Genomic DNA, 71,917 nt, shown 5'->3' with positions numbered 1-71,917 from the left:
CCATGCATCCTGCCTTCATTGTGCAATTAAGCCAAAAGATTCGCCATATTTAGCCCCTACATTTTGAGCGTATCTTCCGAGATGCCACTGGGGCGCAGAAGCAGGATTTTAAAGAACTGCTTACATCTGTGTAAGCTTTAAAGATAAAGACACCAAAATTGGCACAGTAATAGATATTAGGGAGAGCTTTAAGCATGCCAAATTTGAATTGAATTGGGTCATCCCTTTATTTTTTAATGATTATTTTACATTTCCCCCCTTAAACTCACTTCCTGGTATGCAACGGATCACTGTCGCCCGGTAGCAAAAACAACAACCACGAAAGCTTAGTGGTATGGGGATAATCCGAGGGAAGCAGATACCTGGGATGAAGTTTTATTATGTCTCTCCCCAAGATGGCTTTTTTGTCAACTGGGCTGTGGCTCCGGGGTCATCCCTTGGTCACTGCTCAGGTCTTGCCTTTACTGTCCTCCTAGACAAACCAAAGCTGAGCTGATGCCACAGTCCAGGAGAGGAGGAGGTGCAGGCCGCGTGGTCTGGGCAAGACTCCAGCTCTTGGAAGAGAGAGAGAGAGAGAGAGAGAGAGAGAGAGAGAGAGAGAGAGAGAGAGAACAGCCCATTGAGAAGCACGGTCCTCACCTGAGTTCAAAGGGCCGTCTGGGGAGATCTGTAGCGCCATTGTCTGCCTGCTGGACCGGCGCAGGCAAGAAGCCAGAGTCTCTGCCGAGATGCCAGAGCTGTCAGCAGAGATGAGAGGGTTGAGGCTGGGCTTGGCAAAAGGAGAGGATGAGGACGGGAGGCTGCCAGGGCCCAGTGGAGGCGGGTGGCTCCGATGTCAGTGAGATAGTGAATCCGCTTCAGGTTTCAGTCAGAACCGGTCAGAACTCTAAAGGAAGTATCCAAAGTGCTTTGCATTGCCATTGCTTCATACCTTGGATAGTTGCAGAATACATATTACAGAGTGGATTCCTACTTTAGGGTGGATTCCTGCATTGAGCAGGGGGTTGGACTCGATGGCCTTGTAGGCCCCTTCCAACTCCGCTATTCTATGATTCTATGATTCTATGATTGGGGTCAAATACCTTGCATTTCCCCCCCCCCCCTTCCAGAAGACAGCATTGAAATGGGCCATCATAATGGTGGACATTCTCTCCCCCCCCCCCCCTTCTCTCAGTGCCTAACATTTCATCGGACTTTAACAGGATCCACAGAGCCACTGCAGCATAGTGGACCAGAATTGAAAGTAGGGCTGTGCTCCGCTCCGATTTGGATCGCGAATCCGGAGCGGAGCGACCCGATCCGGCAATGCCAAAGGCGGATCCGAATCGGATCGGGGGAGCTGCGGATCGAGGCAAAGCAGTTCGCCTCCATCCAGAGCTCCAAACGCAGATAAGTGGGGGGGGAGGGGGATTCACCTGGCGGCGGTGGCGCAATCCATGAGGCGATGGCGGTGGAGCCAGGTAAGGGGGGAGGGGGGCTTACCTGTGTCTGTCACGGTCCGGCGCAGGCTTCAACTGAGGCCCAGGCCTCAAACCAGAAGCAGGCCACGGCCTGCTTCCGCTTTGAAGCCTGGGCCTCAGTTGAAGCCTGCACCGGACCGCAATGGAGGCAGGTAAGTGCGGGGGAGGGGGGCTTACCTGACTCCGCCACCGCCGCCGCAATCTGTGCGGCGACAGCAGCAGAGCCAGGTAAGGGGGCTGGGGGGAGGGGGGCTTATTCGGCCCTCATTTTGTCCCCCCTTCCCCACTTAACTGCCTCTGCTGTCCACCGCGGAGTCAAGTAAGTAGGGAAGGGGGCAAAACCTCAATCCGCCCCTCCGGATCTCGCTCAGCGGAGCGGGGGAGGGTCAGATCGACCCAAAGCAGTTCAGGCCCAATCCGAAAGTTCCAGATCGGGCCACAAAGTTCGGGGGGTCCATGCACAACCCTAATTGAAAGAGATCTGGTTTCCACTCCCTGTTCAGCCACAAAGCTCCGTAGGTCCTCTTAGACCAACCCCTTTCTCTTGGCCTGACCGACCTCGCAGGGGTGGTGTGAGGGTAAATGCGAAGGAGAAGCAGCGGTGTCCTTAACGGTCTCATGGGGACCCTGCTCTATGAACGATAGTGGGTATTACTCCAGGCAAGGCATGATCCTTTGCATATTTTGATAGCAAAAAGGCCTACAACTCCCAGCATGCTCCAGCCAGGCTGATCTGGATGATAACACCCAACAGGGCGCAGCAAGGCACACCAACCCTGTGAGGTAGGTCAGGCTGGGCATGCTGGGAGTCGTGGGCCTTTTTGATGACGAAAAAGGCTCAGGATTGCACTCTGAATGTCCAAGCCAGCCGCGCTGCATCTGAGCTCCGTCCATCACATTCTGTGGAGTGGGGCAGCGGGCGTCTCCCCTGGAGTTCTGTCCTGATGGCCCCACTGAGGAGCAGTCCTTAGAGTCCTTGGAGGAAGAGAAGGTTACAACTGTCACGGATAACAGCAGCCTAGGTTGGGTCTCTGTTGACATGAACGGCCGCCTTCCACCTTTGAACAGGTGCTACAGAAGTCGTTTGGCATCAATAGTTCAGGCTTCCAAAACCGTGAACGCCACCGTCTCCTCAGCCGTCCTTATATCATCCCTATAAAGCAAGGCAGCCTTACTATCATCCACAGATGGTGAGCATCAAGGGGTGGGGGGAGAGGCCGAGAGAACAGAGGCTTGTCTAAGGCCACCCAACGGGTTCGTGGCCCAGACGAGAGACAAATCGGGGACTTCCCACCCCGCTGCCTCTCCACCATGCCAGCTCACAACCTCTCCGCATGGGCGGAGGAGCCAGCCCTCGGGGGCGCCGGGATGCGAGCAGGGTCCCATAAATCCCCCTGCCGCCGTGATGAAGGGGATCGTGAACTTATGCCAGCCCTGCCTGGGTCCGCTCCGCGTACGGCCTGCCTGGCTGATGGATGGGCCGGCTAGCGCTGCTTCCCAGCCTGCAGCTGTCAAGGTGATTTGAGCGGCTCATTAAACCAGCCCCGGACTGAATGGGACGCAGACTGAGCGGCCTTCCTGGCTGCCTGCCCATGGGAAGGGCAGAGATGTGGGCACGCAGGGGCGGGAGGCCTCGAAATCTGGGAGCGTCGGGGGATGGGGAGGCAAGGGACGGGCGTGGGAAGTGGGGGAGCATGGGGGGGGCTCACTGATACCCCGGGAAAGCACTGGCAGAGCTGAGAAAGACTGGTTGGCAGAGGAGAGGGTGGAAAAGAAGTCTCCAGAGATGACTTGGCAGACAGGCGGGAGGGCAGGGGAAGCTGGTAGCTCTACTATCAGAGGGTCAATGAATCCGCTCTGGGTTTCAGTCAGAGACAGTCAGGATGCTAAAGGAGCTCTCCATGGTGCAAAGCAGATTCACCGCCCCACTAACACCAGCCTCCGCTGCAAAGCGGCTTGGACAGCTCCTTTAAGAGTTCTGACTGGTTCTCACTAAAACCCGGAGTGGATCCACTGCCTCATTGGCATCGGAGCCACTAGGCCCCACTGCCAGAAGGGCAAGATTGGTTGTGGGCAGCACAGCCACAAGGAGGCTTGTGTGAGCTCCGAGGTATGTCAGCTCATCGGAACTCTGCAAGCCCCGTAAGACCATAGGTCCTTTCATGGGCATTCAGATCCTCGCATAGCCAGGCTAGGGACGGGTCATGAACATTCTCCTATGAACACTTTCAGACAAATCTGGGGAGGGACACGGCCGTTTTGGCCTCCTGTTTTCCTTCACGAGGAGCAAAACTCACCTTTGGGATCGAGGACAATTCCCCTCAGCAGCCACTGTTGTGACTTCCTTTTGTTTTGTTTTCCCTTCTTCACTGCCATTTCCTCATCAACACCAAAGCGGTTCTCTGGGTAACCTGCCCGCCATTTTGTTTCCCCCATAACGCCCTGGAAGGACAGCTGCCACACACAGAAATGGTGGGACGGGACCACTTTTTTTCTTTCTTTTTATGGTAGTCGCCGTTTCCACCACCCGCCATACACCGGAGCAATGCTATGTTTCAAGAGCTATGGAGGAAACAAAATGGTGGACGGACAGCCCAAAGGAGAACTTGGTTGTTGCTGCCGCTGCTGCTTGTGAAGTGACAAAGAGAAGGGGGAGCCAGGAGGAAGGTGCCATTTCCCAGATCCTGATGCCAAATTTCTCACCCCCTAAAAAAAAAAACTCTCATGGAAACAGGACCGCCAAATTCACTTTCCCCAAACAGGCTTGCAAAAATTGGGTGTGTGTGTGTGTTTACAATTGGATTCAGTTCTAAGACAGGGCAATTTAAAAAATATGGGAAAACTGCAGGCATTTTGTGCATAGAACCAGCATCGTGGCCACAATCGTAGGTGGTCTTGAAACACAGAGATGGGCAAGGCTCCCAGCTTAAAAGAGTTCCAAAACGGCTTTAGCTTCAGAAGGGGGGAGTTGGATTGTTCATCAAAGGCCCTAGCCCAGTTGATGCCCAGTCTGTCACTCCATGATGGACGTGCATCTTATTGCGCCAGCAGGATACGCATTCCTGGGGGCTAGAGAGCCGAGCTCCCTGCAGGGTAGAGCTTGGAACTCAGCGAAAAATGTGCCCAGCCAGAAAAGAATGTGCATGTCGTGGACAATGACAGCTCTGTAATACCACCATCAGAGTCTCATAAAAGCCATTGTTTCCAAGCAAGCCATGGTGGCACAGGGCGGCCTGCCACCAAGACACTACATTTGCCAGAGTGCAAAGTTTGGGATGGGAAACAGAGGAGAGAAAGGGGATAGAGCAGGGGTGAGGAACGTTTTCACCCCGAGGGCCCAATTCAGAAGGGGCTGTGGGTATCTGGGCAACCCCGGAGGGCCGGAGTGGGACTATAAGTGGGCCAGGTTCTCCACCCCTGGAATATAAGCTTCAAACCAACATTTACACTGGCTGCAGAACACTGCGGACAAGATACCCCTTTTCCCTCCCCTGGAGGAGAGGTCATTCATGGCTATTAGCGCCGATGGTTCTAGGGAATGGAACCTCCATGTTCAGCAGCAGTATGCCACTGAAAATACCAGTTGCTAAAGAGCAATACCAGAAGAGAGCTCTTGAGCTCCTTGTGGGCTTCCTGGTATCATCTGGAACCTGCAACAGGATACTGGATCAGATGGACCAGCAAAGACTTCCTTATTATTCTAGACCCCCGCATTTTGTCAAGCTCTTATACCAGAGTTTCATCCTCTGGGACCAACTGTCTCTTTAAGAATTGCCTTGCTGAATGGACCAAGGCCCACCCAACCCAGTATTCAGTCTCCAGCACTGATAGGGACATAGGTCAGTCGGTCACAGTTTTCCATTCTAGGGAATTATAGTACTTTGACTTAATTTTTAATTATTTCCTCTAATTTTTCATCTAAACATATAAATTAGCCTATGAAAACATTAAGTCCCCTTCTCTTTGTTTTGGCTAATACCGTTCCTCTTTGGAGCTGATACATGAGTGGCCACCCTAGTTTAGCTCTGAACATGGCTAACGGCCTTCCACGACTTTGTTTCTAGCTTTTTAAAGAGCATCTAAGCCGTTGGCCGCTGACACATCTTGTGGCAAGGCGACCCCTGAGATATTGTAAGTTTTCCCTAACAGAGCCAATAGCAGCTTTGTGGTGGGGGCATTTTAATTGGGAAAACAGTATGAGGAAAAAGTTTCACGCACACACATCACACACACACATTCCGTTCAGTCCCAGCCTTCATTGAGGACTCCCATAGTTATGCTAGTTGATGAGAGACATGATAATACTCTTCAAATTTTTGAAAGGTTGTCATACAGAGGAGAGCCAGGATCTCTTCTCGATCCTGGCAGAGTGCAGGACACGGAATAACGGGCTCAAGTTAAAGGAAGCCAGATACCTGCTAGACATCAGGAAAAACTTCCTGACTGTTAGAGCAGTACGACAATGGAATCAATTACCTAGGGAGGTTGTGGGCTCTCCCACACTAGAGGCCTTCAAGAGGCAGCTGGACAGCCCTCTGTCAGGGATGCTTTAGGGTGGATTCCTGCATTGAGCAGGGGGTTGGACTCCAACTCTACTATCCTATGATTCTATGATAAAATGTAACGAGATGGGTGAATCCAATGACAGATTCCCTTCTTCTCACATAGCTTGTCCCTGAACTGCCAGCCTGGGATTAATTCAGAACACCATTTGAAGGATGCCGAGAGTTTTAAAACACATATCCTCTACAAGGGGACAGCTGCAGGACAAGGAAAGAGAAAGTATGGGTTAGGCTGCAATCCTATGCCTACACACCTGGGAGTAAGCCAAACTGTACTCAGTGGGACTTGTCATAGAATCATAGAATTGTGGTGTTGGAAGGGACCACAAGGAGCATCTAGTCCAGCCCTCTACAATGTGCAGAGAAAGCAATTAAACCATCCATGAGAGGTGGCTGTCCAGCGTCTTCTTAAAAACCTCCAGAGGTGGAGAACCCACAACCTGTGTTCCACTGTTGTACAAATCTTACCGTCAGGATGTTTTTCCTTATATTTAATCGGAATCTATGTAGCTGTAACTTATATTCATTATTTATTATTATTATTATTATTATTATTATTATTATTATTATTATTATTATTTATTTATTTATATAGCACCATCAATGTACATGGTGCTGTACAGATTACACAGTAAATAGCAAGACCCTGCCGCATAGGCTTACAATCTAATAAAGTTGTAGTAAACAATAAGGAGGGAAAGAGAATGCAAACAGGCACAGGGAAGTGTAAACAGGCACCAGGTAGGGTAAGGCTAACAGTATAGAGTCAGAACAAACTCAACATTTAAAAGTTATAGGGAAAAGAAAGGTTTTTAGCTGAGTTTTAAAAGCTGTGATTGAGTTGGTAGTTCTCAAGTGTTCTGGAAGAGCGTTCCAGGCGTAAGGGGCAGCAGAAGAAAAAGGACGAAGCCGAGTAAGGGAAGTGGAGGTCCTTGGGCAGGCGAGAAGCATGGCATCAGAGGAGCGGAGAGCACGAGCGGGGCAATAGTGTGAGAGGAGAGAGGAGAGATAGACAGGAGCTAGACCGTGAAAAGCTTTGAAGGTCAGCAGGAGAAGTTTGTATTGGATTCTGGAGTGAATTGGAAGCCAATGAAGAGATTTCAGAAGTGGAGTGACATGGTCAGAGCGGCGGGCCAAGAAGATGATCTTAGTGGCAGAGTGGTGGACAGAGACCAGCGGACTGATGTGAGACGAGGGAAGGCCAGAGAGAAGAAGGTTGCAGTAGTCCAACCGAGAGATAACCAGTGCGTGAACGAGAGTCTTGGCAGAAGAGACAGGTTCTAATTTCTGTGGCCCTGGAAAATAGTTCTTGACCGTCCTCCCTGTGGTACCCTTTTATGTACCTGAACACTGCTACCATGACTCCCCTCAGTGTTCTTGCTCCAGACTGAACATCCCAAGTTCCTTCAGCCTGTCCTCATAGGGCCTGTCCTCAATGCCCCGTATCTTCTTTGTTGCCCCCCTCCGAACCTGTTCTAACCTGTTGATGTCCTTCTGGAAATGGGGTGCCCCAAATCGTACACAGTATTCCAGGTGTGGTCTCACTAGTGTTGAGTAGAGAGGAATAAGGATTTCATGCACCTTGGGTGCAACGCTTCTTATTTCTGAGTAGACATGTATAGGATTGTACTGGAAGAGACAGACACATTGACCACTTTCAATAAATATTTGAGAGGGTGCCAGTCAGATAGAAGGGTAGAAATAATAGTTTTCTCCGTGCGTTGCAGATAAGGCGAGAAGCAATTGATTTAGAGGAAGGTGCATTAGTGTTACACAGTGGGAATCAAACCATACATTGCATGGTAGTAAGTGACACTTCCACCATCCTGTAGCAAGTAGCTGGGGGGAGAAGTGACATGAAATCATTGAAATTGCATTTCCTTTCCTTCCCCAATGCCTCCTTGGCCGCTACTTGTGGGAGGGCGGGAATGCTCTAATGAGAAGATACCACGCTGCAGATCTCAACCTGCTGAAATATCTGTTATTTAGGGAATAAAGGTTTCAGTGGCACCTATGCATCACCCCAGTGGAGGTTGGTGGCTCTAGTGTCAGTGGGGCAGTGAATCCACTCCCGGTTTCAGTCAGAACCTGTCAGGACTCTAAAGGAGCTCTCCAAGGTTCTCAGACCGCTCCTTTAAAATTCTGAATGGTTCTGACAGAAACCTGGAGTGGATTCACTGCCCCACTGACACCAGAGCCACCAACCTCTACTGTCCCTCCTTGTAACGTGTCGCTTGAACCAACACGTAACAGTGGGAGCAGCTGAGCACTGGGAACAAGCTTCCTCCTTCGCCTGGGGAATGTCCATGCTTGAGGGGTTGGGGAACCGGATGCCAAGGAGGTCAGTGCTCCTTTAAGAGCCACGTGGGAGAGGCCACTTTGGCGGCACCCGCTTTTCTCTCCCCTCTGGCACCACGGCCTGGCAAGAGACTCCGGTCAAAATTCTTTCTCCTATGAAACTGTCCTGCTTTCTGCGTTGACTGCAGCAAATGGCTGACAGCTGCCTTGATCAATAGATGTGGGGCCTTTGCAGCACTGCTCAGCAGAAGGTAGATCTCCAGATGTTTTGGACTCCCAGAAGCCCTGCCAGCAAGGCCAATGGTCAGCAATGACAACATAAACGAGGCATTGGCACAAACTCCCTGAGCTTCTGGGGCACCGTTTAGAAAGGAAGAGGGGGCGTGAAGAGCCAGCAGTGCGAGAGGCAATAGCGCTCAGCCCTGTCTGTGCCTTGTCTCCCACAGTCACCCACCAGAACAATGGTTTGGGCTGGCCTTTCCCCAACCTGGTGCCCTCCAGATGTGGTGGACTGCAACTCCCATCATTCCCTAGCAGAGAAAGTGCTATGTATATTGGAAGCACTTATGAATAGGGTGGCCATATGGAAAGGAGGACAGGGCTCCTGTTTCTTTAACAGTTGGATAGAAAAGGGAATTTCAGCAGGCGCCATTTGTATACATGAAATTCCCTCTTCATCACAACAGTTCAAACTGCAGGAGCCCTGCCCTCTTTTGCATCTGGTCACTCCAGTATAGCTCCTGCAGCTTGAACTGTTGTGATGAAGAGGGGATTTCACCAAGTGCTGTGTGCCTACAAAGGACACCTGCTGAAATTCCCTTTTCTATACAGCTGTTAAAGATACAGGAGCCCTGACCTCTTTTCCATATGGTCACCCTAGCTAAAGCTGCAGGAGCCCTGCCCTCTTTTGTATCTGGTCACTCTAGGGCAGGGCCCCTACAGCTTGAACTGTTGCGATGAAGAGGGGATTTCACCAGGTGCTGCATGCATACATATGCAACACTTTAGATACAGGAGCCCTGTCCTGGTTTCCATATGGTCACCATACCTATGAACATCCTTTCCAAAATCTGAGGCTGGCTAAGGTGAAAGGGTGGGATTTCTCTGTGTCAGCTAAGGGCTAAGGAATTGCATTTTTAGGATTTGCTGACATACTTCTCTTCCCTTCAGAGCCAATCTACTTATTACATTAAGCATATTTTCCCCAAAATGTGCTCAAGGTGGCAGTTCTAATTTTGAAGGAAAAGCTGCCAGTTGTCCGTTTCTTTCCAAAAATCCCTTCTACCACCACCACCACCACTTCCACCACGCTCACAACTGCTATTTCCTCCTGAATATGCTGTTTATGGAAAACAGCATCTTTGGAAGTCAATAGTACAACTTGAACCTGGCAAAAATCCAGTGTGGCACTTCCAAATGAGGCATTTGCTCATGCCCTCGCCCCGCCTTATTCACAGCATTTACCGGACGGTCCGGACGACCAGGCCTTCCACTCGTAATCCTCCCGTGTTTTCCTACCACCTCTTCAGTTGGTTTGTTTTCTTAGCGTGAAAAATCCACGAAGGAGAAAAAGACAGAATAGGAGGTACAATGTCTTTTGATTGATGATCAGGGGACCAGAAACTCTGTCCTACGTGGAAAGATTGAAGGAATTGGGCATGTTTAGCCTTGAGAAGAGAAGACTTAAGGGAGACATGATAGCACTCTTCAAGAACCTGAAGAGTCCTCACACAGAAGAAGGTCACAAGTTCTGTTCTGTTATCCAAGACTGTAGGACAGCCTTCCTCAACCTGGGGCACTCCAGATGTGTTGGACTGCATCTCCCAGAATGCCCCAGCCAGCTGGCTGGGGCATTCTGGGAGTTGTAGTCCAACACATCTGGAGCACCCCAGGTTGAGGAAGGCTGCTATAGGACACAAAATAATGAACTTAATTTTTGAAGGGCAGATCTTGGTTGGACATCGGGGGGTGGGGAATCCTAATTGTCAGAAGAGTCAGACAATGGAATCAACGGTGTTGCGAGGAGTTGGGTTCTCCGTCACTGGAGATATTCAAGCAGATGCTAGTCAGCCATCTGTCAAGGATGCTTTAAATTGGGTTCCTGAACTGAGCAGGGGGTTGGACTCGATGGCCTTACAGGCCCCTTCCAGTTTTGTCAGTGGAGGCTGGTATCTCCAGTTTCGGAAGGGTGGTGATTCCATTCTGGGTTCAGCACCTTAGATAGCACCTTTAGAGCTCTGGCTGATTCTAAGTAGAACCCGGAATGGAATTACTGCGCCTTCGAAACTGGGCCCACCTGCCTCCACTGGATTCTATGATTCTATGGTTGGTTGTGCTAGGGGCCTTCTGTCTGTAACCATGCAGGGTTAGAGCCACCGTTTCACCCCTTTGGGTTGTGTGGATAGACGAGGATGCTGGCCGGAGATTTTGAGACGAACAGAGGTATCCAATACCTGACCATTCAAGAATAGCCCACCCTCCCCCACCATGACATCGGAATACTTGATACAGGTAGGTAAGTATGGGAAATGTCATCAGGGGAAAAGACGCTTCATCAAATTGGCAGAACAGCAGACTGAAAATCAGTTGCCATAAAACCCACCTTGTCTAACGTTGCTTTCTCAGCGACAGAAAATCGTTGTCTGTTTTGTCTAAATTTAGCTGAATCTTTGCCTAAAAGTCATCTCCCGGCTGCTGATTCTCAGGCAGGCAGGAAAGGCGACAAAGAAAAGGCTCTGCTTTGGTACGACATTGTGACAAGGTTGGCATTTTCAAAAGCCATCAGAGAAATCAGGAGGAAGGAAACGTTGGCTGGTGAGGAGGGGAGGAGTGGGGGAAATTAGCTGCAGTGCTGGCCCTTCACTTCTTGAGCAATCCCAAATCATGTCCATTTTTTTTTTAAAAAAAATGAGTGGCTGCAATCTCTGCTCTTCAGGATGGGGTCCTACTTCTGGGTAGACACAGACTCTGTGGAGGCTGGTGGCTCCAATGTCTGTGGAGAGGGGAATCTGCTCCAGGTTTCCATCAGAACCAGACAGAACTCTAAAGGAATTCTCCAAGGTGCTTCCAGAGAAGATTCACCTCTCCACAGACACTGGGGGACCTTGGAGAGCTCCTTTAGAGCTCTGAATGAAACCCAGAATGAATTCACAGCCCTTCTGATGTCGGAGCCAGCAGCCTCCACTGGATTTACTCCCCCGCCCCCATTATAGTCCAGCAATGTCATTTTCTTCCCTGTCACCCAATCCCCACCCCATTTCTCTGTGTGTATGTGTGTGTGTAAACGTTGTTGTTTTTGCTGCTGCTCTTAAGGTTAATGATGAAGTCTCCTTGATGAAGGTGGAGGCCCACTCACTCCTTGCCACTTTTTAAACTGGCCTTAATAAAAGGTTTTCCTTCCTGTTTCCACAGGATTTGTCATTGCTTTTGCTACAGCAGACGGACAGAGCTAAAGAAGCAATAGTTGACTTGTGCCATGTGCCAGTGGCGTAATGCCGAATTTGAACCTGGGGGGCGGTGGTCAGGGGGAGTTGAACTGAACTCTAGAGCTGAGAAACGGCTTTCCTCAAATTTGGGAGGAGGGCAGGGAAAATGTTTGCAGGACGGGCAGCTGAAAAACACTGCCTCCGTCCCATTTTTCAATTTCTCATGGGGATCACTGGGGGGTTCCCTTTGGTCTGAGATCCCCAGGGGCTGTCTTCACGGCGCTGGGTTGGCTCTGCCTCCCTCTGAAACCCCGCAGTTTCCCTCTCCCAGGGTGGGGTCAGGTAATCGCAATGCCAAGGCGGGAGTGTAGGGTTTCCTGTGGTCATCCAGGTACCGGCACTGCCCCTTCCTGGTGGAAGGCGACCAATTGCCAGTTGCCTTCTGCCAGGGACCTCCCCTGGATTGGCTCCATAGTGACATTGCTCTGACTGAAAAAGTCAGGGTAAGTCCCCGAACTTTCCAATCCACAGCTTCCCAGAAAAGCCGCTGCGAAGCTGCACCTGCGTCATATAACTGATGCCGTGCAGAACTGCAGCCACCACAGGGCTTTCCCTGTATAGAGACAGCCCTTGGAGAGATGATGATGATGATTTCTTACCCGCCTCTCCGTCTGGATCGAGGCAGGGAACAACAACAAGTATAAAATACATGAAACTGAATTAAAAACATAGTATACATTATTAAAACATCCTAAAAACATCTGCCAAAGATAGGTGGGGATGCTGTTATTCCAACAACATCTGGAAGGCAGCAGGTCAGGGAACACTGCTTTAGCACCTACAATAGGGGGTCGGAGAACCAGCCATTTTCGAGTTCACCCAAACTCCCCCCGAACTGCAGTTTCACGCTCGTCTCGACTGGTTCCTGTTTTAATTTTCTGTGTATTTTTCAGCTCATTCAAACAGGAGAAGTGTGCAATTTGAATGGGTAAAAGGCGCGTTTCCGTGTGCGTTTTTCAGAAGTGTGCACTTTCCCCCTATTGACTGAAGCGTAAAAATGTGCAATTTTCGAACTCGATTGCAATTTCCATATTTCTGAAATGTCCTCTGCTTATGTTCGCGTTTGGGATTGCCAACATGACATTTTGGGATGATCTGCAAACATAAACGAAATTCTTGTCCATCTCAAGATCATCCTCAGTGTAATACTGCCACCTTCTGGATATGTACAGATGTACAAGGTCTGCCTATCTATGGAGAGCGATACTCTGACTCCCATGCATGCTTCAGTGAGCTTTATCCATCCATCCATTAGAGTACTCTTCCCCTACCACTGGTAGGGGGGTGGAAAGTGTCATCTCCAGGGCCTGATTAACCCAGGAGCTTTTAAATGACACGTAACATCTCCTCTCTCAGAGGGGAAGCTGTTATGGATAAGGAGCTTGGAGGAATATGTAAGCTGAGAAACATGTACCATTCCCACGACAGCTGTTTTTACACATTGTAGGAGCTTTTATTTAATTGAATTAAGCAGGGGAAAAATTGCGTTGATCTAATCCAGCTCTACTTCAACCTGGCGCTCTTCCGATGTGTTGGACTAAAACTCCCATCATCCACAGCCATACTGGCTAGGGATTATGGGAGTTGTAGTCCAACTCAACTGCAGGGCACCAGGTTGGGGAAGACTAGCCTAATCTAACCAATAGATCAATCAAATAGGACCCAATCTTATGCATGTTGAGACAGGAAAAAGTCCTACAACTCACAGCATGCACTAGCCAACAGTAGGCCTTTTTTCTGTCTAAGCATGCATAGAATTGGGCTCTTAAAGTGTTAGTTGATTCATTGATGGGCACCGACTCACTGACACCGAACATTAAGAGCACACTTTGTTTCTTTCCGTCTTGATTTCGGTGCTCTCCAGTAACAGAGAGTGAGAAAGGCAATCTAAAAAAGCAGCCTTCCTTCTTTTGCATATTAAATTGTACATTTTCACACGCTTCCTTCAGCATCTCAAAAGAGGGTTGGTATTGAGGTTTAAATGCCATGCATATTTATTTAAATTTAATTCAGTACTTCAGTTACAGAGAGGCAGAGAAATTTCAGCCCCCTTTTCAGAGGGCTACAGAGAAAGCATCATATGGCTAACACACTGGGGAGGAGTCAACAGTTTGGGCTTGTGAACTTTATTATGAGATCTCCTTCCTTTCCACTCATAATTTGAGTGCTGAGTTAATTGATTGATCAGTTGAAGGATAGAAGATTTATCAACTAAAATAACTGATGCAGCAGAAAGTTCTAGTTTTTAATCCATCTAGCTGCAAAAGGGAAAAATATATACCAACCTTCTGAGCTATGTAAGGGGAGAGTACTGCCTGCATTTTATTTTATTATTTTTTGCTGGCTTTCCTCCTATTTCATTAAAAAAAAAACAGTCTGTGGATGGAACTGCACATTCTGGCTAACATATGGCTGACAACAAAAGTAGTTGCCCTGCATATCCTTTCCACCAGCTGGGACATGCTGGAAATTGTAGGACTGTTTTTCCTATCTAAACATGCACAGGATTGCACTGAAAGAGGTGTTATGATAGCCGTCTTTGCATATTTGGAGGCCTGGCATGAGCATATATTAGGGGTGTGCACGGACCCCCCGCTCGCCCCGCGGGCCCATCCGAAAATTTCGGATCGGCCCTCTCCACTCCGCGCCGCTCCGCCCATGCTCCGCTCCTCTTCACCGCGGAGCTCCGGCTCCGAATTGGAGCTCCGCAGTGGAGGGGAGTGGCGCCAGGTAAGGCCGGGAGAGGAGGGCGGGAGGTTTACCGGGCCCTGCCACCATCGCCACCCGTGCGGCGACGGCGGCAGAGCCCGGTAAGGGACCAAGGGAGAGGGGGGCCTTACCTGCCTCCGTCCGCGGTCCGTTGGCGTCTTCAATTGAGCCACGGTTCAACCAGGAAGTCTGGGCTGCAAGCGGCCCAGACTTCCTGGTTGAACCGCGGGCTCAATTGAAGATGCCGACGGACCGCGGACGGAGGCAGGTAAGGGAGAGGAGGGGGGGTTACCGGGCCCTGCCGCTGTCGCCGCATGGGCAACAGCGACAGCAGCAGGGCCCGGTAAACCCCACTTACCTTTCCGGCGGAGCTCCGGATCGAGGCGAAGGATCCACCTTCACCTCGATACTCTTCGCCACGCTCCGCCGGCCCCCCAATCCTCTTCGCCTCCGCCTTAAGGGCAGGCGAAGCCCCCCGCTCTAATTCGCCGGTCCGATTAGAAGCGGAGCACATCCCTAGCATATATGCGCCAAGTGGCTTTCTGTTACTTTGAATGGCAGCGCCAATAGGTACAAATTGCAAGAAAGAGGATTTCAATTAAGCAGAGTTCCTTGGGGGTACAAGTAGTGGAACAGGCTGACTGAGGCCATAGCTAGACAGGGCTATATCCACATGACGCACAGGGGATCCCGGGATCGGGAAGGGATGATCCTTCCCTTGCCCCGGGATCTCGCCCTCCCCTTTGGCCCTGGTTTTTCCATGGTCCCGGGCTGAGCCGCGGAACGTGTGGCCGGGTGCCGCAGGTTCACCCAGCTCCACGTGATTCCTCAGGAGCACTGCGCCCATCAGGGGTGGGGCGGGGTGAGCGGGGAAAGTAATTTAAAATTTTAAAAAACCACTTACCTTTTGCACACGAGCATTCGTGCGCTGCTGGCCCTTCTGAGGTCATCGTGCGTAGTGTGTAAACAGAGGGGGGATCTCACGTTAAACACAACGCGAGATCTGCCCTCCTCTGTCGCGGGATAACAGGTAGGTCTAGCTAAAGCCTCAGAAAGTGGTGGACTCTACTTCGTTAGAGTTGTTAAAGCAGAGGCTAGATGGCCCACCTGCCAGGGATGCCATAACCATGGATTTCATCGATCACCAGGGGGTTGGACTAGATGACCTTTGAGATCTGTTTCAATTCGATGTTTCTCTTACATGAGAGAGGCCATAGCACCGTGGTAGAGCTTATTCTTTGCATGGAAAAGATCCTGCATTCTATCCCTGCCATCTCCCATTAAAGCAGCAGCGGGGAACTGTGGACTGCAACTCCCATTATCCCTGATGAGGCTGAATTTGACCATGCCCGGTGCAAAAAAATGATCTGACAGCTGTCCAACACATCTGGAGGGCACTAGATTGAGGAAGGCTGATATATATATAATACCTTTATTAGAAGCAATTAAAAAGATAGAGATTCTCGCTCTCGCTCGCTCTGGCCTTAGCTAGACCAAAGGTTTATCCCGGGATCATCCCGGGGTCATCCCTGCTTGCTTCTGGGATATCCTGTGTGTCATTTACATGAACAGGGATGACCTCAGGACGATCCCGGGATAAACCTTAGGTCTAGCTAAGGCCTCTCTCTCAACTATGTCCTTTTTATTTCACCAAGCTTTTAGTGGAAGTTCACATTCTTTCTCTCTGTCTTTAGGCTAAAATGTTCATTCTGCTCATGTTTTCTGGCGTGAAACTGATTGTAGTCATTCAAACTGCTTTTAACTGTTCTTTGAAGTGTCGTTCGGGTGTGTCGGACTAGAATTCCCATTGTCCCCAGCCCGCAGGGGGGGATGTAGTCCAACACATCTGAAGGGCACCAGGTTGGGGAAGCCTGGGCTGGACCATACATCATGCAAAAAAAAAAAAAGATTTTATAACCGCAGCAAAGTTTGCTGCAATGAAGATGGACAGGCTGCTCTCCCTGTGAAAATATCAATGCACTGGTCAAACACATCAATGTGCAGTGATTAAACCCATTGGGCCAAAAGCTCCTAGCTATGGAGCAGAGTTATTGGTCAGCTATTGAACGAAGCTGAGACGATGTTCTGTTGATGCATTTGCCACCACGGTATGGGAAAGTTAAAGTTAAACAGGCAACGGTTCTTCCGAAACCCAATATTTGTGTATTATGGCTGCTCTATGACTCCAGGACAGACCGAGGGGTTCGCTGGGAAGGAATTCTGGGATTTCCCTGTTGTCCTCCTTGTTTTATAATGAGTACATTCCACTTCGCGGAGATGTCTCCGTAATGGCAGTGCAGCATTTAAAGGGATAAGACATGGGGGACCTTGTTTGTCTCAGGAAGAGAACGCAGAGAATTAGGCAGGAATTCTCCGCAATGGTTACACGTTCGACGATGGAGATGTTTTGTTATTCCGTCTATGCCGAGAAGTAAAATGAGTCCACAATTAAGTCCCACCGAGCCCTTGGTTTATAATAAACATAGACTTAAAGGGATTATTGTCTCCGCTATATAATTTATGGTTGCCAGTGAAAATAAATTATGGTTACGGTTTCACATACAGATGGGAGAAAGTACGAGGCTCTACATTTCTGAACTGAGGGAGTGGGGGCATACTCAGGTTTACTCAGAAACAAGCTCCACTGAGTTATTTAGGACTTACGCCCAGGTATGTTTCAATAGGATTGCAGCCTAAAATATCAGCCCTTTCCCCTCTGTATAACTATAAAAGAAACCCAAATTATACCAACGATCCGTAACTCTGTATTGGTAGAGTAAAAATCCTCTGTAAGGCATAGAGCAGAAGGAAAATTGAAGAGTAGTTGTAGACATGGGAAGAGATGTCAGGGCCTAGGAAAATATTTGGGGGGAAATCAGAGGGAAGGAATGTTCCCCCCACCCACCCCCATTTTTCTGCCTGAAGGAAAAAAGAAGTCCCTGGAGAAAAAACCCAAGAAAAAAAGTTTTTTTGTTTTTAATCAGTTTTTATGCTGTTGTTGTTGTTTCGGGGGGGGAGGGGTTCTGTTCGTTTTTTCTCAGACCTTCACATCTCTAGACACAGGCCCTTTTTATTTATTTATTTATTGCACGTTTATTGTTATTATTGCATATTAGTCAATCATTTTAAAACTTCTCATCAACCAGTTCTTAGAGCACCCTTAACAAAAGCAGCACATGCATTCATTTCATAAACAAGCTTGTTAAGTAATTCACGTAAATCATATTATTTGTAAGCACATAGGGCATGATCCACACAGCAGGCGCATGGGAGAGAGACAATAATAATAATAATAATAATAATAATAATAATAATAATAATAATAATAATAAATTTATTTATTACCCGCCTCTCCCTCCGGATCAAGGCAGGGAACAACATAAAATATAAAACATTATAAAATACATACAACTGATTAAAACATTTTTTAAAAAACCAATACATTATTAAAATAAAGCCAGACATCTTAAAATTCAACTGGGTAGGCCTGCTGGAAGAGATCAGTCTTCATAGCTTTGCTAAAAGACTGTTAAGTTGACGTGTCTTCTCCAACACAGGCCAGTCCACAGTCTGGGAGCAGCAGAAGAGACGGTCCTCTGGGTAACATAGAATCATAGAATTATAGAATAGCAGAGTTGGAAGGGGCCTACAAGGCCATCGAGTCCAGCCCCCTGCTCAATGCAGGAATCTATCCTAAAGCATCCCTGACAGATGGTAGTCCAGCTGCCTCTTGAAGGCCTCTAGTGTGGGAGAGCCCACAACCTCCCTAGGTAACTGGTTCCATTGTCGTACTGCTCTAACAGTCAGGAAGTTTTTCCTGATGTCCAGCTGGAATCTGGCTTCCTTTAACTTGAGCCCGTTATTCCGTGTCCTGCACTCTGGGAGGATCGAGAAGAGATCCTGGCCCTCCTCTGTGTGACAGCCTTTTAAGTATTTGAAGAGTGCTATCACGTCTCCCCTCAATCTTCTCCTCTCCAGGCTAAACATGCCCAGTTTAGATTAACAGTTGTTAATCTAGTTTTTGCTGGCTGAAGTAAACCCTTCCCAGAGGATCTGAGTGTGCAGGGCAGATTGTATGGGAGAAGGCGATCCCGCAGGTAGCCTGGACCCAAACCTTGTAGGGCTTTTAAGGTAATAACCAACACTTTGTACTTTGCCCAGAAACTAATTGGCAGCCGTTGTAATGATTTTAAAACTGGTGTAATATGGTCACCCCTAGATGCACCGGTGACCAACCTGGCTGCCATATTTTGTACTAGTAGATGAGGTAGATTGCGTGTGGCTCAGTGTATATAACGGGGAGCAGAGGGTCTAGTTTATAAAACAATGGGCAGGCGTTGCCAAGTTGAGGCTCTGAAATGGCTCTTCCATCCTTAGGCGTTGCAAAGAAGGGGCATCTCCCAGCAAAATATGATATGCTTATTGGTCGCGCCTGATGAATTATACCCAGGAATCCGTGCAACAATTCCCAGCACGGAAAGGGCTCCCCATTTAAATCCCACGTAAATTCATTTTGGATGGGCTGTTAAAGAGAGAGAAGGCCATGATTATAGCAAGTTAATTGCAATCCAAGGCTGAAATCCTTGGCTGAGCCGGGAGCCGACATGTCAGCGATGGGTTGGGGCTGGGGGGGGAGGGCGGTGATGTGTTTACATGATCACACGGCAAAAGTGCACGGTCTGGTGAGTGCTGCAAACAAGGCTTGTAAACCTCCCAGTGGTGTTTCCCCTGACGCTATAATAACCCCTCTGTGTGGATCGTCAAGGCCCAAAGCAGCGATTGAAAGGGATGGGAGAGAAGGATCCGAACCGGCTGCTCTCGAGGTGACCTTTGTCCTTTTTGCTGGAAGCTGGGGACTTCTTCACATTATGGCCGGCTGCGAATTTCTTATGTCCATGAAGGAGAGGGAGGGAGGCAGGCAGAGGGAGAGGTGCAGAGGTGTAAACCCAATGTGGCATACCCGTCCCGCTTGGCCATCCCACAACCATTTCTGTCCTACCCCCTGAAAGGTAGGACAAGCAGTATGAGACTGCTAGGATCCTAATGCCTTTATACCAGTCTATGGCGCGACCACACTTCGAACACTGTGTACAGTTCTGGTCACCACACCTAAAAAAGGAGGCGGACAGCATTGTCTAAAGGACGTGCGAGAAACCGTGTGTGGGCAGTAAATTCTCTGTTTGAGGCAAGATGAAAGCCTCACCTGGCAGCATCTTTTATTTATTTATTTATTTATTTATTATATTTTTTATTTATTACATTACATTTTTATTTATTACATTGTTGCTTCTGTTTGTTCAAGTTTGTTTGATTATTTATTTATTTATTTATTTATTCATTACATTTATATTCCACCCCATAGCCGAAGCTCTCTGGGTGGTTTACAAAAAGTTAAGAACAGTGGACATTAAAAACAAATATACAAAAATTAAAATCCATCAAAAGCATAAAAACAACAGTATCCATTTACAACAATATCCAAGTTGTTTTAAGAAAGGAGGAGGAAGACTTTTTAAAAATCTTTACATTTAAGTCATTACATTTTTAATATCGGCTTGCTTGCCATGGTTTTAGCCTGCTCAGTTTAGCTCTGTGAAATCTACGTTCTTTTGGCTCTCTGCATTGTTTATTTATAGGTGTGTTTAATTTATATCCCAATTGTCCATCAAAAATGGCACTAAAAGTGGCTAATAAAAAAATAAAATACAGTAATAATGATAATAAAATACAGGTTAAAAACAAATCTTAATTAAAACATGAGAAACCACAATAAACGACCAGAAGATCCAAATTTTAATTTTTAAAATATTGTTTTAATGAACGAAGAGATTTTTAAATCTTTTCGCTTATAATAAAAACTCTCGTAACATTTATAAACTGGAGGCGTGATTGCTAGCCATTTACAGTGGCTTGGCGTTGTGTCATACGCCCTGCCTCACCGACATATCAGCTTCTTCAAAACATAACCTAAAACACATCCATCAAAACGCAATTAAAAACGCATCCATAAAATAAATAATTCATTATGATTCATTATGCCTGTGATTTTTAACCTGCTCTCTGCTCCGAAATTATCTATTGTGTTTTAGAGTTGTTTCATTTGCTGCCTTAATGATTTCCTGATTTATTGAAATGATGGCTTTTCTCATTTGGATTGTTTCTTGTACGAGAACTGTTGTTATCGGCTGAGTGATGAATAGAATGAATAAGGCAGAGAGGTGAAGGAAAGGATGAGGGGTACAAGAAAGAGGAAAGCAAGCAAAAGACCAAAGAAGATTGAGGCCACAGCTAGACCTAAGGTTTATCCTGGGATCATCCAGGGTTCGCCCCTGCCTGAGCACTGGATCCTCTGTGTGTCACCTAGATGAACAGGTTTGACCCCTGGACGATCCAGGGATAAACCTTAGGTCTAGCTATGGCCTTAATCTTGTCAAACGCATGGTCCCAGCCCAAGGCCACAGACGCCACATTTGCTGAGGTACATGGGAAATCAGAGGCAGGGCAGGTTGGTATGCTTTAGGGTGGATTCCTGCATCGAGCAAGGGGGTTGGACTTGATGGCCTTATAGGCACCTTCCAACTCTACTATTCTATGATTCTAGGAAGGATTGGTGCTGAACCCACATCATTCCTGTTGCTTCTCCTCCGAAAACAGCCTTCAAAGACACTCCCTAGTTTGCTTAGTTTGGGCTTCGAGGACTGGCTGGGAGGGTGTTAAAGTTTCCAGGCAGGGGAAAGGTTTCATTCTTCCCTGCAAATGACACGCATACATACATACACACACACACACACACCTACCTCACATTGGGGTTACAATGGAAGCATGGGTCAGGACCCCTGTGTTTTCCTCCTAAAGTCTAGTTTGTTCCAGAGAGAGTGAGGAGGGGGTATAATAGCTAGAGTGTTGGACTCTCAGTTCAACCTACCTCATTATTATTATTTATTCCATTTATATACTGCCCCATAGCTGAAGCTCTCTGGGCGGTTTACAAAGATTAAGGGTGGTTGTTGTGAGGATAAAATGGAGAGGAGGAGGAGGAGGATCATGTACAACGCCTTGGGTTCCTTAAGGAGGAAAGAAAGTGAGATATAAATGTAATACATAAAATAAATTTAAAAAGAGGTGGTGGGGTATACACTCAGAAAAACCTTTTTAAAGAACACTACATTGCAGGATGGGAAAAGTTTGACAAGGTAAAAGATGACTGCTCTGAGCTTCCTCTTCGAGTCTCCTTTCTTTCTTGGTCTCTGGGCGCTTTAGCAGTTTTCATCGTAGTGGCTTTTGGGCTTCACTTCTTCCTCCTTCGCATCAGTTTTCCCCACTCCCCCTTTGCATGGCAGATCTGGGACGGGCGGGGAGGGGGGGAACTGGATCCCAGTTCAACCATCAATAAAAAGTCTCAGATACTGAGTGAACTCCCTTTGCTCGCTGCTCCGTCCTTAGAATTTAGACCATCCGTAAACCAAAATGGCAAAGCTCTTTGTCACCTTCAGCAGGAACAGGAGGGGGAAAGGGGAGTGGGGTGTGGGGTGTGGGGGAGGAACTGGCTCAGTGCCTACCCAGCTGCAGCCAGAAATACCCCCCCTTCTCCCCCAGTGGCCCAGCTGAGCCGCGACCACGTCCGCCTGGGAAGGGACGTGGACGCTGATCAGTTTAGACGGGCTTCTCCCAGGCCATCAACAGTGATGGGGGATCGTTTTGGTGCAGCTCAGGGCCCCGGGCAGGTCACGACCTTCCACTTCTTGCCAAGAAAGAGATACTTTCAGGGTGAATAAATGGGCACAGAAAGGGCGGGTGGGTTGCGGGCAGGGAGGGGGGGAGCTGGAGGGCGACACAGACTTCTCTTTCCCCTTCCCACTGTGCTCTGCTTCCTTTTCTCCTGGTAGCCACACGCACAAAGCAACCACCTGACCCCTTCAGGTCTATGGGTGAAAGCAGCACCCTCTTTATTTATTTATTTATAACATTTCTTGGCCACGGGCAGAAGCCCTTGCAAGGTGGCTAACAATAACTGAACGTCATGTGGCAAAATACTACCAAACGCACACTTAAAAATGGTAAGACATGTTCTAACTTGACTAGTGTAGATCCCCTCCATGCTTTCCTGAGGCCTAGATGTCTTTATGGCCTGGTTTGCACATAACACTACCCCATGGTTTATTTGACCCATGATTAACCCATGACTCACGTTTTCCCTGACAGATGTTCAAACAAAGCACAGGGTTGGTTGGTTTTTCTCAATCCCTGGGTCGTTCGTGTTCCCTCCTCCTTCGCCTGCTCCCTCCCTATATCCCAAATGTCTTTGCAGCACTGTAGTACTGGTCTGTGGAGAATCCGAGGTGGGTTTTTTTACCAGTTTTGCCCACTGCCTTTGTAGCCTGTCAGAACAACCCTACATGCAGGCCTTGAATCCGCAGATGTACTGCACTATGGCTTTTGTAGTTGTACGGCAACACAAATGATTGATAGCATGATATTGTGAGAACAATTTTCAGTCCCAAATTCCTTTCTCGAGCAGAATTCATTAGCAACCATGTTTACGGCACATGATGAGAGCCTTGCTCAGCCCTGCTTGATTCAATCCGTTCCTTCAATGGTTGTCCCAAAAGGTGGTGAGCCATGATATGTGGACATGAACAGATATTAGGGTGGCCATGTGCCTTACTTGACAGAGGACAGTCCTCTATTTGGAGGTCTATGAGAGGAAAGTCCTCAGTTTGAAGGACTCCTCTGTTTCATGGGCTGTCCAGTCCATGTGTGGTTTAAAGATAAAGGACCACCAGAAGCAAGAGGTGGGACTTGAAGTTGCCCATCAACAGTTAGCACTTGGATAGTGGCAGACTGAGCAGATTCACAGGCCACTTGGTCCCAGCCTTCCTCATTATGGTGAGATGGATTGTATTTCTATTTATAGTAATCATTTCTACATTTGCGTCTTATACATATAAATGAGTACCTGCAAACACTGTGCACATCCTGTGCCATCTTTTGTCCTCCATTTCGATGATGCATTTCCTCTTTTTCTGGCCACCCTCGTTGCGATTCCAGAAGAGGTCAGCCTGTGAGATGGCTTCACCATGTCGAAATGGTGCGAGGAACTGGCCGTCCGTGTGGGTTCCAGGCAACACTCTCCTTCCATGAGGCAGCTCCACGGGAGCTTTTGTGGGGCCAACGTCTCTACGGGGCCCGTGGGTTGCACAAACACAACTGAGATGAGTCACATGGGCCAAGGGGAGATCCATTAGCCAACGGAATCCATTACCAGTGTGGTGTAGTGGCTAGAGTGTCGGACTGAGACTCAGATCATCCGCTTTCTAGTCCCCACTCAACCATAGAAGCTCGCGGGTGTCTTTGGGCCAGTCATAGACTCTCGGCCCAACCCACCTCGCAGGGTGGTTGTTGTGAGGCTAAAAATGGGGAGGAGGAGGATTATATACACCGTCTTGAGTTCCTTGGAGGGGAAAAGGTGGGCTATAACTGCAATAGATAATAAATAAAATAATAATACTTTGGGATCCAACCTTTGCCCCAAAGGAGTTCTGAGCCCTCCCTTGCGAAAGGACCTCAGGTGGAGGGACCCGCAGAACCACTGAAACCTCTTAGTATCCCTGTCCAACTCAGCATGTGCAGAAGGGAGCCAGAGTGGGTAGGAGGGGACCGCTACGAAAGGATGATTTAAATGAACAGAGATGGGAGTTCATGTCCAAGTGGATTAAACACAGGGAGAGTTTAAGCCAATCCGATCCATCCCTACACATGGCAATGAAGCAACCTGATGGCGACCCTTCTGTGAACCCGAAGTCCATTAACCGCAGGGCCAGATCCCCCCCCCACACGCCCCCTACCATGAACTCAAAACTCTTTCCATTCCATCGTCTGCCCAAATCCCCTCACCCTTAATCGCAAAGCTCCCGTTCCTTGGGCCTTTCATGCACAGATGTCTCCTCGCCGACATCCACCACCCTCCCCCACTTCCCATGAACGGAGAGTGATTAGCTCACATTATTCCTTATAGTTCAAAAGGGGAACAACCCTGTGGCCATCCTTGGTGGAGATGAGAGAGGTGGATTCGAGTAGAAGAGGATCTCTACTGGTGTTAGATCATAGAATCATAGAATAGCAGAGTTAGAAGGGGCCTACAAGGCCATCGAGTCCAACCCCCTACTCAATGCAAGAATCCACCCTAAAGCATCCCTGACAGATGGCTGTCCAGCTGCCTCTTGAAGGCCTCTAGTGTGGGAGAGCCCACAACCTCACCAGGCAACTGATTCCATTGTCGTACTGCTCTAACAGTCAGGAAGTTTTTCTTGATATGCTTGCAGTGGGGCTGGAGAGGACATCAGGGGTCAAAATGCTCCCCGCTCTCTTCCAAACCCCCAAAGCCTGTGGGTCGGCCAGTTGCGCAGGCACAACCTATGCAAGTTGCCAGGATATATCTTTGGCCCGCTGGGGAAGGGAGTTCGAGAGGGGGAAGAAGCAAGCCTGGGGCCCAAGAGAGGGGGGTTGGGAACTGGACACAAGGAAGGGTTGACAAGACCATGCGGTGTCCTTCAGGGCCCAACGTCTCGGGGGGGGCATCAGCACTTGATTTGGGACTGTTCCTCAACCTGAATTTACCAGGTAGTTGCTGCAGGGAGTTAGGAAGCTGCCATTTTGGTGCTCTGGTGTGACATTAAGTGGTGGCATTGTATGGGTGTTAAAATGGTGGCCGAGGAGAAGAAGCTTGCTGCAGATCATGACAGTGCTGTTGTCCGCTATGCAGTCCCTGTTGGTAATCTTGCATGGGTGGCTGGTTGACTGGATGGCACTTTGATGGAGACCTGCAGCCAGACTTGTCCTGAGGGATGCTTCCTCCAAGGCAACGCCTCCCTAGCCTTGGAGGCTCCCTTCTCCCTCCCTTAACAATTATTCTAGGTCATCTTTCACTTCTACTTAGGAAACCTTCTCCAGCATCTGCTCTTATACCCAACCAGTTTTATAGTTTTTCATGACCCTTCATGGCTATAGATTATCGGGAAGAATCCTCTCTTCGCAATGAAGGAATCGTGGGAGGAGGCAACTGGCACCAGCTCTAGGTTTTGGGGAGCACTTGGCAAAACCCCTCAATGGGCTCCATCCCTCAGTGAGTTTACCTTTTCATCAATCTTGTTGCCTTTGCCGCCGCCGCCTCCTCCTCCTTCTCCTCTACCACCACCACTATCGCCAACACCTGTATTTGGCAGCTAGGAGCGAAAGGATCCTGATAGACAGAAGCAAGCCACCATCTAAGGCTCCCAAGGATGCCAGGTCCTGCTGTCAACCCTGTCTCAGGCCCGGAACCTGACCCCCTCTCTTGGGCTGTCTCTAACTCCCATCCCCAGCTGGCCAAAGATATATCCTGGCAGCATGATCTCTTTATAATTCATGGCCTGTCTCTGTGTGTGCTTTCTACTGTGACGAAATCAATAGGAGCTGCCCTCGAGGGAGTATGTAAATAATGAGAACCATCCTGCCTTCAGGTTTGCCCTCCAATCCTGATTGCTCTTTGGTCTTCACTCTTGGTTCCTGGGTCCTGGCACCTGACTCGCTCCAGGCTGCTGCCCAAAGCCCAGCTCTGATAGTAACCCAGAGGCCACCTCTTGAGGATTGGGCTGGTGTCACGTGGCCAAAACCCTGGAGAACCACTGCTGGTCAGGGTTGACAGCACCGGGTGAGAAAGACCAATGATCTGACTTAGGATAAGGAAACTTCCTATGTTCCCAAGAAAGTTTGGCAGCTACCGATTCTCCCATTGTGGACCATGCCCACCATGTACTCTCCCAAAGTTGAACCTGCAAGGCATCCTTGGAGGCCACAAATGGCACATCTTCAGGGCCACGTCATCTTGGCAGTTCTCATTCCATTCCACACGGCCTAAGAGGAGCTGGATCAAGCCATAGGCTTATCACGACCAGCATTCTGTTCCCACAACGGCCATCCAGAGTCCTCAGGGGAACCCGTATGCAGGACAGAAGCCTTTTATCCACCAAGCCAAACACAGCCCAACAGCTATGTATGGTGGCCCACAGGGCATCAGTAAGCTTTGCATGCAGAAGGTCGCAGGTTCAATCCTAGGCAGGATCCAGTAGCATGGGAGGTGATGGGAAGGGCCTTTCTCCCACCCACCCACTCCCGACTATACGAGGTGCTCATTTCTATTTACTTCACTCCCTGCAAAACGTGGCTGTCAGAAACCACCATTCCGGCCTTCCGCATCCAAGGGAGCTTCCTTGCGGGCGGGGCAGGGCCGGAAAGGTTTAACTGCAGCTGCCATTCCATTTGGAGGGGGGTGGGGGAAGACGACCCAAGACGAGGCGCAGAGCGACCGGGCTGAACTTTCGACCCTGCGTTTCGAGGTGCCTGAGCAGATGCCCAAGTGCCGTGGCACCCTGTGGCGCTGCCAGCAGGCCTCCGCCGCGTTTCCATAACCCACTTTGTCAGCCCCCTCGCCTCCGCCCACCCATGCCGCCCGCCCTTTGCCTGGCAGGGATTAGAGAACATTCCGGTTCACTTGCAGGCCACTGGGTGAGTCGCCTTGGCAATTCCACACACGCCTACGCACCGCCCCCCCCTCCCCGCCCGCGCCCCCTGCCCAGGGTTATATTTAGTAAGCGCACGAGCTGGATGCCAAGTTGGTGTGTGTCACTGTTTGAGGCGCATAGAGAGGGAAGGTTCCGGATGGGAGACCAAGAGGCCGCTTGGTAGGGGTTTAACCCTTGACCCTCTGCTCTGCACAGCTGGCTGGGATAATGGCCGCCATCCTCAATAGCCTGTTTCTGCTTTCCTAGCTGTCCAGGAGGAGCAGATGTGAGAGGCAAGCTAGAGAGGCCTTCGGACTGCCTGACCCAGGCCTTTACTTTAAGTAGAGTGGTCATATGGAAAGGAAGACAGGGCTCCTGTATCTTTAACAGTTGCATAGAAAAGGGAATTTCAGCAGGGGTTATTTGTATGCATGCAGCACCTGGGGAAATTCTCCCTTCATCACAACAGTTAAAACCGCAGGAGCCCTGCCCTCTTTTGCATCTGGTCACTAGAGCACCTTTAACTGTTGTGTTGAAGAGGGAATTTCACCAGGTGCTGCCTGCATACAAATAACACCTTCTGAAATTCCCTTTTTTATGCAACTGTTAAAGATACAGGAGCCCCGTCTTCCTTTCCATACAGCCACCCTATTTAACATACAAATATGTTATGGCAGTTTTATTTATTCATTTTTCATCCTAGTATTTAGAAGCTGCCTTTTAGGACAAAGTTCTTATGAACCGGCTTGCATAAAAATAAAACATAAAATGCAATAAAGCCAAATCATGAAAATAAAAAAAATCAGACAAAAATCACTCAAAACAGAGGTCAATACAGCAATACTTCTGAGATTGATCTAGGCAGGATGTGAACCACTGCAACGCAGTGCCCTGCAAACACATCCCAGCAAGATGCCCCAGAATTATTATTATTATTATTATTTATTTATTTATTTATATAGCACCATCAATGTACATGGTGCTGTACAGATAACACAGTAAATAGCAGGACCCTGCCGCGTAGGCTTACAATCTAATAAGTTGTAGTAAACAATAAAGAGGGAAGGAGAATGCGAACAGGCACAGGGAAGTGTAAACAGGCACCGGGTAGGGTGAAGCTAAACAGTATAGAGTCAGAACAAACTCAATATTTAAAAGCTATAGGGAAAAGAAAAGTTTTTAGCTGAGTTTTAAAAGCAGTGATTGAGTTTGTAGTTCTCAAGTGTTCTGGAAGAGCGTTCCAGGCGTAAAGGGCAGCAGAAGAAAAAGGACGAAGCCGAGGATATCACGGCTGATGATCCAAAAGAACCAACAGAGTTCAGAGTTCATAACCAGTTTCAGGTAGGGATTTTGTGAAATCTGCTTCATTTGTATTTTGCGGATTCTTGGATGTCTTTTGTTTTGTCAACAGCTCATTGATGGAATCAGAATTTTTAAAACAGAATTTTGTTCTACTCTCACTAGTTCACATTAGTGCCAGTGCGGGTTATAGGGGGGGGGGAAAAACCACAAAAGTGAAAAACTGGTTTGCAACTCCGCAGGATCCATGTAACTCTGCAGAAATCCAAATTCACTTAAATCCATTGCAGATTTTTGTGACCTCCCTAGTTTCAGGTAAAGAGCAGCAACTATTATTCCCATTTTACAGATTAGGAATTGAGACTGAGGCCAGATCTACACCTTGTGTCAAATCATTACAAATGTGAATGAAAAGCAGGATATAACACTATGAAATCGGTATATGGAATGTGGATTGTACCCCAACAGGTATCAGTGCAGTTTGATACTGCTGTAAAGCAGTAGTGTAGATCTAGTTTGAGATTATTTTGGTCCAGGGCCAGACAATACATTTCAGACCTAAACCCAACAGTTCCTGGATGCATTTTGGGAGTGAAAGGAGATGATCAAAAGGCACAATTCATTTATTTATTTATTTATTTATTACATTTCTATACCGCCCAATAGCCGAAGCTCTCTTGGCGGTTCACAAAAATTAAAACCATAATAAAACAACCAACATGTTAAAAGCACAATTACAAAATACAGTATAAAAAGCACAACCAGGATAAAACCACGCAACAAAATTGATATAAGATTAAAATACAGAGTTAAAACAGTAAAATTTAAATTTAAGTTAAAATTAAGTGAGCTGGCGACGAAAGCAGTACAGTGTAGGCGCCAGGCAGACCTCTCTGGGGAGCTCATTCCACAACCGGGGTGCCACAGCGGAGAAAGCAATTCAATAAAGTGCATGCACATGGCTCCATCAGCACACATAGAATCATAGAATAGTAGAGTTGGAAGGGTCCTCTAAGGCCATCTAGTCCAACCCCCTGCTCAATGCAGGAATCCACCCTAAAGCATACCTGACAGATGGTTGTCCAGCTACCTCTTGAAGGCCTCTAGTGTGAGAGAGCCTACAACCTCCCCAGGACATTGGTTCCATTGATGTACTGTTCTAACAGTCAGGAAGTTTTTTCTGATGTCCAGCCGGAATCTGGTTTCCTGTAAATTGAGCCCGTTATTCCGTGTCCTACACTTTGGAATGATCGAGAAGAGATCCTGGCCCTCCTCTGTGTGACAACCTTTCAAGCACTTGAAGAGTGCTATCATGTGTCCCCTCCATCTTCTCTTCTCCATTATTATTATTATTATTATTATTATTATTATTATTTATTTATATAGCACCATCAAGTTTTCATAGTGCTGTACAGAACCATGAAATATGCCCAGTTCTTTCAGTCTCTCTTCATAGGGCTTTGTTTCCAGACCCCTGATCATCCTCGTCGCCCTTTTCTGAACCTCCTCCAGCTTGTCTGCATCCTTCTTATAGTGTGGCGCCCAGAACTGGATGCAATGTACTCAAGATGAGACCAAACCAGTGCTGAATAGAGGGGAACCCGTACCTCACACGATTTGGAAGCTAGCATCAACCCTGAAAATTGCAAGAGAACTCTTGGCAATAGATGACCTTGTAGCATGTCATCTTTCTTCTTCTTCTTCTTCTTCTTCTTCTTCTTCTTCTTCTTCTTCTTCTTCTTCTTCTTCTTCTTCTTCTTCTTCTTCTTCTTCTTCTTCTTCTTCTGCACGTTTATAGTTGTTATGTTTTGAAACATGTTAGCGATGTCTCTTGAAACCTCAGTAAGCCAGAGAATATCTGAGAATATCTGGCAGGGGGCGGTCGGAGGATTTTAATGCCCTGCACAGCTCCTTGCCTGTTTTGCATAACAAGCAGTATAAATTATACAAAGTAAGATACATCATGTAAATTTTCTCAATTTCCATAATTTATGAAGGACACGGAAAGACTTGGGTTATTATCCAGCATCTCGTGTCATGCCCCCCCCTCCCTCTACGCAACTATTAAAGGGACTGGAGCCCTTTGCACCTGGTCCCCAGGGCAACTCCGCACCATCAGGAGGCAACATCCTGAGGCCTGCGAAAATAAGAGCTTCTCAACCTAGCAACCTTATGTGGAGAGAATCCTGCAAACTCCTCCCAGCTGGGCTCCAGAAAGCCCCTAAAGGCGTTCTCCCCCACCCACCCCATTCACTCAAGGCCAAGGCCGTAGCTAGACCCAAGGTTTATCCCAGGATTGTCCTGGGGTCAAACCTGTTCATCTAACTGCCACACAGGGCATCCAGTGCTCAGGCAGGGACGAACCCGGGATGATCCTGGGATAAACCTTAGGTCTAGCTATGGCCCAAGCCAGCCTGGCGTGCAACAATCTTGGGTCAAATCCTGAGAGAGCCACCAGCTTGTATCAGGCCTGCACCCTCCTCTCCTGGTATGTCCACCTGCCCCCTGTAGCTGTCCTGTGTAAAGAACTTTCCCGCCTCGTAAGGTGGCTTGGTGTCCTTCTTTACAGAGGTCAGTCCTCTGTTTGATGGCATCTCCCAAATCTGGTCTAAAGATAACCATCAGAAGGGTTGAAGTTGCCTGTCAGCAGTCACCTTGGCACAGGGCCCTGCCTTGATGGCAGTGCATCGGCACCATGAGGCCTCAGGCTCCCGTATTGGCGCACCTTTCCGGCATCTGCACGGGAAGGAGCGTCAAAGTGGAGCTGCTTGCTGCCGCCAGGCCGACCACAGAGGAGGGGGGAGGAACAGGGCAGCCAGCTCTCCTCCCTCCTCTGTTAGAAATATTACATTAAACATAGTCTGATTCTAGACTTTCTAAGAAGTCTAGAATCACTTCAGAATCCAATATAAACTTCTCCTGTTGACCTACAAAGCTTTTCACTGTCTAGCTCCTTCCTATCTTTCCTCTCTCATCTCACACTATTCCCCCGCTCGTGCTCTTCGCTCCTCTGATGCCATGTTTCTCACCTGACCAAGGGTCTTTACTTCCCTTGCTCGGCTTCGTCCATTTTCTTCTTCTGCCCCTTACACCTGGAACGCTCTTCCAGAACATTTGAGAACTACAAGTTCAATCACAGCTATTAAAGCTCAGCTAAAAACTTTTCTTTTTCCTAAAGCTTTTAAAACTTGATTTTGTTCTGACTTTATACTGCTAGTTTTACCCTACCCTGTGCCTGTTTGGTGCATTCTCTTCCCCTCCTTATTGTTTTATTATGATTTTATTAGAATGTAAGTCTATGAGGCAGGGTCTTGCTATTTACTGTTTTACTCTGTACAGCACCATGTACATTGATGGTGCTATATAAATAAATAAATAAATAATAATAATAATAATAATAATAATAATAATAATAATAATAATAGTATACGGTGGGAGGGGTTTTCTGCTCTGTTCCGTTGCAGTTGGAAAAAGGCAGTGAACGGCTCTTCTCTGTGTGCTGTCTGTATTAAGGAAAGGACAGACTGTGTTTTGAAGTCTCTCGCTATTTGTTGTTACTGCTTTCTTCAAACTCAACATAAAGAAACACTTTAATATATATCCTCTGGTCAAGTATATTCCCTTGCTGCTATCTTTCTATATGTCACATATAACAGAGTTATATATAACTCCTAACAGAGTTATATATATATAGAGAGAGATTTTCTAATATCATCCCTTCCTCTGGCTGCCCCATTCCTCCACCCCACCCCACCCCATTTGTTTGGCTTTTTTTTAATCTGTAGATGTAAACCTTTATGAAGGATTAAAAAAAAAATTAAAGATTAAAAAAAATGGGGGGAATGGAATGGGGCAGCCAGAGGGAGAGGAAGAGAGGGACTTGAGGCACCTGAACCAGCTCTCCCGGCTCAGGCACCACACGTCCTTCTCTTCCTCCCCCTCCGGCAGCCCTGTCCTTCCCCCCTCATGTTTTTTTTTAATCTGTAGATGCGAAGGTTTGCATCTACAGATTAAAAAATAAAAATAAAATAAAAATGGGGTGAAGCAATGGGGCAGCCAGAGCGGGGGGGGGGGGGAAGGAACACGCAGTGCCCAAATTGGCCCTCCTCCAGCCGATAGCAAATAATCAGGGGGCGCCATTGGCTCTGGCATGCCTCCGCTTTAATTATTTTATTTATTTTATTTATTACATTTTTATACCGCCCAATAGCCGAAGCTCTCTGGGCGGTTCTCTGGGCGGTTTTAAAAAAAAGTCGGGGGAAATGCCTATCTTTTTTAAAGTGGGGTTTAGGGGGGTTGCCCCTGGATGGCTTCAGGATGGCGGCTGCGTCATATAGATGACCTGCTGCCGCTCCGGATCCACTCCGGGGCAAACCTCTCAGCAAGACAGTCTGACAGTCTTTCCCACCAAGGCGAGATGGATGATATTTCTATTTAAAGCCTCGTCATTCTTTCCCAATCTGCAACCAGACCTATAATTTAGCACGCGCAACTTTTGTGCAAATCTGAGTCGTCTTTTAGCCTCTTTTGGGGTGATGCTGTTAGCCCCAGGGAGAGATTTCATCTCTCTGATGAATGCCATGTGCCAAGGGTAAAAAAAGATGGCTTCTCTGCCAAAGGGTGGCTACGTGCCAGATTTGCATTCCTTAATGGTGGACCTCATGTCCTAGCAGACAAAGAGGAAAACCTTCAGCCAATGGAGCATCGAAGGTAACCTATGACTCGTTGAGATTGTGCACCTTAACTTGAAAATTGAATGTAAATTAACTTGCTAATCCAGAACTGACCAATAGAAGGGTTAGAACGAGACGAACACCCTCTTGTAGTCAGGGCCTATATATACTGTGAGATTCCTTTGTTCTGGGCGCCTCCATTTTATGGAACCGGAGAGCACCCCCATACTGCAGTATCGGAAGTAAATGGATTACGTGTATTCTCCAGCCTCGTGTGTTTGATTGGCTATTAACGCGCTAGGGAAGCGGGCCTTTAAATCCCTGGTTGAGGGACAACAATGCGGCTTCTCTTTTTCCGCCGTGTGTAAGCAGCCACCCTACCTCCAAGGGGAGGGGGCAGTTAGCTCAGAGCCACGGCCCAGTTCTTCGTGCTGAAGGTGTGCAGATAATCCGTATGTTGGTCAGAGCTTCACGGATTGAATTCGCGTGATTCTCGTTTGATTTAACACAGTGTGCCAGCCGTGGCTGGGGAGGGGGGATACTAAAACATCAGCTGCCCTCTACTTCTGGATTTAGCAGATTGGTACAATATCAGATCCACTTTTCCTTCCTGTCTTCCTTTCATGGAGCCGTAGCGGTCCCTTCCTTGAGCCACCAGTATCATGCCTTTGTATTCCCATCTGTGGTGCCATAGCGCCCCCTGCTGGAGCAGGGTTGCTCTGTCCTGACCTCCTCCTGGCTTAGGTACCGTTAGGAAATCTTGCACAGGTTTTATAGGCGGCAGCAACCTACATCCAGGCAAGCCTCCGTGTATTCACTGACTCTTCAGCAAACAGCCCTGTGCATGAGCTCTGGGCGGAAGAGTCAACAAATGTGCAGACGTTAGGAGAGAGGTCCTGCTTCTGTGATTCCATTCGCCCTCCATCCATGCATTCATCAACCTTCATTTGGTTGCCTAGAATCATAGAATCATAGAATAGCAGAGTTGGAAGGGGCCTACAAGGCCATCGAGTCCAACCCCCTGCTCAATGCAGGAATCCACCCTAAAGCATCCCTGACAGATGCTTGTCCAGCTGCCTCTTGAAGGCCTCTAGTGTGGGAGAGCCCACAACCTCCCTAGGTAACTGATTCCATTGTCATACTGCTCTAACAGTCAGGAAGTTTTTCCTGATGTCCAGCTGGAATCTCGCTTCCTTTAACTTCCTTTAAGGGGCTACCTTCCAAGTTTAGCAACTGCTTGTAATGTAGGGGTTGCTGGGAGAAACCCAGCTGCTGGGGGTGGGAGTCCAGAGAACCACAATGGGCCCATTCAGAAGACACCTTAAACCGTGGCTATAACCACGGGGAATAAGTATTTTTTGCTTTTAGCTTCATCACACCAGGGTTATACTGTGCAATCACTACGAATTGCAGGCAAAGGATTCCGAAGTTTTCCAGCTTATAATCTGCTTTGACTGTGGAGTACTCCCATGCATCCCGCTTTAATTGTGCTATAAAGCCAAAAGAACCGACCTACCGTATTTCTTCGATTGTAAGACGCCATCGGTTGTAAGACGCACACTAATTTCAGTACCACCAACAGAAGGAAAAAACCCTAAGACACACCCGCAATTCTAAGACGCACCCCGTTTTTAGAGATGTTTTTATATGGGAGGAAAAGTGCATCTTAGAATTGAAAAAATACGGTATTTTGCTACATCTTTAGGAGCAAATCTTTTGTTGTTCTCCGAGCGGCCACTGGGGGCGCAGGAGAATGATTTGATATGTTTAAAGTACAAATTAAACAAATGCTTACAATCTGCGTAAGTTTTAAAGCTAAAGACATCAAAATTGTCACAATAGTAGATATTAAGGAGGGCTTTCAGCATACCAAATTTGAATTGGGTTGGGTCATCTGTTGTTTTTTTATTATTATTTTACATTTCTCCCCCTTAAACCCTTTCTAAGTATGCAAAGGATCTTAGGAGTGCTGCTGCCCGGGGTGTGATTTAGCTAACAACAACAACTTTACGCTATGGGGATAATTCGAGGGAAACAGGTACATAGGATGAAGCCCTTTATTCACCATGGTTAAAGCTGTGGTTTAAGGTGTCTTCTGAACACAGCCTGGCTGCCTGGTTTAACCACTGTGGTTAAAGCCATGGTTTAAGGTGTCTTCTGAACGGGGCCTATGAGAAGGTGGATAGCTTAGTGGCAGTGCACATGCTTTGCATGTAGAAGGTTCAAGCCGTGTGAACCCCAATTAAAAGGGTTGCGCTGGCAAAAACCAATGCCTGAAACCCTGGAGAGCCACTGTCACTCAGAGCGGCCTGTACCGGGCCAGAAGCTGGGTTTGAAGATGCTGTTGGCAAAGGTCCCTGTGGTGAAGCCCCTCCTGTAATGTGACTGCCCTCTAGTGGCACTTCCTAGCTCTCCTCCTAATGTAACAATATCTCTGGAAGCAGCTGGGGGCCATTTTAATATCCCACAATGCCCTGGGGCAACAATTTTTTTTGTCAGGAGTATTGTAGAAACGTAAATGGCAGCTCCCAGAGACCTGGAACTGCCTACCACCACCAGAAAAACAAAGTTGTTTTTTTAAAATGGATTTTCAGAGCAGGCATCAATGGTGGGCCCTGCCAAGGCTCTGGGCCACTGGCCAACTCCCAAGGCTGCCACTTGCCCAAGGATGCCACTCACACTACTGCTTTCACACCATAGGATAAGGCAGTTTTATATGTTCACTGAGCTTCCCAGCCTTTCATCATCATCAATCGTTCTCAAACAGCTTCAGTAAGAGGTTGATTTATTTTCATCATGACTTACAGACACCAAGCACTGCTAGAGAACTCAAGAAGAACACCGAGGGCGATAGTTTGGATGGAATCTTGGGCCAACACCTTTAAAGGCTGAATTCACACACAGAAACAGCAGCACAGGCACAACTTCAACCCTGACCGCAAGAAAGCATCTCCACATGAAAGGCAGCTTGTGCAAAGTGCCCCCTTTCCCAGGTGGCTCTAGCCGTAAAACAGTAGTGTCAAGGCCGCCATTTTTATTCGAGAAGCGGTGAGGAGGCGGAGGGGCACTAGGCCCTGACTTGGCTCACCCATTTTTCCCCTGCAGCTCCTCCCCTAAGACATATCCCATTCCATCCTCACCCAGGGCTTCTATCTGGTCTTGCAGATGGGCTCAGAGGAACAAGGCTTTGGGGAGGGTGTTGGGAGAGATAGCAAGGGGCAGCGCTCCCCTAGCACCAGCGACTTCTCTCCTGGAAATGCACCCCCTGTTTCACAGCTGTATCGTAGAAAGGAACCTTCGAAGACTCAGCTCAACCTCCCAACTGGACACATTTATGGACTAAGGTGCAAGTCGGTGCTCACATCCAGTTGTCAGTTTTGAAGTGCAGGCATTCATCGGAAAAAACGCTGCCAGTCAGTGTTGACAACACTGAGCTAAATGGCCCTAGGGTCTCAAATCAGCAGCTTCGGATGTTCCCACTGTGCAAGTCCGAGCACTCCCCAAAAATCTGGTTCTGGTACCCGTGCACATCCTTGGCAGATTGGAGGTTGACTCCTGCGATGACTGGGTTTCAGAGGCCACGGTGGTGGTAGTGAAAGCCCAACCTGGGCGGCAGGCTGAGCAAAGCTGAGACAGCCCGTGTCCACGTACATGTTGTTTTAGTGTGCGGTGACAGGTATTTGGTGCATGTGTGTCTGTGCTTGTGCGGATGCTTGTCTGACGCTGCGTCTCCCCGCTCCCACATTCTCTGGGAAGGCCACTAATAATAATAAATAGACTCCTGCTCACCAAAGGAGTTTCCTTTGTCCACCATGCCCCAATAACCAATAAATTTCATATTTGCCACCGGAGTGAGATGGCCATTAGGAAGATTAACTTTCAGGAAGGAAAGAAAGAAGAAAAGAGCCCTGCTGTGTCAGACCAAGGGTCCATGGAGTCCAGCTTGGCCACAGTGTGAACAGAACGCTGGACTCCATGGTCCCTTGGTCTGATCCAGCAGGGCTCTTTTTATGCCCTAAAAATATGGAAGATAAGACAGTTGGTAGCAATTGACCATGGAAGCCGTCCCTGGTGCATCCATGTTCAGAACCAGGATACTTCTCTAATGAGTAGGTGCCTGGAGCTATAACCACAGTGCTTGGATTCTCCCATCATGCCCGTGACTTCACCAGAGATGCCCAACTGGCCGCTGTCACACTAAACACAATGCATGGCCCTTTGATCAGAACCAGGGTAGCCATTCCTAGATTTTTCTCTCTCCCTGCTGCCAGCAAAAGCAGAACACGGGTAAACGTGGATGGAGAGAGCAAGAGAGACGCAACAAGCTCAGGTTCTGGAGTAGCCTTCCCCAACCTGGTGTCCTCCGGACGCTTTGGACTACAACTCCCAGAATTCCTGTCCGTGCTGGTTGAAGCCGAGAGGAGCTGAAGCCCACACAACTAGAGGGCACCATGTTAGGGAATACCACTTTGAAATTCCACTTCTCAGTTAAGCCCCATTCAGAAGACACCTTAAACCATGGTAGTTAAGCCAGAAAGCCAGTCTGTGTTCAGAAGACACCTTAAACTATGGCTTTAACTATGGTGAATAAAGCAAAAAAGCCTTATTCACCATGGTTAAAGCCATGGTTTAAGGTGTCTTCTGAACACAGCCTGGCTTCCTGACTTAACCACCATGGTTAAAGCCATGATTTAAGGCAGAGCTTTCCAAACTTTTCATGGTGGTGACACACTTTTTACACATGCATCATTTTGCGACACAGTAATTCAGTTTTACTAGCAAACCGAAGGTTAAACTAACCCCTTATAAGAGATACGGACACATACATAAATTGTAATAACGAAATGTATGGGGACACAACATATCTCATGAAAACCTTTCATTTATATTTTTAAAAATATATGATTTGCAAGATAATAACATATATTATTTTCACACCCCGGCTGTGGAATGAGCTCCCTAAGGAGGTTCGCTTAGCACCTACATTATATGCCTTTAGATGCCAGGTGAAAACCTTTTTATTCTCCCAGCATTTTAACAGTCTATAAATAAATGGGGGAGATTCCACGGCATACCAGTAGAAGACAGGTTATGTGTTTGTGGAGAGCCAGTTCCAGAGGACATAACACACTATCTATTTGACTGCCCCTTATATATAGATATAAAGAAAAGTTATTTAGAGCCTTTTTTAAAGAAAGTGAAATACTGGGGTGCTAAGGAAAAACTGTGTTATTTATTATATTCAACCAACCCATATGTGATACAAAGGGTTGCACTATTTGCAGTGAAAGCTAATAGATGTAGAGCAAAGTTTTTAGATACAATTGGAGTGTGTTGTTATAAAGATTCAGAGACATAAATGAAATGTCACTGAGAAGCAATTAAAGGTTTCTGAATGTCCGCTGTGCTCCTATCTTACTATCCTTTTAGCAATGCATGTTACGTTTTTGATAGCTGTAATTTTTAACCATATGTAATTTTTAACCATATGTAATTTTTATCATGTATAGTATAGCAAAATGTCAAGTTTGTATGTGTTGCAATGATCTGTGGATTGAGCAATAAACATATTGATAGAGAGAGCATGAAAAAATAAATTTTAACTTGGTGTTTTAAATTTGTAATTTTGCATTGCTGCTGTTTTTATCTGGTTGAGCTTTTATATTGTATTTTATATTATGGTTTTATACATGTTGTTTTATACTTTGAATGTTTTTATTTTTTGTGAACCGCCCAGAGAGCTCCAGCTATTCAGTGGTATAGAAATGTAATTAATTAATGAATAAATAAATAAATTTCCAAGACTTTTCACATTGAACCAATTTTGTCGAGCTGCGATCGAGCGGCGGTTGAGACGGTGTTCTATAAAAAAACTGGACCCGTGCAATTTCTCAAATGCGTCACTTCAGGTGTAGCCGTGTCACCGGAAGTGACGCGGAATCAGCTGTTTTGACCCAATTATGCATACCCTCGACCGTGGTGTGCATACACGGATACGACGGAAGGGGAATATACTAGTGCACCATACTAATCAGCAGCTTTGCTGCGTAAAAATGCATGCAAGTTGGTATTGTTTATTTCACATAGACTCAGAGGTTTCTCGTTACGTTCGCATGACACACCTACACACTGCAGCTGACACACTAACGTGTCGCGACACACAGTTTGGAAAGCCATGATTTAAGGTGTCTTCTGAATGGGCCCTTAAGCTGTGGCGTCTCTCACTGGAGCCATCCCTGGTCTCAGACACCTGCTCCCCACACCAAGCCCTGTTTCTGTATGATGCTGTGCACACACAAAAACACATGGTGTCCCAAGGAAACATGGCCGCTTGCGTTGCATGGCAACAGCTCTTGGAAATGGGCAGAGACCCTGGCACACAGACAGTGACAACGGGAGAAGAAAACCTCGGAAAGAGCGGAGCGGCCTTCCCTGAGACGGCGCCCTCCAGATGGCTTGGACTACAGCTCCCATTAACCCCAGCCAGCATGACTGGGGTTGATGGGAGTTATAGTCTAACCCATGGGGAGGGTGTCGGGTTGGAGAAGACATGGGTGAGGTTCGTGTGGCTCACCAACCCCTGGAGATCCCTTTGCAGATGTGAGGTGTTTTTGCACAAGCCCCAATGCAGTCCTTTTCTAGGGGCAGTCCATCGCTTGCTGGGCCCCACGGGGGCAAGAAAATGAGAGGCGCCATGGAGTGTGTGAAAGGAAATGGCGCTCCTTGCCCTTAGAGCAAGTGCTAGTCCCAGGTGGTGGCAATGACAAGGCAAGTCTGGCCAGCAGGCGAGGAGGCGTGGAAGCCCTAGCCAGACGCTGGGTTGGGCATTGCTCTTTGGATGGATATGAGCTCTTTGCTGCTTCTCATCCCAGTAGGAGAGCAACAACGTGGGAACCAGAAGCCAGCCAGCCTGGGGAGCCACCGTGCCAATCAGAATGCCACCTGCATAAGGATGACAGAAGCAGAAGAAAGAGTCAAGCCGAGTTTCCCAAGTGAACTACAGCTTCTTTTGCCCTAATCCGATTAGGACACCCACGTGTCTCGCACTGGTTGTTGTTGTTGTTGTTATATTATTATTATTATTATTATTATTATTATTATTATTATTATTATTATTTACATACCACCCCATAGCCAAACCTCTCTGAGTGGTTTACAAAAGATTAAAACATTAAGAATGGTATACAAAATTTAAAACCAAAAAAAACATACAATATGCACAAAGACGACATACATCTAAAAACGACATTCAGCTGTCAGCCCAATCTAAAAACAGATCCGGGATTGATTAAAACACATTGCATGCTGCTAAATTCTTGGGAAAAGAGAAAAGTCTTGACCTGGTCCCAAAAAAAGATAGCAATATTGGTGCCTGGCGGTTCTCGTCCGGGAGATCATTCCATAATTAGGGGACCACCAGTGAGAAGACATTCTAGAGGCCTTCAAGAGGCAGCTGGACAGCCATCTGTCAGGGATGCTTTAAGATGGATTCCTGCATTGAGCAAGGGGTTGGACTCGACAGCCTTGTAGGCCCCTTCCAACTCTATGATTCTAAGGCCCTCTCCTTTGTTGCTGGATTAGGACGTCTGGTTGTTTATCAGACTCCATCTGTCTCGGGGTGGACAACTTGTTGGTTCTCCAATGCTTTGGCCTACAACACCCCTCAGCCCTCACGACTGGCTATGCCAACTGTGTCTGGGGCTAATGAGAGCTGTAGGCCAAAACATCTAGAGGGCCGGAAGTTGCCAACCCTGGATCCATCCAAATGGTATCACATACAGTTAAAGGTACCTCCCCACCAACATGGTGATACATTATTTCTAGCATCCATAAACCCAATCGAATCAGGGAGACAAAGTTTTTTGTTGGGGAAACAGATCAGAATGAGTCTCGGGGTGTGAACTTTGGTACGCTGAAGTCCTGCTGATTCATACATTCCTAAGGGGAGCAGAGGACATGAGAAAGGTCACAGGTTCAATCTGTGGCATCTGCCCAAGACCCTGAACAGGTATGGCCAGCTAAGGATGTCAGATAAATCCACAACGGAACCAAATAAGATCAGATATTTATGAAAGTGACTTGTGGATTCCATAGTGGACTGGCTTTAGTGGACTGGCTTTTCCCTGTTGGGCAGAGTCCATTGCTGTGCGGACCATTTCCCTAACCCTCAGGGATTTTGCGCAAATTTCATAATAGAAAAATACTCAATTTTTTTAAAAAAACTGGCCAAAAATGCACATTTCTCCCACAAGTTAAGCATGAAAATGTGCCTTTGGGGGGAATTTGCACATTTGTGCATGTGCGAATTAGCACAAGTTCGTGTTTGTGCAAATTCACATTTGCGCAACTTCAGAAACTGAAAATAAAATCTGATTCTGTTGATGGGTGGACGACGAAGTGGAAGCTGCCTGATCATTTGTGAAACATAGATGGAACATATTTTGCACAATCCCTGCCAGTGCCAACCAGCGTTGACATTACTGAGCTAGATGAAGCAATAATCTGATTCAGTATAAGGCAACTCCATACGTTCAACCTCCTGGTTTATAGCAAGCAGGCCTCTTGGCCGAAACGTTCCCTCTATCCTTGAGGCTTGCTTCAGTGGCCTTCAATAAGCCAAGCACCCAATGGGGACAGAAAGACAGGGCAAAGAATATTTCAACGAAGAACTGTGTGCATATAAACATCCACCAAGCGTGGGATCATGAGGAGCCAGACACTCAGTTCTCACAATTAAAGCTTCTGGAGGGGAGCTGTCCCTTACATTTTCCCTGTCCCCCATTAAGTCAAGCAGTGTTAAAGACATTTATTAACTAGGTGACCTTCCTGACTGCAAAAGGAACACAACTGCCAAGTGTCTTTCTGCCCAGCTTGAGGTATTCACGTTCTCCCTAGTCCCGCCCAACATCCAGGAAGGATTAGAACACAGAGAGGGTGGTGTATAGATGTGAAAAGTGACACAAGTACAGCCTTTTCCAACTTGGGACTCTTCCGACGTGTTGGACTACAACTCCCATAATTCCACAGCCAGCTGTGCTTATATTGCCTTATACTAAATCAGATTATTGCTTCATCTAGCTCAGTATTGTCGACACTGGTTGGCATTGGGATGTACGGATTGTGCAAAATAATGTTATATGTTTTATATGTTTTAATTATGTATTTTATGATATTTGTATCTAATGTTGTTCCCCACCACGATCCAGAGGGAGAGGCAGGTAATAAATAAATAAATTTATTATTGTTGTTGTTGTTGTTATTATTATTACTATTATTCATGAATGATCAGGCAGCTTCCATTTCGTCATCCGCCCATCGACAGAATCTGATTTTATTTTCAGTTTCTGAAGTTGCGCAATGCGAATTTGCACAAACACGAACCTGTGCTAATTTGCACATGCACAAATGTGCAAATCCCCCCCCCCCCACGCACATTTTCAAGCTTAACTTATGGTAGAAATGCTGGCTGTGGAATTATGTGAGTTGCAGTCCAACACATCTGGGAAGTCCCAAGTTGGAAAAGGCTGCTGAAGAATCAATACTGCACAGCGCCCGTCTGGTAGCACAATGAGACCAAAGCAATCCATCGCCGACTCCTCCATCTCCACGCTGGAAGATTCCTCTGCCAGCTTCTCTGGGCCTCATTTCGTTAATGGAGAATAAAAACCAAGTTTGCATCCCCACAGCCAAGAGGAAGCCACTGCTCTCTTTCTCTCTCTCCCTCTCTTTCTCTCTCTCTCTCTCTCTCTCTCTCTCTCTCTCACCTAGGGAGTGTGAACGTTTCCATTTCTTCGAATGCACCTCCAAGCCAGAGGTCTGTCATGAACTGCCTTCCTCTTGGGACATCTCTGGAGACAGGTACCCTCTGGGTGGCTCTACGAGGTATGCATACGAGAGCCCCACCATAATCTGTAGGAGTGGAGGGAAAGAAGGATGAGGAGTCAGTCAGCACAAGGAGCAGAGCAGCAGCGGCCTGGTTCAGGCAACCCGCTAAACCATGCTGCTTAACCACAAAATGTTTAATGGATTCCCTTAACCATTTTGTGGTTAAGCAGCATGGTTTAGCGTGTTGTCTGAACCAGGCCAGAGAGGCAGTGTGAGAGAAGGATGGTAAGCTGCAGACCTGAAGAAGGCCCCAGAACAAATTTTCACCATTAGGGCCCCGGAGATCCTTGAAATATTATCTTCCCAATCGCCCCAATTCTCTCCACCCACCCACCTTTCCTGTGACACCTTTGGTGCAACCCATTCATGCTCTATCTCTACGAAGTTAAGTTGGAAGTCTGTGTCATTCGCACGGTGGGCTTGAGAGGGCATGGAGCACAGTGTCCTGGGGCACATTTGGCTGTTTTGACAGTGTCACAGGTGCTCTCACAAAATGGCTGCCATGCAGACGCCTTGCCCATTCATAAAATGGCTGCTATGTTGAGCCTCGCAGAAAAGCAAGTTGCCTCGAGAACCCGAGTGCCAGGCAAAGGTGGGCTCTGAGCACCAAAACACAAACCCAGTCTTTTGGACCCAAATAAAACAGTGCTAGGGGGCAGCCCTTCGCTTTGTAGCATGCCATCCTTCCAGTTTTTTAAAAAAATTGTTTTCAGATCCTTTTTCAATCTTTAAGGAAGGAAATTAAAATCAGAAAGGGCAGGGTGCCAGGTGGGCACCACACTGGAGACCCAAGGCACTCACCATCAGTAAGCACAGCAGCCCCATCATTACCCCCAACATGATGGAAAGGTTTGCAGTCAAGCCTCCGGCCCACAGGGGGCCAAGGATGGTTGCGACGCCCCCTACAGAGCGACGGAGACCCTGGCTGAATCCTGCAGAGGAAGGAACATAGAAGGGAATATAGAACCACTCTCCATAGAGTAGGATAGCAATTCACCATTAAAAGAACTCTTCTTAAATGGTATTAATACATGTGTGGATCCCCTATTTGGCTTGGGACCAAACTACCTTCTCCCATAAAAATGTCCCTGGGTTTTAAGACCTTCTGGAGAGGTCCTTCTCGGAAAAGACCACCTCGAGCGCCCCCCTGCTGCCCCTTTCCCTCTTAGTGCCCCCCCTGCCGCCCCCATGCCTCTTAACACCCCCCTATGCAATCCCACCGCCCCCAAGGGGGCAGTACTGCCCACTTTGGGAACCACTGCTCTAGAGAACCACTGCTACCAGTCAGTGTTGACAATACTGGGCTACATGGACCCATTTATGTATTATTTATTTAGTATTTATTTATTTATTTATTTATTGCATTGATATCCCCCCTTTTTTCCTCCAAGGATCCCAAGGCGGTGTACATAATCCTCCTCCTCTCCATGTTATCCTCCTAACAACAACCCTGTGAGATAGGCTGGGCTGAGAGTCTGTGACTGGCCCAAAGTCACCCAGTGGGTTTCCATAGCCGAGTGGGGACTAGAACCCGGATCTCCCGACTCCCAGTCCAACACCTTAGCCACTGCACCACACTTGCTCATGTTCTGATTCAGTATGAGGCATCTTCTTACCGAAGCCCTGGCAGAACCAAACCTGTAAATTTCCCTTCAGTTACTTGACAAAGTAGTAAAACCCAAAGCTAGGCAAAGTAAGAGAGAAAGAGAAAGGCAGCCATCTCCCTGGGTCTGCAAAGGATGCCACACAACAGCACGTCACTGCTTGGTGGTGAGAGGCGTTAAGAGACAGTTTTTTAGTGGGGGGGGGGGATACAGGTCACGGAGCCATGGAACACCAGCAGAAACCAAGCTCTGCTCAAGAGGTCAGAGTCTTGATGGTAACAGGACCCAGGAAAGTGCAGCCTGATCCAGAAGCCACAGTGGATGAGGGAAATCGAAATCCGGGTGGAAACCAGACACTTTGACCTGCAGTAGCCATTCCACAGGGGGAGATTCATTGGTGTGTGTTCATTCCTTTAAGAATGCATAGATCATCCAAAAATGGATTTCAAGGTAGTATACAGAAGAATTTATAAATATAACAGGGTGGCCGTACAAAAAGGAAGACAGGGCTCCTGTATCTTTAACAGTTGAATAGAAAAGGGAATTTCAGCAGATGCCACTGGTATGCAGGCAGCACCTGGTGAAATTCCCTCTTAGTCACCACAGTTGAAGCTGCAGGAGCCCTGCCCTCTTTTAAATCTGGTCACTCTAGTATAGCTCCTGCAGCTTTAACTGTTGTGATGAAGAGAGAACTTCACCAGGTGCTGCATGCCTACAAATGACACCTGCTGAAAATCCCTTTTCTATGCAACTGTTAAAGATACAGAAGCCCTGTCCTCCTTTCCATATGGCCACCCTGAATATAATGCAATCTTAAAACACAGAGTAATGAACTGGCCATCCCAAACCCAGCTGCCTCCAGATGTTTTGGACCACAATTCACAACGTCCCTGATCATTGGCCATGTCGACTGGGGCAAATGGGGGTGTTAGTCAAAAATATCTGCAGGGAAGTGCAGTTGGGAAGGCTGCAACACTACAATGCAAATAAATGACTCCGTTCGCACGATCACCAGTATGGTTGACAAGCTCGTGCTATACGTCTGGCCTGACAGCTTTGCATCAGGGCACCTACTTGGTGGAAGTTCCACATTGTGGGCTGGTTTGCACAATCACCAGCTCAGTTAACAAGCCATGGTGGCTCATTAACCACGCTGCGTGTGCTGGTCACATGTCAGCCCGATTTCTTTCATGACCCTCGCTGGCGTGGCTTACCGTATCATCCGAACCCAGCAAGGGTGAGCTGTTGAATTGGGCTGTTTCCGAGCCCAGTTCAAGGTGCCGGTTTTAACCTACAAAGCCTTACACGGCTTGGGACCACAACGCCTGATGGAACGCCTTTCCCGACATGAACCTACCCAAACACTATGTTCAACATCTAAGGTCTTCCTCCGGGTGCCTACTCCGAAGGAAGCTCGGAGGGTGGCGACAAGAGAGAGGGCCTTCTCTGTGGCGGCCCCCCAACGGTGGAACAATCTCCCTGATGAGGCCCGCCTGGTGCCAACATTGTCATCTTTTCAATGCCAGGTTAAGACTTTTCTCTTCTCCCAGGCATTTAGCAATATGTAATGACCGTGGGTCTGTTTTTTGGCTCATTGTTTTTAAAGTTGTTAGAATGGTTTTAAATGTATGTGTATTTTGCTCGTTTTTGTGGTTTTTAATCTTGGTATATTAAGTGTTTTTATCTTGTGTGAACCGCCCAGACAGCTTCAGCTATGGGGCGGTATACAAATGCAATTAATAATAATAATAATAATAATAATAATAATAATAACAACAACAACAACAATAACAACAACCCAGCAAGTGCAGGTTTGTTAACCATTGGGCCTGTTCAGACGACACTCCAGGCTCTGTGGTTAGCAAAACTGCGGTACTCTGGGGTTGCACATAACAGTTTAAGCCACGGTTAGAGCCGCTAAGCTTGGAGCAGACTGTCCGGCTCTGGTTAATGAGCGAGCAGGGTTTAGCAAAACGCATCGCACAAGACACCTTAAAGCCTTAACCAGCAGGGTTTAAGGTCTCTTCTGAACAGGCCCATTGTGGCTTTTAACCACATTGGTGGTCGTGCGAACCAGTCCACAGTCTGGAGCTTTCACCGGACAGGTGCCCCAATGCAAGCTGTCCAAAGACAGAGGACAGTTGTCAAGCCAGAAGTATATCAAAAGGGATATTTTCTAATGTCTCTACCACCACCAAGTGCAAAGCTTTGTTAGATCCTTCCCCGATTGGCTTCCATGTCATCTAAATGCTAGGATGGCAGGGAACGGGTTGCCCCCAACTCATCCATGACACAGGTTGGGGAAAGCTGAGATAATACTGACCTAGACAGAGCAATGGTCTGACACAGGTTAAGGCAGCTCCTTATGGCCGAGTGGGGATTTGAACCCAGGCCTCCCCAGTCTTACTTTTATACTCATAACACCAGGAGTGGGCTGAAGATAGATCTCCAGGTGTTTTGGACTTCAGTTCCCAGAAGCCCCTGCCAGGATGGCCAACAGTGAGGAATGCTGGGAGTTGAAGTCCAAAACATTCTCCCCACCTGTGTATGACACCGTGCTCTCAACCTCGGCAGACCCTTCAGCAGGAGAGGCCGAGGAGAGAGAACGGGGACCTGGCACTTCCCCACGCGAGGGAGACGTGGACTCACCTTGTGTTCTCTCCGACGTGACCTTAGAGAAGAGCGACACCTGGGAGACAGCGACAAAGGGCAGGCCCAGGACCTGCAGGAACACCCCCACCCCCAGCTCTGTGAGAAAGGCAGCAAAGGTACCTGAAGGAAACAAAGCACACAGAACTAGGCAGGCTCCAGGCTTTCATCTGCATTTCATTTATACACCTGGCCGAGATTTGAGATCTATTGGAGGAGGCCTCCTCTGCGTCCCTCCAACGCAGGACATACATTACGGTGGGACGTGGGAGAGGGCCTTCTCTGGTGTGGCACCACCGTTGTGGAATGCGTTCCCCTTGGAGGCCCGACTGGTGCAGACGCTGGCTTCGTTTCAGCCCCAAAGGCTTTTATCAAAGCCTTTCAGGGCTAAAACTGCTCATAGTGCAGGGGGTTGGACTCGATGGCCTTATAGGCCCCTTCCAACTCTACTATTCTATGATTCTATGATAGTTTAAATTGTTTTTATCGCTTTTAAATTTTCTACTGGTTTTAGCTTGTTAATGGTTTAATACATTTTAGCTGTGTATATTATTTATTGTTTTACACTGTTTGATTTTACCTGTACGCCGCCCTGAGATCCCAATGATATAGGGCAGGATACAAATATTTTAATAAATAAAAAATAGTAATATTTTATTTTTATTTATTATAACACTTAGATCTCACTTTTCTTTCCCGACTGCCACCACCTATTAATTTAAATCAATAGGGAAACAGAGGGAGCATGGGTAAGGTGCCATTTATTATGTATTTATTTATTTATTTAATTTATATACCACCCCATAGGCGAAGCTCTCTGGGCAGTTTACAAAAGTTAAAAACAGTGAACATTAAAAAAGTTCACCTGTGAACAAGAATGGCTCACTCATGGAACTGGCACCTGTTTTAGTCTTTATTTTATCTATTACTGCATTTAGAGCCCGCCTTTCTTCTTGCAGGGAGGCAAAAGCGGCACACATGGTCCGCCTCCTCTCCGTTTAATCCTCACAACAACCCTGTGGGGTAGGTCAGGCTGAGAGTCAGTGACTGGCCCAAAGTCACCCAGGGAGCTTTATGGCTGAGCGGAGGCTAAACCCTGGTCTTCCCAAGTCTCAGGCCAACACTCTAATGTAGACTGGATTCACACACAATAGTTCACTACTTGGGAGGACGCCAATAACAAGGGATGACCTGCATGTGTGACTGGTCTATTGCTGGAACAAGACAATTCTCGTATCTCAGGCTCAAGGGCTTCTTTATATCCTGCCAGCCACTGGCTTAGATGGTTATAAAGGGGAATTAGCTACATCTATCTGTAGCTGTTGGCAAAGTTAGCTAAATCGAACTTCCAGGCTCAGAGATCATCTACCTCTGAACAGTTAATGCTGCACCCAAAGGAGGGATACCATGGCCTGCTTGTGGGCTTCCTGCCAACAGCCTGCCTGTCCACTGTTGGAAACTAGATACTGGGATAGATGAGAGGTCTTCAACGGCTGGCTCACGACCCAGTACTGGGCTGCAGCCTGATTTAAGGTGAGTTGTGCCAGCAGCATTGCCACCATGCAAACACATCAGAAGCCCTTCTCGGGGTGCCTTCACCAAATGAGGTGAAGGGGGTGGCTGCTAAGGACAAGGGCTTTGCAGTGGTGGCACCCTGTTTGCGGAGTACCTTCCCCAGACATTGCATTCTTTCTAGCACCAGGTGAAGACCTTTTTAGGCCTTAGCTAGACGTAGGGTGACCATATGAAAAGGAGGACAGGGCTCCTGTATCTTTAACAGTTGTATTGAAAAGGGAACTTCAGTGGGTGTCATTTGTATATATGGAGAACCTGGTGAAATTTCCTCTTCATAGAAGAGAAATCATAGAATAGCAGAGTTGGAAGAGGCCTGCAATTTCACCAGGTTCCCCATATATACAAATGACACCTGCTGAAATTCCTTTTTCTATGCAACTGTTAAAGATACAAGAGCCCTGTCCTTTTCATATGGTCACTTTAAGTATTGCAAGGCCATCGAGTCCAACCCCTTGCTCAATACAGGAATCCACCCTAAAGCATCCCTGACAGATGGTTGTCCAGCTGCCTCTTGAAGGCCTCTAGTGTGGGAGAGCCCACAACCTCCCTAGGGAACTGGTTCCATTGTCGTACTGCTCTAACAGTCAGGAAGTTTTTCCTTATGTCCAGCCAGAATCTGGCTTCCTGTAACTCGAGCCCGTTATTCCGTGTCCTGCACTCTGGGAGAACTAGAGCTTTGACATCATCACAACAGTTAAAGCTGCAGGTGCCCTGCCCTCTTTTAAATCTGGCAACAGTATAGCTGCACTATAGCTCCTGAAGCTTTAACTGTTGTGATGAAGAAGGAATTTCACCAGGTGCGACATGCATACAAATGACACCTGCTGAAATTCCTTTTTCTATGCAACTGTTAAAGATACAGGAGCCCTGTCCTTCTTTTCATATGGTCACCCTACCTACGGTTTATCCAGGGATCGTCCCGGGGTCATCCCTGTTCATGTAAATGACACACAGAATATCCCAGGAGCAGGCAGGGACAATTCCACGATAAACCTTAGGTCTAGCTAAGGCCTTATTCTCCCAGGCTTTTCAGTCCTTCAGATTTACAAAAACTTGTGGTTGTATGTTAAGATCTTTGTACCACCGCTGGCTTTTACCTCCATTTGTATTCTGGTTTGATTCCATTATAACTCCTTGAGGGATTTCACATGAGCGTTTTACTATGTTGTCAGATTTTATTGTTTTAAGTCTCATTTTGTAAACCACCCAGAGAGCTTTGGCTATGGGACAGTACAGAAATATAGTAATCTAGCTGATATACCCGGCTTTGCTTAGGTCCCTGAAGACATTGCTATTCGTTAAATATCAAATCCTAGCATGCCTGCACTTCTTTAGAGTTGTAGCGAAGGTGCTCATGTTCTCGGAGAGGCGGTTCCCTCCTCTCATTGCTGATGCTGCTTCTTGGCAGGGCGGCAAGAAGTAGCATCACAGAGGACTGGAGGCTGTCAGAAGATGCAGCCAGGTCCAGCTAAAACATGATTGGATGTGTTGTGTTTTCAGATAGATCGCGTGAGGTCTATCAACGCCTTCACCTCCCAGCATGCCTTCGGTGGCATGGAGTTGTAGGCATCAGCGTACGTTTAGTTTTTAATTAATTAAAAATAGTTAAAACCGAGAAATACTGCTTGTTAGAATTTTTTTTTATTTTTTTTATGATTTGTCTACAGGAAGACCTATCTGCATGCTCAATTTTAAGGTTGTACCTCAACCCCAAGGGAGTATACATTTCCAGACATACAAACCCACACACATACTTTCAGCTTTATAGGTAGAGAAAAATAAAAGATGGTTTAAAAAACAAAACAAAAATCCATCAAGAAGTGGATCCCCAAACACGTGTTCAGGCTAAGGGTGGGTCCCAGATCCAAAACGGTTGAAGCCCTCTGGTGACCATATGAAAAGGAAGACAGGGCTCCTGTATCTTTAACAGTTGTATTGAAAAGGGAATTTCTGCAGGTGTCATTTGTATATATGGGGAACCTGGTGAGATTTCCTCTTCATTGCAACAGTTAAAGCTGCAGGTGCCCTACCCTCTTTTAAATCTGGTCACTCTAGTATAGCTCCTGCAGCTTTAACTGTGATGATGATTAAGAAGGAATTTTACCAGATGCTGTATGCATATAAATGACACCTGCTGAAATTCCTTTTTCTATGCAACTGTTAAAGATACAGGAGCCCTGTCCTCCTTTTCATATGGCCAACATATCTAGAGATGAATGCTAGTTTGATCCTGCAGGGGTCCTCTTATGCCCTTCTGTTCTCCTAGTTTACTCCAATGGTAGAATTTTCCCAGTCGCAGACTGGGATTTGGGAATTTCATCAGAGCGGGCTGTGGCTAAGCAGGTAAAGAGTCATTCACAGACATGAGACTGCCACATCTAAGAGGGAAGTGGATCAGGACTATGGGAAGACTGTCTCCGCCTCCCCTCAGTCACTCAGCATCATTACCTTGGGGCTGTGACAAGAAAATCAAGCACCAGACACAGGCCACATTGCAGATGACCAGGCCAAGGACCAAGATGACACGATCCGTCAGGATAGTGCTGAGGCAGCGCACCAGGAAGAAGCCACCAATAACCTAGAGGAGGACAGGAGCAGAGAAAACTGGCTTTTGCTAGGTTAGACTACTTGTCTATTCAGGGCAGTATTTAACCCATCAGAAGAAGAAGAAGAATCTCTTAGAGAGCAATCCGATAGTCCTTGAGAGAACATTCTGGATTCTCCTCCAGAGGCCTAGACAGTCCTACGACCTTGCGAGGAGGAATCCGGCAATGGATCCCTCACACACACACACACACCTCATAGCCATCGCAAAAAGAACCATGCTGGCGGGGAGTAGCAGAAAGCCATTTCAAGGTTTAAATTCAGGTACCAGAGTAACCAGACACTGGCCTGCATTCCTCTTACCCCTAGTGAGGTGACAAGTCAAGGCTGGAAAGAGAGTCCCCCCCTCCCCCACAAGAGAAAGGTGGTTTGAAGAGTGATCATTGCTTGTGATGTATATGCTCATCCTAGTTTCTCTTCTGCTCCAACAGGTTGGGCAGGTTTTTCTTAGTGTTTAAAAACCTGCCAAACCTGTTTGAGCAGAAGGAACGGTGGGTGAAAAGAAGTATGCATGTACACGATAGGAATTGAAATCTCTCTCTCAAATCATTTTCAATTATCTTTTTAAGATTGAGGGAAGAACAGTACACAGAGGGAACAGCTCACACACGTACAGGCCCGAGGGTCGCATTTCATACTCACCTCCACGCCACACAGGAAATACATGATGCTGTTCTCCAGTTCCCCAAAGTTCAAGTATCGCTGTGTGATTGGAGTCACCATGGTCTAAAGAGGTAAAGGGACGTGAGCACAAGTTAGTTCACCTGGTTCTGGGGTACACTGAGATGGCTGGTCCTTTACAAGTGACCCCCCCCAAAAAAGTGCAAGCAATGAGGGGGGCAGGATGGAAGACAAATCCTCCAAATTTGCACTTCCAGAATGGTTCAGCGGCGTAGCCATAGGCACAACCCTGCTTGTGCCGTGATTAAAATTCACACAGGGGACATTCATTGGGGAAGCACCTACCTCAAGCGCTGTTTGATTGAAGAGTGTGATGAATTGGGCTGTGAGAAGAACCACCACCTCCTCCCTCAGGTACTCTGCAATGACAAGACCAGGCCCATCTATGCTGCGCTGTTCTCGCCAGGGTCAGAACGGAAGGCGCCACTTACCCTACTGGGGAGTCAAGACTTCATCGACGGAGCATCAACCTTCACTCTGAGCCCACTATCGCCATCAGCCTTTCTTTCTTTTCGCGCTCCGCCTGTGGATGCTCAGGCCTGGCTTATCGCAGCAGCTAATCCTTCCCTGCTTGAGCATTTGAAAATACAGGGAGCATACAACTGCCCTGTTAAAACAGCTTCACTGGCTTCCGGTCTGTGCCCAGAATTGTGCCCGGAAACAGCTTCCGGTCTGTTTCCGGGCACAATTCAAAATGCTGGTTATCACTTATAAAACCCTCTACAGCTCGGGTCCAGGTTATCCGAAAGACCCCATTCTCCCATATGAGCCTGCCCATGCTCTGAGATCTTCAGGGGAGGCCTTTCGCTCAGTCCTACCAACATCCCAGCCACACCTGATGGGTAAGCAGAAGAGGGCCTTCTCGGTGGCTGCTCCAAGGCTCTCGAACTCCCTTCCCAGGAAGGCTAGGCTCTCCCTCTGTGCTACAGTTTTGGAGGCAGGCAAAAACTTCTTTGTTCCAGCAGGCTTTTGGAACTATATTAGACCTGTATTAATGTATTGGATCCCCCCCCTTTTTAACCTGTTACAGTTTTTAATTTTTTTTAACGTGTTTTTAATTTTACTGTAGGTTTAATTCTATTCTAATGTTTGTAATTTATATTTACCGCATTTCTTCCATTCTAAGATGCACTTTTTCCGTCATAAACATCTCTAAAAACGGGGTGCGTCTTAGAATCACGGGTGCATTTATTATTTCTTAGAATCAAAGCTTTTTTTCTGTGGGTGGTAAGTACTGAAATTAGTGTGCGTCTTACAATCGATGGTGTCTTAGAATCGAAGAAATACGGTATATGTTTTAATTGTACATGTTTTAATCTTGTAAACTGCCTTGAGTCCCAGTACTAGGAAAAAGGTGGGATATTATTATTATTATTATTATTATTATTATTATTATTATTATGAGGAGGAGGAGGAGGAGGAGGAGGAGGAGGAGGAGGAGGAGGAGGAGGAGAAGTAGTTTAATTTGTTTTTAACTGTGCATATTTATTGTTTTATATGGTATGTTTTTATCTGGACATCAGGAAAAACTTCCTGACTGTTAGAGCAGTACGACAATGGAACTAGTGACCTAGGGAGGTTGTGAGCTCTCCCACAATAGAGGCCTTGAAGAGGCAGCTGGACAGCCATCTGTCAGGGATGCTTTAGAGTGGATTCCTGCATTGAGCAGGTGGTTGGACTCGATGGCCTTGTAGGCCCCTTCCAACTCTGCTATTCTATGATTCTATGATTCTAGGGTGGGATATAAATGTTTTAAATAAATAAATAATAATAAATATTTTTTCTGATCAAGCAGCAGCATTGGCGTCAACATCAGAGTTAAGATTCATTAAAAACATGTGGCTCGTTTAATCTTGCAAATCAAACCAGAGATCTGCTTGGGTGTTGGCCCTTGGCATGTGCCGGCCTGCCAGACAAGGTTCGAATGGTATCATATCCATATACGCAAGGGGTGGGGGAACTTTTTCAGTCAGATAGTAGGGGTGTGCACCACTTCAGTGCAAAAACCTGAATCCGAGTCAAAGCAGGCCAGTTCAGCCCACCACAACCCAAATCTGAGTTGGGACCAGATTGAGCCGCTTTGGGCCGCTTCGGCCCTATGGTGAGTTACTGCCCACCCACCCACCCACCCACCCACCCACCTGCAGGACATACCTGAACCCCTGCTCATGCCAGCGAGCCACTGGTCCTCCAGGAGAGCCACCATCTTTAAGGAAGGTGGCGGCTCTGGGCTGCCAAAGATCTACCATTGCAAACTACTGTTGTGCCTGGAAAAGGCCATTTGGACTCCTACGGACTCCCAGTTAGGAAAGTGCAACAGCCAACTCACTTCAAATTTGGAACCGAATACAGAATGGGCCAAGGTGGTTCCAAGGCAAATTGGGGGGTGGGGGCTGTTCACAGCCCTACCAGATAGAGGGCCAAGTTGCAAACTTAGGGGCCACATTCCATCTGCAAGCAGGACCAAAGGGATAGCGGGCAGAGCTAAAATGCATTGATTGATTTGTACCATCTACCAATAAACTCAGAGTTATTCGTACTTCCAAGCTGGCTCAAAAATCGGTTCGCACGAAAAGGCATCTGCATGCCTACTCAGAAGTAAGCGGGACTGAATCACTCAGAAGTAAGCGGGACTGAATCTGCATGTCAGCTCACGAAGAAGCAGCTCTCCAGCCTGCAAAATGCCAAGCTCAAAGTCTTTGCAAGAGCTTGATTCTTCGCAGGGTATTGAAAGGACGATTCCCTTTAAAGTACCCTCTCCGGAGAAGCTTGCTCTCCGTCCCCGGCTTCTGCCCTAGAAGAGAGGGCTCACCTCTCACGGAGCAGAAATCGTGGAAGGGGCTCTTGCCTCCCTCGTGCGTGGCCTCCTCGTCAGCCAAGTGCCCGTTGGGCACGTACCGGCCCTCGTCCCCCACCGACGGTTCCCTGCGCTCCACGGAGGTGCTGCCATAGCTGCCGCTCTCTGGCGCCTCCTCTTGGCCGGCCTGGTGCTGCATGAGAGGCTCCTCCTCTTCCTCCTGTGCCAGAGAATCCTGCAGCGCGCTTGGCGGCACCCTGGAGGAGCGGGTCAGCGGCGGGGCCGGCAGGTCATAGTACATCGTCACAACGACAACCTGAAGCAGAAGCCACACCAGGGACATGAAGAGCTGCGAGGAAAGGGGGAAAAACGCCTGAGCACAACTGTATAGTCCACATGAAAACAAAGGGGGAAAGCCCCTGAATAGTAGGGGGCTTTTGATTCCTCTCCTCCTCCTCCTCCTCCACACACACACACTCACACCTTGCTGCCAATTTCACCACAGCACCAGCAAGTACACAACGCTGTATGGAACCTGGAAGCAAGCTGAGACAAAATCACCTGCTTCTTAGGCTAATCTGTTTTTATTATAATAATACGAATGTTTTTAATTTTTCAGGAAGAGGATATACAGGAAGAAGATATTCAGGATATACAGTTAGGGTGACCCTATGAAAAGGAGGACAGGGCTCCTGTGTCTTTAACAGTTGCATAGAAAAGGGAAATTCAGCAGGAGTCATTTGTACATATGGGGAACCTGGGGAAATTTCCTCTTCATCACAACAGTTAAAGCCGCAGGAGTCCTGCCCTTTTTAAATCTGGTCACTCTGGTATAGCTCCTGCACCTTTAACTGTTGTGATGAAGAGGGGATGTCACCATGGTTCTCCATATATACAAAGGACACCTGCTGAAATTTCCTTTTCTATGCAACTGTTAAAGATACAGGAGCCCTGTCCTCCTTTTCATAGAGTCACCCTACTACAGTAGCAGAATATTCAGGTGTCAGGATCTGTCCTGCAGCACCACCTCGTGGCTGCAGTGCACCTTGCCAGCTGCAGAGTAGTTGCAGGATCCAGGCCCATACCAGCAGCACTCCCAGATGAGCTGATGCAGACCAGCTGGGAGGAGCCAGGAAAGGGCTATATGCATTTCCGCCTCAGCCTTTGCCACAGCAACACAGTCTCCTATGCCTGTTGTAGCCCATTCCTGACTTCCTGCGACACCAGGCCTGGCCTCTGTTCTCTTTGGACTCTGAACCCTGCTTGCTTATGGACCTTGCCCTTTGCAACTGGCCCTGCCTGGACTCTGTTGCCAGTTCCACCGCTGTCCATCCTGGCCCCGGTGTTCCTGCGCTGAGACCTTGCCACCCACACCCTGGACCCTGACATCTAAAGCATCCCAGCTGGACAACCATCTGTCAGGGATGCTTTAGGGTGGATTCCTGCATTGAGCAGGGGGTTGATGGCCTTGTAGGCCCCTTCCAACTCTGCTATTCTATGATTCTGTGATCAGGACAGCTAAAGAGAAGGACTTCTTCACACAGCGCATAGCTAAATTATGGAACTCACTACCACAAGATGTAGTGATGGCCACCAACTTGGATGGCTTTAAAAGGGGGGTGGATAAATTCCTGGAGGCGAAGGCTATCCATGGCTACTAGCCCTGATGGTTGTGTGCTGTCTTCAGTATTCCAGGCAGTAAGACTGTGTACACCAGTTGCTGGGGAACATGGGTGAGAGGGTGCTGTTGCACCTGCTTTGTTGGTCCCTGGTCAACAGCTGTCTGGCCACTGTGTGAACAGAGTGCTGGACTAGATGGATCATCAGACTGATCCAACAGGGCTCTTATTTTCTTAGGAGAGGCATTGCAACCTCTTCTAGGGGGAAACTGCACAGAAGCGGAGTAACCACCACAACAATTCGTGGTGGGGCCAGGGGAAGGGGCATGGCCAGGTGAGGAATGTGGGAGGGCCAGATTGAGACCCCAGGGGCGGTTCCCCAAGACAAGCAGGATACGGTTCAACATCACCCTCCCACCCATGTTCCCCAGCAACTGGTACATACAGGCTTACTGACTCAGATAGTGGAGGAAGCACACAGCCACCAGGGCTAGTAGCCAGGGAGCTTTATCCCACATGTTAGATTTCTATATGAACACTAATGTTTAGGCTCCCATCCTAAACGAATTTGCTCTCAAATGGATTTTGCTGGAGTTCTCTTTCAAATACGAATTCTTAGGATGGCAGCCTTATTTTCTTTTCTAGCTTGCGATTGAATTATAATTTTGTGTGCAAGAAATACCATACTTTCAAGTAACCCCAGCAATCCAGCAATTGTGTAGGGGGTGGGGGGAAGAGGCAGGTGGGAAGATGAGCTGCTTGTCTTGGGGGCTGGGGGCCCCCCATCTGCCACCACCTATTAATCTAAATCAATAGTGAAACAGGAGTGATGGTAAGATGCCATTTGTAGTTCACCCATGTGAACACAAATGGCTCACTCATCAAAGTGCCATCTGTGTTATTCTTTACATTAATTATGATGATGTTTATAGACACCCCCCCTTTCTTTCTCTAAGGAAATGAACCCAAGGTGGTCTTCCTCCTCCTCTCCATTATATCTTCACAACAACCCTGTAAGGTAGGTTAAGCTGCAAGTCAGTGACAAGACCACAGTCACCCAGTGAGCTTCATGTCCAGATGGGGATTAAATCCCAGATCTTCTGAGTCTCAGTCGAACACTCTAAACAGTACACCGCACTGGCTCTTCTTCTTATAGGCATGTTTTAATAAGTTTTTGCCACATTTAATCTAACGCAACAACCTGACGAGGTAGGCTAAATGAGAATGCAATGGCAGAAGCCAACAACCTTTATGGAAGAGCGGAGATTTGAATCCGGAGCAGGGATTTGAATTTGTAGCTTGCACCCAGGGCGAATTCCCTGAAGGCTGTGCTCTGAATTTCCCGCCTCTGACTCCTGACCTCCCTCGTCAAGTCATTCAGGTTGGATTGACACAATTAGGTGGAAGGAGAGACCGTACCACTTCAGACTGCAGCTGCAGGATACCACATTTAAAGGCTCCCTGCACAGAGAAGGCTAGTGCATCAGGGAGAAGGGTCCTAGCCAAACCCTTTACCTGCTGTACTGGCTTTCTACTTGCAGGGACTTCTGCACAAGTGAGGTGTCCCCCTACCCCACCATCTGACGTGGTCCAGTCTGCCGTTATGTAATCATGGGGAGGAACCGGTCCATTCACGTGGCCAACATACCAGTTTGGAAAACCTCGCTCCTCCCTCACTCCCGCTAACGAAACTGCTGCTACTCACCCCAGGCGATGTGAACTTGTTGACCACGAAGGGCCCCACCTGGAAGTTACAGAGGCGCAGGAAGAGATTACAGGCTGGCCCTGGGAGCAAACGTGACAGGTCAGATGTCAGAAAGTGGCATTTAAGAGAGCTACGTGGGCACAGCCCTACACACACATACACACACCTGAGGAAGCCCCTGCCCACAAAGGGTTCTGCCTCATGTTTCGTTAACCCAGTGCCTTCCAAATGTGCTGGACTACAACTCCCACCAGCCCCTGTCTGTATAGCAATGGATGATAGGCACTGTAGTCAAAAAATCTGGAAAGAACCCATTTGGGGGAGTCCACGCTGAAGACATTTTTGAAATCTGGATGAACGACCTGCAGCCCTCGAGAGATTTTGGACTACAGTTTCCATCAGCCCTCACAATGAACTATGCTGGCCATGGCTGATGGGAGTCGTTTCCAAAAACATCTTTAGAGCCACAAGTTGTCCACCCGTGTTATAAACAGACCTGCTGTGTGCAAGGAACTGCTAGTTCTAATTACCCAGAGGAGCCAAAAGCTTTTGAATTACGCTCTGAGTTTGTGTGTAGTTTGTAATTCTTTGCAACCCACAGGGTCCCTATTTTTCAGCTGAGGTAATGCATTAAGGTAGGACGCTTCACACAAGTTTTACAGAATTTGGAGTCGGCAGATACACACACAGACACACATGGGCTTTTCAGGCAGCAGACGTTGCTAAATCACCATGTAAAAGACTCGGGAATGAAGTAGGCCTAAGGACAAGCTGAGATCAGCACTGTTTGTATTGCACCATCTTGTTCTGCCCCAGATCTTCCAGACACTTTTGTAATTAATGAATCATCTGTTAAGCACTGAAGCATCTCACATTCCTGCTCCTCTCTCGACACAAGAAGTAAGCATCTTATATAAGAATACGACAGCGTAAGGCTTATTACTAGAGTTCTACCGGACCAATTTCTGTTATTTTTTGTTTTAAACTGAAGCTTGAGTAGCGCAGATGTGCAGAAAAAATTGAACTGTTGAAAACATTCAGAGCTTGAGCTTTAATAGCAATTAATTTCCTCTGAGCCAAACAGGCAGGGCAGCCCTTCGGCCAGTGAGATGATGGACAGCCCTGCCCGGACAATCAATACAGTGCGAAGGCGGGCCGGGGCGTAGCAGCACGGTTGGACTGTCACTGCCAACGGGGAAGGGGAAGGGGATGGAGACAGCCAATCAGAGGGCACAAGGGAGGGGGCAGGGCCGCACCGCCTGCAAATTTTGTAGGGGAGGGGATTCACTAACATTTGCATTATTCATGAGCCCCTCTGTGGTGAGGAGACTGCGGGGCAAAAAAGCTGGAAAGGAGCAGGACTTCTCCAAATGACAGCCCACATAGATACAATGGCCAGGAGTGCCTACTATCAGCTTTGGCTATTGCACCAGCTGCGCCCCCTTCTAGAGTTGGAAGACCTAAAGAGAGTAGTGCACACACTGGTGACCTCGAGGCTCGGCTTCTGCAATGCGCTGTACATAGGGCTACCATTGTACCTAGTTTGGAAACTTCAACTACTTCAAAATATGGCAGCCAGGCTGGTCACCGGTACACCTAGGGGTGATCACATTATACCAGTTTTAAAATCTCTCCACTGGCTGCCAATCAGTTTCTGGGCGAAGTACAAAGTGTTGGTCATTACCTTTAAAGCCCTACATGGTTTGGGTCCAGGTTACCTGCGGGATCGCCTTCTCCCGTACAATCCACCCCGCACACTCAGGTCCTCTGGAGAGAATTTACTCCAGCCAGCCAAAACTAGGCTGACAACTATTACCCAGAGGACCTTCTCTTCTGCCGTCCTGAAACTGTGGCATGGCCTGCCGGAGGAGATTCATCAACTTAACTCTCTCTCTGAATTTAAGACAGCTTTAAAGACTTTAAAGACTAAATGGAATCAGCTACCTAGGGAGGTTGTGGGCTCTTCCACACTAGTGGCATTCAAGAGGCAGCTGGACAACCATCTGTCAGGGATGCTTTAGGGTGGATTCCTGCATTGAGCAGGGGGTTGGACTCGATAGCCTTGTAGGCCCCTTCCAACTCTGCTATTCTATGATTCTATGATTCTATGACTAGCCTTTTCCGGCAGGCCTGCCCAGATGAATGTTAAACCAAGAATTTTTAAGATGTGTTGATTGTTATTTTGACGTTGCATTGGTTTTATATGCTCTTTTAATTAATTTTATGTATCTGATTTATACTGTATTGTTGTACTAATGTTGTTCTCCGTCTCGATCCAAAGGGAGAGGCGGGTCAGAAATAAATAAATATATTATTATTATTATTATTATTATTACTGGTGTTTTAATGGTAACAGCCATCAGTTAGCATACATGCTTGTTCAAGGAACAGCAGAGCTTCAAAATGAGACCGTATTTTCCACAGCAATTTTAAATGATATAAATGGCCTTGATTTAAGCATCACACGGGCTTTCCCCAATATGATGCCTTCCAGACGTTTTACACTTCAGCTCCCAGGATTCCTGACCATTGGCCGTGCTGGCTAGGGCTGATGGGAGTTGAAGTCCAAAACATCCACAGGGCACCAGGTTGGGAAAAGCTGCCCAGATGGACCAAGGGGGACCAATCTTACTCTCCCACGCCACCTCCTCGCACCCCACGAGGATCCTACGAGGTACGATAGCTAAGGACGGGCTGCAAACGCTCGAGACAAACTTGTGACACAGAGGGACCAAATTTGCAGGTGTTTAGGAATCCCGGCAACGGGCGGCAGAGGAAATAAGACAGCCTTACCGATGAGCAGCCCAACCTGCCGACACGCCATGACAGCCGCAAACACTGTGGCACGTTCCTGGGAGCTGGTGGAGCGGGTGAGGTAGCTGAAGATGGACGCGCCTGCTCCGGTACCCACACCTGCAGGGGAGACCCAGAGGAGGATAGGAAGGAAGGAAGGAAGGAAGGAAGGAAGGAAGGAAGGAAGGAAGGGCATATCCACCCACCCGTCCATCCCGGGGACCTGCTGGCTGGGGATGATGGAGTCTGTAGTCCAAGCCATCTAAAGCAGTGGTTCCCAAAGTGGGCGGTATTGCCCCCTTGGGGGCGGTGGGATTGCATAGGGGGGGTGCTAAGAGGCAAAGGGGCGGCCAGGGGAGGGGGCTTGAAGTGGTCTTTTCCAAGAAGCGCCTCTCCAGTAGGTCTTAAGACCGAGGGACATTTTTATGGGAGAAGGTAGTTTGGTCCCAAGCCATATAGGGGAAGAATCCACACATGTATGAATACAGTTTAAGAAGAGTCCTTTTAACGGTGAATTGAAATGCTTCAAAAGCATCAAAACGCTAATGAAGAGACATACCCTGCTTGGTGTGCCCCGCCACGCCGGCTGCAAAACAGAGGCGTTTGCTCTCTTTTCCCTCCCTCTCTCGGCAAGTGCTTCCCATTTAAAGGGGCTGCGCGCAGGGGGCAATGGGCATGAGTTTGTGGAACCAAGGGGGTGGTTACCTGAAAAAGTTTGGGAACCATTGATCTAAAGGATGGGGACGGCTGGCCTTCCAATCTGGCTCTTACCTGCTACCAGCCGGCTGCTGAGAAGCATCCATTTGGAACCGCCAACAAAGTACATGAAGTTCCCTGAAAGAGAGGGGCAGAGGATAAGATGGCATTAGCAGGAAAACAACACAAGAAAGGTGACGTTAAAGGAAACGCCAAGAGCAACCTTCTCCCCCGTAGAGATACCAGATGAGATGGAGAGCAGGGTGCCTGTGCCATTAAGACTTGTGCAACAAAAAGTATTTCAACAGATGTGTTTCGTTGCGCCAAAAAAAAAAAAAAAAGTATCGGTTAGGGTGACCCTATGAAAAGGAGGACAAGGCTCCTGTATCTTTAACAGTTGCATAGAAAAGGGGATTTCATGAGGTGTCATTTGTATATATGGAGAACCAGGGGAAATTCCCTCTTCATCACCACAGTTCAAGCTGCAGGAGCTATACTAGAGTGACCAGATTTACAAGAGGGCAGGGCACCTGCAGCTTTAACTGTGGTGATGGAGGAAATTTCACCAGGTTCCCCATATATACAAATGTAACCTGCTGAAATTTCCTTTTCAATACAACCATTAAAGATACAGGAGCCCTGTTCCCCTTTTCATAGGGTCACCCTATATCAGTGGTACAGACACACCTGGAAGACACCAGGCTGAGGACGTCTGCCTTAGAAATAATTTCTTTCTTTCTTTCTGGAAACAAATCTGCTTGCTCTTTAGGTTTTAAATGGCCACATTTAAGTAGGGTGACCATATGAAAAGGAGGACAGGGCACCTGTATCTTTAACAGTTGCATAGAAAAGGGAATTTCAGCAGGTGTCCTTTGTATGCATGTCACACCTGGTGAAATTTCCTCTTCATCACCGTAGTTAAAGCTGCAGGAGCTATAGTGCAGCTGTACTGTGACCAGATTTAAAAGAGGGAACAGCTTTAACTGTTGTGATGAAGAGGGAATTTCACCAGGTTCCCCATATATACAAATGACACATGCTGAAATCCCCTTGTACAGCACCATGTACATTGATGGTGCTATATAAATAATAATAATAATAATAATAATAATAATAATAATAATAATAATAATAATAATATGCAACTTTAGAGTTCTCTTTAGAGTTCTGATTGAAAACTGGAGTGGATTTAACACCTACTGACATCAGAGCCACTAGCCTCCACTGGATGTAGTGTCATTTAAACAGACAGTGGGTTGTTTTACCTACTATGGCTGAATAGCAATACTTAGGGTGACCATATGAAAAGGACAGGGCTCTTGTATCTTTAACAGTTACATAGAAAAAGGAATTTCAGCAGGTGTCATTTGTATATATGGGGAACCTGGTGAAATACCCTCTTCATCACAACAGTTGAAGCTGCAGGTGCCCTGCCCTCTTTTAAATCTGGTCACTCTAGTATAGCTCCTGCAGCTTTAACTGCGGTGATGAAGAGGGAATTTCACCAGGTTCCCCATATATACAAATGACACCTGCTGAAATCCCCTTTTCTATGCAACTGTTAAAGATACAGGAGCCCTGTCCTCCTTTTCATATGGTCACCCTACATTTAAGGCCACTTGTCCTGCCATAGTCACCCGCTCTTGGGCAAATCCCTTGGACTACAATTCCCACCATCCCCTAGCTCAGCCTTGCTCAACCTGGGGCGCTCGAGATGTGTTGGACTGCACCTCCCAGAATGCCCCAGCCAGCTGGCTGGGGCATTCTGGGAGTTGTAGTCCAACACATCTGGAGCTGGCTGGGCATTCTGGGAGTTGTAGTCCAACACATCTGGAGCTGGCTGGGGCATTCTGGGAGTTGTAGTCCAACACATCTGGAGCGCCCCAGGTTGAGGAAGGCTGCATGGCCAAGGTGGTACTTGTAGGGTGTAAGGCTGATGGAGTGGAGGGGAGGCCAGCCTCAAGACTGGAGTCTCAGTGGCCTGGTTTCATCCCACAAACACAAAGCACTGTTTCTGGCACCCCCTGCTTACCTGCGATCTGAAACAGGTTGGCAAAGAGGATGACGCCCTTGGTTCGGTGGGTGCGATCAGACCAATAGCCAAAGAGCGGGCCCGTGATCAAGCCAGCAAAGCTAAATGCAGAGATGCCCAGGCCCAGGAAGTACGGCTCAGCATCGAGCGTTTGCAGGTAGGCCCAGATGGTTGGCAGGATCACCGCTTCGGAGAGAAAGGTAGGGGAGAGATGCACCAATAAGGAAAATTGCCGAAGGGAACATCTGTCAGAAATAGATACCTACCTTAGGGCTCAGTCCTACGCATGGTTAGACAGCAGTAAGCAAAAACAGGAGGAGAAAAGCGTCCAAGAAAGGTGCAAACAGGGGAGAAACAAGTTTTCAAGATGCTAAACTTTTTAATTTTATATATATATATTAGGTTGAGAAGCCCGTCATTATGTTGGGGGCAGGGCTGCTGTAATTAACGACCTTGGCATTTCCCCACTAAGATAACATCTGATAAGAGAAAAAAGTGTACAAGGATATATCCCTTACGCCTGGAACGCTCTTCCAGAACATTTGAGAACTACAAGTTCAATCGCAGCTTTTAAAGCTCAGCTAAAAACTTTTCTTTTTCCTAAAGCTTTTAAAACTTGATTTTGTTCTGACTTGCTCCTGCCTATCTCTCCTCTCTCATCTCACACTATCGCCCCGCTCGGGCTCTCCGCTCCTCTGATGCCATGCTTCTCGCCTGCCCAAGGACCTCCACTTCCCTTACTCGGCTTCGTCCTTTTTCTTCTGCTGCCCCTTACGCCTGGAACGCTCTTCCAGAACACTTGAGAACTACAAACTCAATCACTGCTTTTAAAACTCAGCTAAAAACTTTTCTTTTCCCTATAGCCTTCAAATATTGAGTTTGTTCTGACTCTATACTGTTAGCTTCACCCTACCCGGTGCCTGTTTACACTTCCCTGTGCCTGTTTGCATTCTCCTTCCCTCTTTATTGTTTACTACAACTTATTAGATTGTAAGCCTATGCGGAAGGGTCTTGCTATTTACTGTGTTATCTGTACAGCACCATGTACATTGATGGTGCTATATAAATAAATATTAATAATAATAATAATAATAATGGTGCATTCTCTTCCCCTCCTTATTGTTTTATTATGATTTTATTAGAATGTAAGCCTATGCAGCAGGGTCTTGCTATTTTATTGTTTTACTCTGTACAGCACCATGTACATTGATGGCGCTATATAAATAATAATAATAATAATAATAATAATAATAATAATAATAATAATAATATATGGCTATATATATTATGACCCTATACAGCTCGGGTCCGGGTTATCTGAAAGACCGTCTTCTCCCTTATGAGCCTGCCCGTGCTTTGAGATCTTCTGGAGAAGCCCTTCTTTCAGTCCCGCCATCTTCACAGGCGCGCTTGGTGGGGACATGGGAGAGGGCCTTCTCGGTGGCTGCTCCGGTGCTCTGGAACTCTCTTCCTGGGGAAGCTAGGCTGGCTCCCTCCTTGATGGGCTTTCAGAAGCAGGCTAAAAAAATTTGTTCCAGCAGGCCTTTGGAGAATAATCTGGCCCGCCATCTATGTTAAGGTCTTATAATTTTGTTGTGTATTTTAAATGTTGATGTTTTAGGGGGGTTGGTTTTTTTCCCCCCATGTATGTTTTAAACTTTGTAAGGCCACCTTGAGGCCCAGCATTGGGCAAAAGGCAGGATACAAATTATTATTATTATTATTATTATTATTATTATTATTAATAATAATAATAAGGCTCTGAAGACCAATTTTTTTCAGTCCCCACTAATAAATCAGTGAAATTTTGTGTTAAGAACTCTGCAGACTACTTCCTACAAGTAAGATATGCCATAGATTCTTTTGTTAAAATATGTTGTGTATGTACAGTATGTATTGAAATAATAGTATAGAGAGTACTTTGTTCTCATATATTAAATTAAAAAAATGTTTTAAACATATTTCATATGTACAGAGCCCCCTGTGGCCATATGTTAATTTTACAATAAGAATATATTTCTACTATGTGTCGTTGCTTTCATGTTTTACAATATGTTTTTACAGTATGCATTTTAATTGCTTACAGCTCCCTGACGAAGGATTAGCAAAAATACAGGCCGAAACACGTCGGGCTTCTCAACCTAATATAAAAAAATTAAAAGTTCACTATCTTGAGAACTGGTCTCTCCCCTTTTTGCACCTAGACAGCAGTTAGTCCTGGCTGGGGAACGCTGGGTGTTGCAAGACTTACTGCTGCCTAAACATGCATAGGTACATTTCAGCGCCTTCTCAACCTCGAACCTCCCTCTCCCTGTTCTAACTACTTCCTTGCCTTGCGACAGAAGCCAAGAAAGAAAGCCAATTGAAACGTTTCAGGATTTACTATTCCTCCATTCCTAGATGTATGCTGAAAACAGAAGCATTCATCCGGCATACGTTTCCCAGTGCCATACCCAGCGCCCATTCCAATTTTGAAATCCTTGTCCACATTTGCTGGCTACAGAGCCAGTTAAACTTTGCAGAACCCAAGCTGCAGGCCACGAGGCTGTAGAGCTCAGCTCTCTGGCAGCTCTGGTCTAGCACAGTTTCTTAACCCGCTGGCAAAGAAGCCAAGGTCATACAAAGTGCCTCGTTTCGTTCTAGAAAACGGGTGCCATAAAACGCTTAGATGCTGCCAATAACCTGGTTATAACTAAAGTGAAACAAACTAGCGCCAAAACCAGTGAACATGTTACCTCTCTCCCCTACGGCATGCTGGGAGTTGTGGTCCAACACATCTGGAGGGCACCAGATTGGGGAAGGCTGCTCTAGTGCCACAGTGGGCAGAAGAGAAATGTCTAGATGTTTTGGACTTCAACTCCCAGAATTCCAGACCATGCTGGCAAGGGCTTCTGGGAATTAAAGTCCAAAACATCTGGAGATCTACCTTCTGACTACCCCTGCTCATGAGGATGTCTGGGAGTAGAGATCTGCCTTCCAACATCCTTTCAAACAAGAGGACCATCCTCTATAAAGTAGGCCACCTTAGCTGGAGGTGTCTACCTTGGTTCAGATCTACTTACAAGCAAGCATTTCTAGCCAGACGCATAAATTGAGGTTATGCATGGCGTGGAGTATGTGGATAGGGAGACATTTTTCTCCCTCTCCCAAAATCCTAAAACCTGGGGTCATCCCATGATTGATGGGAGATTCAGGACAGATAAAAGGAAGGACTTCTTCACACAGCGTATAGTTCAACTATGGAATTCGCTACCACAAAATGTAGTGATGGCCACCAATTTGGATGGCTTTTAAAAAGGGGTTAGGCAAACTCCTGGAGGGGCTATATGCTACCTCCAGTACCTGAGGCAGAATACCTATGTACTTAAGCTGCTGGGGAACATGGGTGGGAAGGTGCTGTTAGTTTTATTTTTTTATTTTATTTTTTATTTTATTTTTTTATTACATTTATATACCGCCCCACAGCCGAAGCTCTCTGGGCGGTTTACAACAATTAAAAATGGTAAACATTAAAAGTATACAAAATTTAAAAACTGTTGCCCTCATGTCCTGTGTTGTGAGTTTCCAGTGGGAAGCTGGTTGGCCACTGTGTGAGCAAAATGCTGGCCCAGATGGACCCTTGGTCTGATCCAGCAGGGCTCCTCTTATGAGATTTGCCTCCAGATTCATATGGTAGCCATTTCAAAAATGGCCACTTAACATTTTGCAGCCAGCATCTGTCCTGGCCAGTGTTCAATCCTAAAACACCATCTTCGGTGCGGTAAACAACATGGCTTAAAAGATCCTTCTCAACACGCTTTTCCAGGGGCCCTGTCCTTCCTGGCCCTCCGAAGTGGGATGGGAAAATCCCACTGCTAACACCATGTAGTATTTAATGTTTATCTGTAGACCACTCTCCAGACAGCATACAAAGAGTAACCTTTATTGAGTAAGCCACGATACATACTAACTGCCCTCCAATACCAGGTGAATGCCTTTATACAAATCATTGTAAAACTGAATCAAGTTAATTGATACAATTAACACACACATCATTACACCCCCTCCCATGTTCACAGGGAATAATTAGACATCTGCATTCATCACTAGCCCCTAGCTGGGGGCATAGCAACAATACCTGCTCCCGCCCTGTCCTATCCTTTGCCTTGCCTGCAGGAGGATGGGTTACAGACTTGACCCATGGCATATAAAATATTAAAGTATTAAAGTGAGAACTGCAGAGCCAGAGGGGGAAAGACACCACGCTATCTTAGCAGCAAGTGCTAGTGACCGAGTGTTTCAGGAGTTCAAGGACACCTGATCAGCTCTACGAATTCTAACAAGGAATGAGGACTTCAAACTAGAGGCAATAAGCCAGCGAGGCAGTTTGGATTGATCCTTTAAATGACCTATGCATGTTTAGACAGAAGGGGAGAAAAGCCTACAACTCCCAGCATTCCCCAGCCGTTGTAGGCCTTTTAACACGCTCACTAACTTTGCAACAATAAGGACTAGAAACTTGTTGTGTGTATTTTTTTTAAAAAAAAAGGAAAGGAAATATTTTCAGAATGCTGAATTCCTGACTTGATTGTGTGCTTGTGACTTGATTGTGTGCTTGTGGCTTTGGTTAAAATATAACCTTTTCATTTTGTCATTCTTGGAACCCTATGAAGTTTACAGCCTGATGCTTCTCTGGTTACATTTGTTCTGCACTCTGCACCCAAGCAGCACTGCAACAAGGCAGGCTAAAGACAGTGAGCTTCATCCCAGGTCCCTGCTTCCCTCGGATTATCCCCGTAGCGCTAAGCTTTCACGGTTGTGGTTGTTTTTGCTACCGGGCGACAGCGATCCTTTGCATACCAGGAAGTGAGTTTAAGGGGGGGAGGAATGTAAAAAAATCATTAAAAAAATCAACGGATGACCCAATTCAATTCAAATTTAGTATGCGTAAAGCTCTCCCTAATATCTATTACTGTGCCGATTTTGGTGTCTTTATCTTTAAAGCTTACGCAGATGTAAGCATTTCTTTAAAATCCTGCTCCTGTGCCCCCAGCGGCAGCTCGGAAGATACGCTCAAAATGTAGGGGCTAAATTCGGCGAATCTTTTTGCTTTATTGCACGATTAAAGCAGGATGCATGGGAGTACTTCACAATCAAAGCAGATGATAAGGCGGAAAACTTCTGAGTCCTTTGCATGCAATTCGCAGTGATTGCACAGCATAATGCTGGTGTGATAAAGCTCAGTGACTTGCACAAGGCTATTTCATAAGGAGGCAAGAAAAGATCCACTACGGGATCTCATCCAGTCCAGCCTACAGCCCTCCAGATTTTGTGGAATTCCAACCTCCACCAACCTCAGCCAGCATGGTCAATGATCAGGGAGTTGTAGTCATACAACATCTGGAAGGCTGCAGATTCCTCATCCCTGAGCCAGTGCATCGTCCTGCTTCTGGACACGTTCAAGCCCTGCTTGTGGCTTCCTGGAGACAATCGTCCTGTCCCACTGCTGTTCCCCAGTATACTGCCTCTGAAATTGGTGAGGCCTATTTATTTCATCTCCTTTTAAAGCCATCTAAATCAGTTGCCATCCCCATGACTTGTCGCAGCTAATTCCGTAACTCCATATTGTAGTATGTGAAGAAGTGCTTTCTCCCCGCTTCTCCTGAAACTACTTGCCAATCAATTTTGTCCGAGGACCCCCAGTTCTAGTATTACTTTGAGAGACAAAGAAAAGCCTGATCTCTGATGCACTTTCTCTGAACTATGTGTCATTTTAAAAACCTGCTCACCTTCAGAACATTGGAATGAATCTCATGTTCCCCCCCCCCCCAGCACAGCTTTTTCCAATCCGGTGCCCTCCAGATAGGATGGATTGCAACTACCATCATTCCCAGCCAGTATGCCCAATGGTCAGGGATGATGGGAGTTGCAGTACAACACGTCGGGGAAGGATTGGGTTGGGGAAGGATGCTCTAGAAGCTAAATTATACTGACTTTTGACTGGTGTCAACTACATTACACTGGGGTAAAATTTTGCAGCCCAACCCTACGTGGTTTTTACAACAAAGTATTTTATAAGAAGGCGATTGCAGAATGGGCAGTTATGCTGGCCAAGGCAAGAGGTTAGAAGCGAAGGCTGTGGGCGGTTTGTGAACCGCCCAGAGAGCTTCGGCTATTGGGCGGTATAAAAATCTAATAAATAAATAAATAAATAAGGCTATGTGTGCAGATCAAACAGTGGTCCCTGGGAAGCTATGGAACAAACTGTTCAGACAACTTTCTAAGCCAAGGTGATTAAGCATTTTGAGCTAAACATTATGGCTCAGCTTGTCCTGTGAACCATGACTTGGCATGTCCTGTGAACCATCCCTAACCATGATTTAAATACACTCACTAACCATTTGCTGCAAAAGAGTTGCTTAGCAGGTTGCCTGAACTGGCTCATTGTGTACTACTGAACCCAAACCTCAGAACCCTTAAACACACACACACATACACACACAAATGTTCAAGTCCCAACCCCTGGAACATGCAAAGCAATAATAAAGATGACCTATAAAAAACAAAGGCAGTCACATTGGCCATGAGAAAAAAAATGCCAAAATCCATATAGTGCAATCATTTTATTAGTGATTAGTTCACTTTATGTGAACTGCCCAGAGAGCTTCAGCTATGGGGCGGTATACAAATACAATAAATAAATAAATAAATAAATATTAGGGCAGTTCAAAGATCACACACACACACACACACCCCTGCAAGCTTGCATGGATTTTGTTTGTTGGTTTAGTTTGGTGTTTTTGTTTCGTTTTTTGGTTTTTCATTTAGAGCTAGCCTAAGAAAAGGTTGCACCAGATGGCAATAAAAGGATTTGGCAATAAAGACGAAACCTTCTCCTAGTATTACTCACCCCGGTGGAGGGGCAGGGGCAGGGGACCTGCCTCGGACCAGTGGTCCAAAAGGCAATGGAGGGGCTGGTGGCTCCATTTTTGGTGAGGCCGTGAATCCGCTCTCGGTTTCACTCAGAACTCCAAAGGAGCCATTCAAGGTGCTAGACCTCATTGCTCCTTTCGAGTTCTGCCTGAAACCTGGAGCGGATTCGCAGCCCCGCTGACACCCGAGCCACCAGCCTTTACTCTCCAAACGTGTCAAAGGGTGGGGGGACGCTCTGGGGGACTAGTATCCCGACACCCCACCCTTGTTCGGAACGCCTCTCCCCGTTGGCCCACCGAGGCGGCAGCCCTACCATACTCGATCCCTCCAGACAGGAAGAGGAGGCCGATGGTGAAGTTGGTCCATTTCTTCTTGCGCTGTGCATCCATCCACCTTGCGTCGCTGCCCCCCTCCACGGCCACAGGCGCAGCCGTGGCCAGGAGGACTGCGGGGCGGGGGGAGACCCGAGGGGAGGGACGGAGGCTCCGGCGGAGCTCGCTGCCCAGGAACCTCTCAGGGGCCAGGGGCCATCCTTGCCAGCGAAGCGCCCCTCTCCAAGTCCTTATACATCCATGGACTACGACGACGACGCCCCCCCTCCAGGCAGGAATGGTCTCTTCCACGAGCGCACCTTCCCTCCCACCCCCTCCTTAAGCCCGTGGCTGCAGCTGTTCGCCAAATCGCAACTGGGAGCAGTCCAAGTGAAAGATCGGGGGTGGGACGAGAGCTGGCAGCAGCCAATGCAGAGCGCATCCTTGTCTCTCCCATGAACAACCTTTGCCCTGCTGGTACTAACCTGTCTTACGAAGTGCGGCGGGGAGGGGGGGACATCAGTTAGCCAATCAGAGCGCGCCGCCGGCACATGCTCAACTGCCAGTGGAGGCTGGTGGCTCCGATGTCAGCGGGGCGGTGAATCCGCTCTGGGTTTCAATCCGGATCAGTCAGAACGCTGAAGAAGCTGAGGTTCTGGATCTATTTTGAGGATTGGTTTCAGCACGTTGGACAGCTCCTTTAGAGTTCTGGCTGAAACCCAGAGCAGATGCACTGCCCACTGAAAATTCAACAGGGCTAGACGTGGAAGGCTTTTCCTGCCGAATTTCTACCTGTCCCAACCGGCTGTAAGTGGCACTGGAGGTTGCTCACCAAGAAACCTGTCCTAGGGTGCAATCCCATGCAAGTTTAGACAGAAAAAAGTCAGACAAGTCCCATCATGCCCCAGCCACCTATACTGGTTGAAGCATGCTGGGAGTTATAGGACATTTTCTGTCCAAACATGCATAGGTTTGCACCCTTAATAGCATATAGAGCAGCCATCCCAAACCAGATGTGTTGGATTGGGG

General features: G+C 47.3%; 1 protein-coding gene across 1 annotated transcript; it reads right to left on the bottom strand.

The window, feature by feature from the left end:
- Window positions 1-38,592: 38,592 nt before the first annotated feature.
- On the bottom strand, window positions 38,593-71,014 carry LOC134402434 (major facilitator superfamily domain-containing protein 8-like). Its single transcript, XM_063131872.1, has 13 exons — window positions 70,891-71,014; window positions 63,666-63,851; window positions 61,709-61,771; window positions 60,938-61,057; window positions 58,145-58,224; window positions 54,836-55,169; window positions 52,309-52,382; window positions 51,985-52,068; window positions 51,187-51,316; window positions 47,164-47,286; window positions 43,712-43,842; window positions 42,790-42,934; window positions 38,593-39,967 (listed from the first exon to the last, which is right to left on the bottom strand). The coding sequence occupies exons 1-12, from the start codon at window positions 70,964-70,966 to the stop codon at window positions 42,845-42,847; spliced, it is 1,491 nt and encodes a 496-aa protein (XP_062987942.1). The 5' UTR covers window positions 70,967-71,014; the 3' UTR covers window positions 38,593-39,967; window positions 42,790-42,844.
- Window positions 71,015-71,917: the final 903 nt, after the last annotated feature.

This window comes from Elgaria multicarinata, chromosome 8, assembly GCF_023053635.1.
Source record: "Elgaria multicarinata webbii isolate HBS135686 ecotype San Diego chromosome 8, rElgMul1.1.pri, whole genome shotgun sequence".
NCBI lineage: Eukaryota > Metazoa > Chordata > Lepidosauria > Squamata > Anguidae > Elgaria > Elgaria multicarinata.
Note: the sequence above shows the minus strand (reverse complement) of the source record. Positions and strands in the feature narration are given on the sequence as shown.

Coding starts and splice junctions, on each gene's coding strand:
- LOC134402434 (XM_063131872.1), bottom strand. CDS start 70,966: ATGGATGCACAGCGCAAGAAGAAATGGACCAACTTCACCATCGGCCTC. Junction 63,852..70,890: donor GTCTGGAGGGATCGAGTATG/GTAGGGCTGCCG, acceptor TTCTCTCCGAAG/CGGTGATCCTGCCAACCATC. Junction 58,225..60,937: donor GCAGGTTGGGCTGCTCATCG/GTAAGGCTGTCT, acceptor GTTTGCTCCCAG/GGCCAGCCTGTAATCTCTTC.